Source organism: Manis pentadactyla, chromosome X (assembly GCF_030020395.1).
Source record: "Manis pentadactyla isolate mManPen7 chromosome X, mManPen7.hap1, whole genome shotgun sequence".
Lineage (NCBI taxonomy): Eukaryota > Metazoa > Chordata > Mammalia > Pholidota > Manidae > Manis > Manis pentadactyla.
The window spans coordinates 85,205,303-85,277,391 of record NC_080038.1 but is presented as its reverse complement, the minus strand read 5'-3'; positions in this window follow the sequence as shown (position 1 = coordinate 85,277,391).

The window sequence follows — 72,089 nt, the reverse complement described above, 5'->3', positions numbered from 1 at the left end:
GAGGGCATATTCAGTCCACATAGGGGGAACTTCTGTAGTGCCTGACTCTGGTGGTTAAGGGGAATTTCATTTCTAGGCTCCACAGGACATCTCCAACCTAAGCCACTATTTCAAGACTGGAAAACATAGCAGAATTAACCAATACATAGACACAAACACAATAGTCAGGAAAAGTGAAGAGAAAGAGGAATATTTTCCAGACAAAATAATAAGACAAAACTCAGAAAAATAATTAATGAAAGGGAGTTAAGCAATTTACCCAATAAAGAGTTCAGAATAATAGTTCTAAAAATGCTTACCAAACTCAGAATGGATGACATAATGAGGACTTCAATAGAGGTTGAAAATATAAGAAACTACCAATATTCCACTTCAGTGATGAGGAATACAATAAGAAAAATGAAAAATATACCAGAGAAATAAACAGCAGATTAACACAGATGAATGGATTAGAAATCTGGAACATAAGGTAATGGAACTCAAAAAAATTTAGCAGCAAAAACAATTTTTGAAGAAAAGAATAGTTTAAGGTACCTTTACAACCACATCAAGTATACTAACCATTTGCATTATAGGGGTTTGAGAAGGAGAAGAGACAGAATGGTGCAGAAAATTTGCTTGAAGAAATGGTTGAAACTGTCCCTAACCTGGGGAAGGAAAGAGACATTCAGGTCCAGGAAGCACAGAGTCACAAACAAGATGAACACAAAGAGATCCACACCAAGACACATTATAATTAAAATGTAAAAAGTTAAACATAAAGAGAGAATCTTCAAAACAGCAAGAGAAAAGCATTTAGTTACTGTTTTGCCTGAAAGTTTCAGCCCTGGGCAAGTTCACTATGGATTCAGTGAGACCAGGAAATGATAATGGAACATTATTGGCATAAAAGGGTTTATACCCTGCTTTATTTTCATGGTGATAGGTGAAGCACTAGAATCATGTCTGCATCCAACAGTCTGCAGGTTTGTAATCCTCCTCCATCTCTGCCTCTGCCCATACCACTGAGCAGAGCTCTTTGTATAGTTATTTAGTTAATAACAGTTTATTGCCTACAGGTGTGGAAGCAATAGTCTAGAAGTAGGCCAATTACATCATTAAGTATTTTAGGGTCAGGTAAGGATCGTAGCCATAGGAACTTCCATTTTCCCTACAGTTACATGTAAGGAAACCTGCATAAGAATATTAGCTGATTTTTTAGTAAAAACTTTTCAGGTCAGAAGGGAATGGCACAAAATGTTCAAAGTACTGAAGGGAAAAAAATAAAAACAAAACACTTACAACCAAAAATACCTTAACCAGCAATGTTACCATTCAGTATTGAAAGGCAGATAGTTTCCCAGACAAGCAAAAGCTAAAGGAGTTAATCACCACTAAACTGGCTTTACAAGAAATATTAAATTTCTTTTTGAACCAGAAAAGACCATAACTAGAAACAAGAATATATATGAAAGAAAAAATATCACTGGAAAAGGCAAACATATAGAAAAGGTGGTGGATCAAACTCTTATAAAGCTAGTATGAGGGTTAAAAGAAAAAAGTAGTAAAATCAACTATATCTAAAACAGTAAAGAGACACACAAAATAAAAATATGTCAAATATGTCAAAAACAAAATATGCATTTTAAAAAGTATACTTTTAGAATATATTCAGACTTAAACAATAACCAACTTCAAATAGACTGTATACATAGGTTACTACATATCAACCTCATGGTAACTAAAAACCAAAACCTATTAATAGATACATAAAAATACAAAGAAAAGAATCCAAACATAACACTAAAAAAGTATCAAATCACAAGAGAAGAAATGAACATAGAACTACAAAAAAAAAAAAATTAGCCAAATGGAAACAAGTAGATACTTGTTAATAATTACTTTAAATGTAGATGGGCTAAATTCTCCAATCAAAAGAAATTAGGTAGCTGAATGGATAAAAATTGAAATCCAACTATATACTGCCTACAAGAGAATCACTTCAGATCTAAAGATACACACAAACTTAAACTGAAGGGATTGAAAAAGATACTCCATGCAAATGGAAACAAAAAAAAATGCTGGGACAGCAATACTTATATCAGATGAAATAGACTTCAAAAAAAAGGCTGCAACAGGAGACAGGGTATTACATAATAATAAAGGGATCAATCCCACAAAAAGATATAGCACTTATAAATATTTATGCACCCAACATAAGGACATCTATATATAAGAAGCAAATATTAAGAGATGCAAAGGGAGAAATTGACAGTAATGCAATAATAATGGGGACTTCAACACCTCAATTATCAATGGATGGATCATTCACACAGAAAATCAATAAGGGTGCATTGCCCTTGAATAACTCATTATATCAGATGGATATAATAGGTATATACAGAACATTACATCCAAAAATGGTAGAATACACATTCTTATCAAGTGCCTATGGAATATTCTCCAGGACAGATCACTTGTTAGGCCACAAGAAAAGCCTCAGGGAATTCAGAAATTGAATCATATCAAACATCTTTTCAAATCACAGTGGTATGAAACTAGAAATCAATTACAAAAGAAAACTGGAAAAAGCACAAAAAGGTTGATACTAAACAACATGCTACTAAACAATCAATGGATCAATGAAGAAATCAAAGAGGAAATAAAAACTACCTGAGACAAATGAAATGAAAATACAACACTCCAAGATGCATGGTGCAATACCTGAAACTAAATTTAATCAAAAAGGTGAAAGACCTTACTCTGAAAATTATAAGCCATTGATGAAAGGCATTGAAGATGAGACAAATAAATGGAAAGATATTCCATAATCATGGAATAGAATTAATACTGTTAAAATGTCCATACTACCCAAAGCTATCTACAGACTTAATGCAATCCCTATCAAAATGCCAATGGCATTTTTCACAGAACTAGAACAAATAATCTTAAGATTTTTATGGAACCACAAAAGACCATGAGTAGCCACAGAAATCTTGAAAAAGAAGAACAAAGCTGGGTATTATGCACCTGTATTTCAAACTATAAGACAAACTCTAGTATAACCAACACAGTATAGAGCTGGCAGAAAAATAGACACATAGATCAATGGAACAGAATAGAGAGCTCAGAAATAAACTCATGTTTGTTTGGTCAATTTATCTATGACAAATGAGGCAAGAATACACAATGGGGAAAAACAGTGTCTTTAATAAATGGAATTAGGAAAACTGAAAAGCTACATGTAAGAAAATGAAACTGGGACACTTTCTTATACCACATACAAAATCAAACTCAAAGTAGATTGAAAATTTAAATATAAGCCCTAAAACCATAAAATTCCTAGGAGAAAATAGAAGCAGTAAGCTCTGACAGTGGTCTTAATGATATTTTGCAGGAAACATTCTCCTCAGGGCAAGGACAACAAAAGCAAAAATAAACAAATGGTACTATATCAAACTAAAAAGCTTTTACACAGTGAAGGAAACCATCAACAAAATGAAGAAGCAAACTACTGAATGGGAAAAGATATTCACAAATGATATACCCTATAGGGAGTTAACATCTAAAATAAAGAGCACATAAAATTCAGTATCAAAAAGATAACCCCACTCTTAATGAAAAATGGTCAGAGGACCTGACTAGGCATTTTTCCAAAGACATACAGATCAACAGGCATAGGAAACAGTACTCAGCATCACTAACCATCAGGGAAATGCAACTCAAAACCGCACTGAGATATCACCTCACACCTATTAGAATGACTAGTTTTCAAAAGACAAGAAATAAAAAGTGTTGGGGAGGATGAGGAGGAAAGGAAATGTTCATGCCCTGTTGGTAAGAATATAAATTGGTGCAGCCACTAAAAAATTAAAAATAGAAATACCATACAACCCAGTAACTCCACTTGCAGGTATTTATCTGAAGAAAACACTAATTCAGAAAGATTTATGCACCCCTGTGTTCACTGCAGCATTATTTATAATAGCCAAGATATGGAAGCAACCTAAATGTTCATCAATAGATGAATGAATAAAGGAAAGGTGGCATATATATACACAATCGAATATTACCCAGTCATAAAAATGAATGAAATTTTGCCTTTTGTGACAATATTAATGTACCTAGAGTGTATTATGTTAAGTGAAAAATGTCAGAGAAAGACAAATACTGTATGATTTCACTTATATGTGGAATCTAAAAATACAAAACAAATGAACAAAACAAACAAACCAGAAACAAACTCAGACACAGAGAGCACACTGGTGGTTGGGGAGATGGATTAAATATGTGAAGGAGATTAAGAGGTACAATATTCCAATCATAAAATAAATAAGACACAGGGGTGCAATATACAGCATAGGGAATATAGTCAATGTTACAACAATTTTGTATGGTGACAGTAACTAGACTTACTGTGGTCACCACTTTTTAAAGCATATAAATATCAAATCACTATGTGGTACACCTGAAATGAATATAATATTATATGTCAATTATTCTTCAAAAAATCTAATTTACTCCTCAGGTCCATTAATATTTAAGAGTGAGACACTTAAATCTTTGGAAGCACTCTGTTCAAACAATAGTTCTTACTCCAGGGCAAATATGTACATAACTCACTGTTTCATTAATGAACCCCAAAATCAGTCTTTGGAAGTCTTTCCTTTGAGGCTATTTAGTTTTTCAGGAAAGGAATTCTAGAAATCCTTCCTTGGGACTCACATGAATGTCTCCCCTAGTTCTGAAAGCTGGTTGGGATACTAGGCTAGATATCTCACTAGGCCATGTAATTTTTAACTAATCCTGTTTCCAATACTCCACCTCACCCTCTGTAAACTATAGTTTATATTACTTTTTAATACCAATGCCTCTATACCTGTCTCATTTTTATTCTCTAGAGAAAAAAAATTGTGGGCAAATTTACCTTCAGCTGACAAAAACAACAGAAAAATCATTTTTATTGGGAGCTTTTTGACATTGAAATCCTCAATTAATAAATCGCATCCAACAGTATTTGCCAAACTTTTCACTGGGGTGATTAAAGGAACTTGGTTCAAATATTAAAACCCCAGTCATGTTCTTAAAATTGCAGTTCTTGCTGGGCTGTCGGGACTTCATAATTTGATGCAAAAAATAGAAACTTTTCTAATATGAACATCTATTATTCTCAAATATTTAAGATAGGAAATAAAAGGAAACATTTGTTACAGAACAAGAAATATTTTTTTAAAAAATGTTAATATATACTTTAAAATACTTATAATTAGAAGTAATCAAGAATGATTTATATAGAACAATGACTGATGATTGATGATTGTAGTTTATGTCTAAGGAATATGAATTCAGTGCTCAAATTCCTTGGCACCAAAAGTATCATGCATAATGTCACAGTTTGAACAAAGTGAATGGGAAATGAGCATTTATAAATGTAGGATGAGTCTAACGGAGCAATTGCATTCAAAGCCATAGTGACATTAAGGTAGGGAGAGTACCAGGGCTTCATGATAATTGTACTCAAAGGTGAATTTTAAATTTGAGTATTCAATTGTCCCTCTTATGCAGGCACTGTAAGAGTATGTAATGAAGTTAGTTAAAAGTGAAGGAATTGAGATGTGTAAGATTAACTAACGTAAGTTTTTCCTTGCTTGGTTTTAAATGCTTAATATTTTTGTATTGTCCATAACAATTATAACATTATTAACTCTCTTACAAATACTTATTAATCAGATCTACTCAGTATATTTCCAAATATGAAGCATTGTTACTTTTAATCACCTTGTACAAGAGATATTTCCATTCACCATTGTTTATGAACTCACATAATTCATCTTAGATATACTTTAATATAACTTACCTATTATTTTGCTTGTTACCATCCCTGAACAAAATTAAAATAGAATTACATTTTCAAAACTTGGATAAGAAGTCTATTCAAAACTGATAAACGAGTCATTCTGAGTTATTAATCTTTTGAGAAGTAATAAGTTTCTATGGAGTAAAATGTACTTGACTAAATAGATATTCCATGGCATAATAATACATAGTATAACTATCAATGACTTTTGCCTCTTTTTAAAATGTTAGAATTCTTGGAATTCTGTAAAGGTCTTTTAGAAGAATTCTGATCTCCAGCCAAACAGACCTATTCGTTACCCTCAAAATCTGCCATGTTCTTCTCATCTTCCTGCTTCTGCTCACACAGTTCTCAATACATTGTCAAATTATTAAAGTGAAAATAAGGTCTTGTACCTCGTACAAACATCAGTACCAGGCATAATGGACTAATACAGTAAGTTTTCTGCTTGATGATTGGTTGGAATAACCTGGCAAATTATCAAAATATATTTGCTGAGTAAATAATGACTAAATACCAGTAAATTGGCTTACTTTTACTCAATAATATTTAGTCAATTGTAACATATGTGTAGTTTTTATTTGTATTTGAACCAAGTTTCTATCAACATATCCTAGTAAGTATGTAAAACATCATTCTGTTTCCATATATGTTACTTTTTTTCTTGTTTTGCAGACCTTTGTAGAAGATACTTTTGGCTAGCAGAAGGAACATCTATAATGGGGGAAGAGAAGATTCAAACAGACATTAAAATGGGATTCAATTAATATTCAACAGCCTAATTTCTGAGGATCACAAAGCTATGAGAATTGTGTTTAGAACCCAGTGCCCCTGAGTAGGCTTCCAAAATTCATTCAGATTTTCTGACTGGCTCTACTCTTTTTGTCTTCCAATAAACCTTGAAAAATAGTGTTTTGGGGGTTTCTCTTTTGAAGGAACTAGACAACTTTCATTCTCTGTAGCTATCACCTGAATTTTTGAGGTAACAGACCCAAAAATAAAATAAAGACTAATGGAGGATTGCTGTTTTTTTTTTTTTTTTTTGCTGAGGAAAAGAAAAGAAAATATACCAAAATGCAGTAACAATAACAACTTCGTTTTTATGCTAATTGCAACATAAAACCATAGACATTTTAACACTACAAATATAGAAGGAAATAAATTCAGAAAATAAAGATAAAACTACATTAATATAGGTAATAATATATGAGTGTATCAACTTTTAGAACTTTTATGTATGTATGTATATATGAACATATATCTGTGTGTATACATATGAAATAAATTTGAAAATACCAAATCACATTTTGTGATGCTACATTGCTTTCTTGATACAAAGATGTTAATTTGAAGATTATAGTCAATATTGAAACAGAAATAAAAGCTCAAAATGTAAATGTGTTCTCTAACTTTTTCATTGAATTCATTAGAAAATCTTAATTTACATAGCTGTATTGATGAAAATGGTTAACTCTCATAATGCAGCTGCAGCAGCATGTATAACAATGTGCCCCTCATTGCAGAAGTGATTGTTTATAATAGTCTACTCCCTTATCCATGAGGGTTATGTTCCAAAACTCCCAATGGATTCCTGAAACTGTGGATAGCACAGAACCCTGTTTATACTATGCTTTTTCCTATACATTAATACCTATGGTAAAGTTCAATTTATAAATTAGGCACAGTATGAAATTAAGAATAACTAATAATAAAATAAAATAATTATTACAGTATACTGTAACAAAAGTTATGTGAATGTGGTTCTCTTTCAGAATATCTTATTGTACTGTCCTCACCTTTCTTCTTATGATGATATGAGGGAATAAGATGCCTACCTGATGAGATGAAGTGAGATAAATGATGTACGCAAATGATGTAGGCATTGCAACATACCATTAGGCTGCTATTACCTTCTGAAGATAGATCAGAAAGAGATTCATCTTCTCAACCACTGTTCACCGTAGGTAACTGAAACTGCAGAAAGGGAAACCACAGGTAAGGGGACCACTATATTAAGAACAAATATAGTGCTTCTCAGATTTTAATTGCCAAATGCAGTATCAGAGGAATAAACCAAATGTTATCTGCTGCATTTCACTTGATACTTCTTGCAACTTATAAACAATGTTACAAAGAGAAGAGGTCTTCACTTGGGGAACACAGTAACTCTGTGGAAACTTTCCAAGTGGGACAAAACATGGGAAGTGAACAAGATAAAAGTAACACTAATAAAACTGCACATAAACTGAAAGAAAATAAGAGACCATCTAACCAGATTCTTCACCTTCCTGCATCATTCATCATGGTAAACATTAGCAAATGAGGATGAAGTGTCTTGATGGGTGGTCCTGAGATATGGCTCTGAGCCCTATATAGAATGTACAGGAGATCCAGAAATCCCCACATATCCTCATTGTGGAATATATAGATGTTTAGAACAGTCTTGAAAATGAGGGTACACAAAGGTTACCAGAGAATAAAAAGTTTAAAGTGAATCCCTTTCTCCAACCTCTTATTATGAGAACTGTTTTGCCTAACATCAAGCCTTTTTTCATTTCCCATCTCCTTTTCCATAACAACCCTTGCTCTCATTTTACAAAAGAAGGGATTATTTTATACCTACCCTGCTATTAGTGTGTCATATTGATTCTGGGTTGGAGTGGGAGAAACCCTAAGGCACCAAAATAGGAACAATTCTAAATATTGGTATCTGAGTTGCTTAAAAAAAAACACTGAAGGAGGACCTAGTAGATTTTTACAGATGATGGAACACTATACTATTTTTATCAAATATTTCACAAGAATATAAAATAATTTGAGTGATTTTTTATAACACAACTCCATTCTCGTATACTATTTAATGTAAAGTTGTTTCTTCAGTTTATGTCTATACAAAATAAAATGCTGAACTCTGTCCATAACCAGATGGAATAATTGTGCATATCTTTCTCAAGAGAAACATTTCCAGTGAATTTTTTTATATTTAGTAATCATATATCAAATTTTATATTATATTTATTTGTTTTCAAAAATAGCCTATAAATAATTGTAATGGTAAATCAAGTCAGAAGAAACCCTAGCACTTTGAACTACTGGTTTCTTTGTTTTTTATGTTTCATAGCAATTATTTATATATTGTAGATTCAGATCCTGTGGAAATAACATTTGTCAAAAATATTTTTCCAGTTTATTGCTTACAATCCCATTCACTTTTGATATATTTTGCTGAACTTAAGAACATTTGAAATTCTTCAATCATACATAACTTCAGAAAATGTGAAGTTATAAATCATATATTATTTGTGTTTGCTATTGGTAATGTAATGATTAAGTAAGTTGCTATATGTAAAACACTTAGAATAGTACCTGATAGACAGAAGAAGCTAGATGTGTACTCTTCATCATTATCATCATATTTTTAAAATTGTGTCAAAATATACATATTATAAAATTTGCCATCTAAAATATTTTTAAATTTCAGTAGTGTTAAGCATATTCACATTATTATGCAACCAATCTCTAGCACTGTTACCATCTTGCAAAACTGAAACCTTATACCCAATGAAGAACAATTTTATATTGTCCTTTCCCCATATCCCGTAGGAAACATCATTTTACATTTTGTTTCTATGAATTTAACTATTTTAGGTAACTAACATAAATGGAATCATACAGAACTTTTTTGTGACTGACATTTCACTTAACATAATGCCCTCAAGATTCATCCATGTTGTAGTGTGTGTTAGAAGTTTCTTCTTTCTTAAAAGCTGAATAATATTTCATTGTATGTATATATCACATTTTGTTTGACTATTCATCTCTTGCTTCCACACTTTGTCTACTGTGACTAAGGCTGTTATCAACATGTATATACAAATATCTCTTCTAGGTCTAGTTTTGAATTCCGTTGCATATATAATTTATGTGGAATTGCTGGACTCTATGGTATTTCTACACTTCATTAATAATTATATTTAATTAAAAATAAAAGTAATAAATTATACTGAATGCATGTTATTTATATTTTTCAAAATTTATGTTGCATTAATGTCACTTTATATTATTGATGTCACAAATTGCATCTTTATATACTGTGTATCCATTAATATAAATGTTTAATTGTTTTTGTTTTGTATTTCAAATCTTATAAAATAATTAAAAGTGGAGTTATAAAACAAAATTGTAATAACACAAGTTTTATATTAATTTTTCTATTTACCTTTCCTGGAAGATTTTATATTTCCATATGGGTTCAAGTTATTGTATACTGTCTTTTTTATTATTAAATTATCATTGATATGTAATCTTATGTTGGTTTCAAATATACAACACAGTGGTTCAACAGTTACCCATATTAAATCCTCAACCCCTTTAATGTGGTCACTATCTATCAATGTAGCAAGATGTTACAGAATCATTAACTGTATTCTCTGTACTGTACTACCATCCCCATGATCAACTTATATTGTGATTGTGAATTATTGTGCCCTTTTTTCCCCTAACTCCTCTCCCTTTGTAATCCGTAGTTGCTTCTTGGTGCCTATGAGTCTACTGCTATTTTGTTCCTTCTGTTTTACTTTGTTTTTATACTCCACAAACAAGCAAAATCATTTGGTATTTGTCTTTCTCCACCTGACTTATTTCACTGAGCATAATACCCTCTGGCTCTATCCATGTTGTTGCAAATGGCAGGATTTCTTTTCTTTTTATGACTGAATAATATTCCATTGTGTATACATACCACACCTTCTTTATCTATTCATTTATTGATGGACACTTAGGTTGCTTTAATATCTTGGCTATTGCAAATAATGTAGTGATAAACATAGGGGTGCATATGTCTTTTTGAATAAGGGATTTTGTTTTCTTTAGGTAAATTCCTAGGAATTGAATGCCTGGGTGCCTTGCCAATGGGTTTCAGCCCCGGGCAAGTTCCCTATGGATTCAGTGTGACCAAGGAAATTGATAGCAAAACGTTCTTTGGAGTGAAAGGGTTTATTACCCTGCTTGTTCTCCTGGCTGTAGGTCAAGCACTAGTGTCTCTGCCTCCTCCAAGAGCCCTGGTCCAAGCTGTCTATATAGTGCAATAATAGCTTATTGCCTAAAGGTGTGGAAGTGGTAGCCTAGCAACAGGTCAGTTGCATCATCAGGTGGTTTAAGTTCAGTGAGGATCCTGGCCATAGGAACCCCAACTTCCCCACACTCCACCCATCCAGGATTCTCACCTTATAATCTATGTGCTTTCAAACTTCTACAATGATCCCTATGTGAGAAAACTGGAGCACTGTAACCAGATTCCACAATAGCAACAGAGGATAACAACAACTTAGAGATAATAACAAAACTTAAGATACAGCAAGATTTTGATAAATGTAACAAAAATTATAATATTCCTCAAGCCAGCAGAGGTTCCTAATAACAAAAATTATAATAATCCTCAAGCCAGAGGAAGTTCTCAATACATAAAGACTTTAGGAGCGATAGGACACATGTTTTAATGCCACCAACATAGGCAAATCTTATCCATCAGGTAGGATGCATGCAAGAGAGTGATCCTGTGAAAGGACTGTAGCAGAAAGGGGGACCCTTCCAGGTCTAGCATACCATACTTTTACTCCTTTCCCCGTGGGGGTTACTGAAGGGCCTATATATAGTGCTACTGGAGGTGCATCCACTGGCCATAATGATAAAACAAAACTCCCCGGTAAGATGCTCCTACATTCTGGCCATTCAGGATATACTACTGTGACCTTTGGCAGTCACTCTGCTGTTATTCTAGGAATACACAGGAGGCCAGCTTCCAGGCCTTGTCCCCAAGGTGCCAGGAGGGCCAGCCATCATTGATCCATGTGTTGAAAGGTCCAAGGCCATGTCCACTCAATGGAGTCTTCAGGGATCAGTGCAGTTGGTGCTGGCAGCAAGATGTTATTCTGGTGGCCAAAACTCAGCTTCAGTGATTCTTCCTTGGTTTGTACTTAACAGTTGTATTGGGGAGGCAGTCATATGTGCTAACATGTCTACAGGGCTCAGAGCTCCCTTTCAGGGTCTCTCATTCAAACGCCGTAGTACGGTCCATAAGCGGACTGACCATCCCCATAGACAATTGGTATCTGACTTCAGTCTGGATTTTAAGAAGCCATTGTGCCTCTCTATCATGCCTGCTGTGGTAGGATTGTATGGCACTTGAAACTTCCATTTGATTCCCAGCTGTCGCATCCATTCTTGCAGTGTATGTCCAGTAAAATGGGTGCCCTGATCACTCTCAATCACCTGTGGTTGGCCATAGGCAGCAGAGACCATCCAGGATTCTTTTGGTCACCTGCTGGTCTGCACAATGGGTAGGAAAAGCAACCAGAAGTCCAGTAGCTGTGTCCACACAAGTCATAGCATACCAACATCCTTCTGACACAGGTAGAGGCCCAGTATAGTCTATCTGCCACTTGACGATTGGTATAGGCCCCTTAGCTATTGTCTCACGTTGCTGTGAAACTTGGTGTAATTCCTTTTTGGAGCAGATGACACACTCCTTCTGAGCTCTACTAACTTCTTCAAAGGTCAACGGCATGCCCCATCAATGGGATACAGCACATATCGTCTTTTGCCCTGCATGCAACAAACATTGATGTAACCATTGGGCTACATCAGAGGCAGGCTTTCCTTCTAACCAACATATCTGGGCCAATTTATCTGCTTCACCATTTCCTGGGGATACAAGTGGCAAATAAACTGCCACATGTTATACTGTAATTATTTTAGTTGGACCACAGGCCCATAAGTCTAGCCACAATTCTTGCCCCCAAAGGGGTCAGTGACCAACCAGCCAGTTGGCATGGTACCAGGTTGGTAGCCATAGGAGCAAGCTCCAATAGACAGCCCAGCTGTCAGTGCAGACAACTGTAGGGGAAGGCTCCTGGCTGATCAAAAGCCACATGGCCCACAACTCTGCCCATTGGCTGATTTTCCCTTCAATATTTTCCATCCACATTGTCTCAATCATAGGATGGAAAGCTTGGGACCTCCATTTTGGGGGCTGTCCATGTCTGGAGCCATCTGGGTACCATGCATCTTCTGGGATAGGGGCTCTTCCCTCCTGATAGGGACTCTCTGCTGCTAATGGTTTGAAAGCAAGTTTTTTCTGCTTTTCACTAGTATATGTCACTGACCCCAACAAGCGCTGGAGTTCTCCACTCAAGGGGCTACTAGAGAGGGCACTGCACTGCTGTAAGTAAGCGCCCCACTTGGCTAGTGTGGGTGTTTGTGCCACACCACTCCTTGGCTTTTGAGTCCCATCTTGTACCCACCCCAAGATGGAATAGGACATTATTACCTTTATCAGGGCCATTCCAGTGATGGGTTCTGTAGCCCACAAGGAATGATATACAGCAGTCAGTTTTTCTATAAAAGTGTATCATACCTCTGCTCCTTCCCAGAGTTGTGAACGGAATCCAGCAGGTTGGAGAGTTGGTTCAAGCTGCTGCCAGAAACCCCAGCCATAACTGTCTTCAGTCACATGAACATCCAACTCACAGGGTCTTGAAGTATCTATCACACTCAAAGCCCGCATGGCCTTGACTGCTGGTTTTGCTGTAGTAAGGGTAGGTGCACATGTCTCATTCCAGTAGCATCTGACACCCTTTTGTACCAATGGGTATAAGGGCGTCAGAATTTGTGCCAAGTACAAGGTAAACACTCACCAGTAGCCTAGAATACCCAGAAACTCCTGTAGCAATGGTACAGTAGTAAGGGTAGGAAAGGAGTTGACTTTATCTATAACTGCTTCTCATATAACTTTGGTCTTACCCAACCAGATGACCCCCAAGAATTTGTCAGACAAACCAGGTACCTGAACCTTGGTACTGATCACAGCCCATCCTTTCTCCTGTAAATGTTGTAGCAGTCAAGGTACTGCACCTTCTAGATCTGAAAGTGAATGGGAGGTGAGCATGACCTCATCAATATAATGGTACGCCACACCATTGGTGGTTTCTCCCATGTAGCCAAGTCCTGGGCTACAAGACCATGACAGATAGTGGGGCTGTGGAGGTATTCCTGTGGAAGGATGGGGAAACTATTGCTGTCCTTCCCACATGAAGGCAAACTATTCCTGGCTTTCCTGCTCAGTGTCAATGGAAAGAAGGCATTAGGAAGATCTACCAGATAATGGTATGATCCTAGTTCATGGCTGAGGGTATCCATCAGGCCTGCAATAGACGGAACAGCAGCATGCATAGGGGGTATGACTTTATTCAGTTCTCTGTAATCCACAGTCATACGCCAGGAGTTATCTGGTTTTTTTACAGGCCACACTGGAGAACTGAAAGGACTATGGGTTGGCTTTATAATACCCACCTTTTCTAGCTCCTGGAGAGTTTCTCCAATCTCCTTATGCCCTCCAGGCAGTTTGTATTGTTTGGTATTAGTCACCCACCGAGGGACAGGCAAAGGTGTAGGTGGGTGCCTAGCATGTCCCCTCAGAACTGCCTTCACTACACGTACTCTCAGTCTGAACTCACCTGCAGTGGTCTGCAACCATAGACCCTGCAGGATATCAATCCCCAAAATATAATCAGGGATAGGAGATATATACACAGTATACTCTTTTGGAGGTAGATGTCTTATTCCCAAAGGGATTTTAGCTTTTTTCTCTCTGATAGCCTTACCCCCATATCCATCTGTGATAGTGGGGTCCTGGGGATCTGCTAGGGTAACCATGAATCAGTGAGCATTCAGCTCCTGTGTCCACCAGAGCCAGGATATGCTGTATATTCACTGGGGACCAATGGATAGCTATTTCAACATGTGGCATCCGGTCCCCCCGGTCCCTCAGGGCAGATATCTTGACCTTCCCCTCAGTCAAACTGTGTTCGCTAATCACCCTCCTGTGTGGGATCAAGTGGGGTTGGCTCGCTCTCCAGCAGGAAGTCTTGCAAACACACAAGTCATACTTATGGCTTTCTCTATGACCTCTGCCTCTTTAGTCTTAATGTCTTGAACTGCTGCTTTGGTTTCAGCTGTTGCCATAGCTCTAGTAAGATCTTATTTGACTTCCCATCTAATTTCCTTCCATCTGCTCCTGCCCATATTAAATCAACCCACATCTCAGCCCTTGTAACCTTCATGAGGCCCTGTGAATTCTTCTTGTGAATAACAGATCTTACTTATTTCTGTGTTCTCATTGCTTCAGCCTCTCCTAAATCTGCTACTGTATGTGTCAACTCGCTTATAGGATGCCCGAAGTGATGAAAGAATGGACACTAGAGACCCAAAGAGGGATGTGGGAGCCATTTGAAGTTCAATATTTCTCATCCCAGTAGTGAAAATCTCTTCATCTGCGCCATAATTCTCTGGATTACAGATTGAATTTCTTATGTCTAGCTCCCATAACACCTGTTGGAGCTCAGCATATGTCTGCCATCTAACAGGAGAGGACGGTACATCACCCAGATTGGGTGACATAGCATAAAGTGCAGCCATAAGCCAATTGAGGAAGGAGTGATTCCTTGGGGTCTGATGTGCATTTTATAATCACTGCCTCAATGTGGGCTGTCCTGTCAGGGAAGCCAGCTTTCCCATCCCTGATCCGGACAGAACAATTCCATCCACCCCTAAGTCCCACAGATGCAGGAGATAAGCTGATATTGACAATGAGGGCTTCTGCCTAAACTGGAAGCCCAAATCCACCAGCTCATCCTGAGTATGGGGGCGGACCATAGAGTGCTCCACGGCCTTGGGAGGGGGCTGCTCCTCTCCTTGGGGAACTTTCAGCTGCTGGGTCTTTATTTTCTTTACAACCACTGGGCGTGCTTTCAATACAGGAGGCGCCAGTGCCTCTGGCACCACCCCTTCATCCTTCTCCAGCTCCTCCATTTCTGGGGCTGATGGCACCTTTCTCTCCACTCCCCCAAATACCTCCTCTGCTACAGCCTTTACGTTTTCTATTGTGCCTCACAGCAATTCTAGCTCAGTCTTTAGAAGCTCTCTTACCTTCACCTCAATGCTTTGCAGCTGGTGTTCTCATGCCACTTCTGCCTGTGCTTCCCTCAGGAGTTCGTCTTTCTCCTTTATGGCCTTTTCCTCCATCAGAACACCTGGCAGCACTGCTGTCTCATTCTGTAAGGAATTATTTACCTCTTCAATGGCGCCTTGCTGCCGGCATTCTCATGCTGCCTCCTCTCGCATCAATTCCATTTCCTTGTTCAGGGAATCCACAGAAGTTTGCAGCTTGCATTCTCGTGCCACCATTCTTGGGTCTTTTTCAGGAGCATATCCTTCTCTTCTGCAGACTTTTTTAATACTGTAAGAAGCAGCCAACCCACAGTCCCCGCTGCCTCACAGGTACTCTTTCAAAAGACCTACTTACTATACCAAGGGCTACGCCTACTGCCTCAGGTATCACCTCCACTTGCTTCCAGTCCTGGGGTGGGGCCCAGTCCTCTAGGAGGCAAGAAAACTCAGACCACATACCTATTGGGGGACAGTCCAGTCCACTGTCTCCCCATTCACAGAGCAGCACACTGAAAACCCCTCCCATAGGGGAAGACTGTCTTTTTCCTTGGTCAACAATGAACCCTGCTGACTTTTGCAAAGGCATCTGTAGGGCCCTTCTCAGGTCTGTGGCTGGCATAGTGTTCCCTTATCTCTTCTCCAACCTTCTGCCAGGTTGCAAGACTCACTGTGCCTTGGTCAGGAAACCAAGGACAACATTCCTGGACAAAATGTAAGAATTTTACTAATTGTCCATTGGTGACTTTATACCTCTACCTACAGGCATATGCATTAAAACTTCAATAAAGAGTCCTCTTTCTTTAGACTCAGTATGGCCCATTGCTTCTCAACTTATAGTTCTGACCTACACACTGTCTCTCACCCTGTCTATTTCTACAGGGGGGTCTGCAGAACCCTAGTGTGAAATCCTAGCCATCCCGTATCAAGGGGGCTTACCTTCAGGTCCCTGTTCAGGCGTCAGTTGCCGGAGTCCAGCTCCAGCGAGTCCAGGAGTCCCTGAAGGATGGACGGCGTCAGTGCTTTTGAATGAATGAGGACACAGACACTAGCAAAAGCTAAGCCTGGCCTTTAATGAAAAGTAGCAGTTTGATTATATACTCTTTGATTACATAAAGTACAGATATTAATCATGTAATTGACACATAGCATGGTTACATGAGTTTGGAGAATGAGATTACATCATTTGGCAGGTCTTAGCACTTAACTTGTTTCTAAGTAAGCTTGTTTTTTAGTTATTGCGGCCAGAAAAATCTCACAAAGGTTAGGTAGGTGCCAGACTCTTGTTTATTTTTGCAGATGACTATCTAAATTTCACTATTCTATTGTTTTTATCTAAGGCCCTCATTCTTTTATATTTATACTCCCATTCTTTATCTCCAGTAGGAAAGAAGGAGGCTCTCTTTAAAAGAACACCATGATTTTTTGGCAGGCAGAGACATTTTATGGACTGTGCCTTGGACCCATTTTTAATAAGATTTACAATGGAGATTTTTCTGATCTGGAGTTAGGTAATGCCTTGTTCTCATTTGTTTTATAGTTTATCAGGCTGTTCTCTGGCTGGCTAACCACAGAATAGCATTTGTTCTCTGTATGCACCTGTTGCCATTAATCATTGAATATGTTATTTGGAGGCCACCTAGGGGTGGAGGAAGGAACCTTGACCTAGTTAAATTTCTCATATCTTTTTCCAGTAAACTTGGGTTCAGTTCTCATGGGGTCTCACTTTCCCATCATCGGGGGTAGTCACAGGGCAGTAGTGGTTTTTTCCAATTTCCTTTAAGGCCAGTACCTAAAATTTTCAGGGAGAATTATATATGGCCTCTTCCCTGAAGGGGCAGTTTGAATTGAAACCAAAATAGGCAAATTTTATTAGGAGGGGCATTTTGAGCAGGAGGGATATCGGGGTTGCTCCTCTGAGAAGGCCGCTGTGCAGCCCCTTCCATCCGACTGTCTGGACTGTGTCATCAGGCTGGCGGTTCGGACCGGCTCCTGACACTTTTGCCCCAAGAATGGTCCATTGTCATTCCTCAGTCTCACTGAACCTATAGTGAACTTGCCTAGGGCTGAAACCCATTGGCAAGACACCATCTCAACTGGTGTCAGGTGATATCTCATTGTGGTTTTAATTTGCAGTTCCCTGATGATTAGTGATATAGAGCATCTTTTCATGTGCCTATTGGCCATTTATATTTATTCTTTGGAGAAGTGTCTGTTAAGGTCATCTGCCAATTTCTAAATTGGGTTATTTGTTTTTGGGTATTGAGGCATATGAGATCTTTTTATAATCTATATGTTAACTCCTTATCAAATTAGTCATTTATGAATATTTTCTCCCACAATGTAGAGGGTCATTTTGTTCTGCTGGTGGTGTCCTTTGCTGTACAGAAACATTTAGTTTTATGTAGTACCACTGTTAATTTTTTATTTTGTTTCCCTTTCCTGAGGAGATGTGTCCAGGAAAGAGCTGCTCATGCTTAGGTCAAGAGATTTTGCCTATGTTTTTTCCTCTAAGAGTTTTATGATTTCATCTGATCCATTTGAAGTGACTTTTATGTATGGAGTTAGACAATAATCCAGATTCATTGTCTTACATGTGGTTGTCCAGTTTTCCAAGCACTAATTGTTGAAGAGGCTGCCTTTTCTCCATTGTATTTTCATGGCTCCTTTATTGTATAATTAATTGACCATATATGTGTCAGTTTATAACTGGGCTCTAGATTCTGTTCCACTGATCTGTGGGTCTGTTCTTGTGCAAGTACCAAGTTGTTTTGATGACTGTGGCTTTGTAGTAGAGCTTGAAGTCAAGGAGCAGAATCCTCCCAGCTTTGTTCTTCTTTCTCCGGATTGCTTTGGCTATTCGGGGTCTTTGGTGTTTCCTAATGAATTTTTGAACTATTTGGTCCAGTTTGTTGAAGAATGTTGCTGGTAATTTGATAGGGATTGCATTAAATCTGTATATTGCTTTGGGCAGGATGGCCATTGTGACAATATTAATTCTTCCTAGCCAAGAGAATTGCGATGAGTTTCCATTTGTTAGTGTCCTCTTTAATTTTTCTTAAGAGTTTCTTACAGTTTTCAGGGTATAGGTCTTTCACTTCCTTGGTTAGGTTTATTCCTAGGTATTTTATTCTTTTTGATGCAATTGTGAATGGAATTGTTTTCCTGATTTCTCTTTCTTCTAGTTCATCATTAGTGTATAGGAATGCAACAGATTTCTGTGTATTAATTTTTTATTCTGCAACTTTGCTGAATTCAGATATTAGATGTAGTAGATTTGGAGTGGATTCTTTAGGATTTTTTATGTACAGTATCATGTCATCCTCAAACAGGGACAGTTTTACTTCTTCCCTGCCAATCTGGATGCCTTTTATTTATTTGTGTTGTCTGATTGCTGTGGCTAGAACATCCAGAACTATGTTGAAAAAAAGTAGTGATAATGGGCATCCTTGTCTTGTTCCTGATCTTACAGGAAAAGCTTTCAGCTTTTTGCTATTATAATGTTGGCTGTGGGTGTGTCATATATGGCCTTTATTATGTGGAGGTATGTACACTCTATACCCATTTTGTTATGGGTTTTTATCATGAATGTATGTTGAATTTTATGAAATGCTTTCTCACCATCTATTGAAATAATCATGTGATTTTTGTCCTTCTTGTTATGATGTATGATATTGATTTATGAATATTGTACCATCCTTGCATCCCTGGAATTAATTCTGCTTGGTCATGATGGATGATCATTTTGTATTTTTGGATTCAGTTTGCTATTTTATTGAGGATTTTTGTATGTATGTTCATGAGGGGTATTGGTCCATAATTTTCTTTTTATTGTGGTGTCTTTTTCTGGTTTTGGTATTAGAATGATCCTGGCATTATAGAATGAGTTTGGAAGTATTCCCTCCTCCTCTATTTTATGGAAAATTTTAAGGAGGATGGGTATTAGGTCTTCACTAAGTGTTTGATAAAATTGAGCAGTGAAACCATCTGGACTAGGAATTTTGTTCTTAGGTAATTTTTTGATTACCAATTCAATTTCTTTCCTGTTAATTGTTCTATTCAGATTCTCTATTTCTTCCTGGGTCAGGCTTGAAAGGATTGATATTAGCTCTCCTTTAAATATTTGGTAGAATTCAGCTGTGAAGCCAACTGGACTTGGAGTTTTGATTTGGGGGAGTTTTTTGATTACCACTTCAATTTCATTGCTGGTAATTTATCTGTTCAGATTTTAAGTTTCTTCCTGGGTCAGTCTTGGAAGGTTGCATTTTTCTAAAAAGTTGTCCATTTCTTCTAGGTCGTCTAATTTATTGGCATAGTATGCTCTAATAATTCTTTGTATTTCTGTAATGTCCATTTTGATTATTCCTTCTCATTTCTGATTCTATTTATGTGTGTACTCTCTCTTTTTTTCTTGATACATCTGGCTAGGGATTTATCTATTTTATTTTTCTCAGAGACCCAGCTCCTGGTTTCATTAATTTTTTTCTATTGTTTTATTCTGCTTTATTACTTTTTTTTTCTGTTATTATCTTTTTTTCTGTCCCTCCCTCTACTGACTTTGGGCTACATTTGTTCTTCTTTTTGTAGTTTCTTTAATTGTGATTTTAGACTGTGTATTTGGTATTGTTCTTGTTTTTTGAGATATGCCTGTATTGTTGTTTATTTTCCTCTTAGAACTGTCTTCACTGCATCCCACACATTTGGGACTGTTGAGCTGTTTGCATTGTCACCATGTATTCCTTGATTTATGTTTTAATTTGGTCATTGATCCACTTATTATTTGGAAGCATATAATAAAGCTTCTGTGTGTTTCTAGACTTTTTTTCTGTGGTTAATTTATTTCTAGGTTCAAATCATTGTGGTCTGAGAAGATAGTTGACATAATTTCAATCTTTTTGAAATTATTGAGGCTCTTCTTGTAGCATAGTAAGTGATATATTTTGGAGAACGTTCCATGTACACTTGAGAAGAATGCGTATCATGCTGCTTTTGGATGAAGTGTTCTATAGATGTCTCCTAAATCCATCTGATCCAATGTATTGTTCAGTGCCTCTGTTTCCTTACTTATTTTCTGTCTGGTTAATCTGTCTATTGATTTGAGAGGTGTTTTAAAGTCTCCTAAAATGAATGTGTTGCAGTCTGTTTCCCCCTTTAATTCTGTTAGTATTTCTTTTATATATTTAGGTGGTCCAATATTGGGGGCATAAATATTTATAATGGGTATATCCTCTTTTGAAATGCCTCTTTATTATTATGTAATGTCCTTCTTTGTCTCTTGTTACTTTGTTTTGAAATCTGTTTTGTCTGATACAAGTACTGCTACGCTTGCTTTTTCTCCCTATTATTTGCATGGAATATCTTTTTCTGTCACTTCACTTTTAGTCTGTATATGTCTTTTGGCCTGAAGTGACTCTCTTGTAGGCAGCATATAGACGGGTCTTATATTTTTATCTAGTCTTCTACTCTATGTATTTTGATTGGTGCATTTACATTTAATTGGTTATTGATAGATATGTATTTATTGCCATTTTATTAACTGTTTTCTGAATTTTTTTATATCTCCTCTCTATTTGATTAATGTCTTTAGTGTTGTGATTGAAATTTTCTTTCTTCCTTTCTTTTTTTTTGTGTATCTATTGTAGGCTTTAGTTTTGTGGTTAGCAAAGGTTCAAGTATGGTTTCCTTACTACATAACAATCTTAAGTTTCTGATTACTCTAATTCAAACATAATCTAAAGGTATATATTTTCTTCTTCTCCTTCCTTCTCCACACGTTATGTATTAGGTGCCATAATCTTCAACTTTTGTATATCCTTTGACTGATTTTTTTGAATACTTTATTTTGCTTCTTCTGTTTTAATTTCATAGTTGCTTGGTAATTAATTGGTCTACTACATTTACTGTGGTTTTATTTTCACTAATGAAATCTATTTAGCCCTAGGAACATTTGCATCTACAGCAGTCCCTTTAACATATCCTGAAGATTGGCTTAGTGATGATGATAAACTTTTGTTTATCTGGATATTGTTTAATCCCTGCTTCAAATTTAAATGGAAATCATGCAAGATGAAAGATTCTTGGATGAATGTCCTTCTGTTTCAATACATTAAATATATATTTTTCCTCAACTAAAAGGTCTCTATTTCCATTTTTTTAATTTTGTTATCATTAATCTACAATTACATGAAAAACATAATGTTTAGGCTTCCCCCTTCACCAAGTACCCCCCACATACCCCATTACAGTCACTGTCCATCAGCGTAGTAACATGCTATACAGTCACTACCTGTCTTCCCTCTGTTGCACAGCCCTACCCATGCCCCCGCCATACATTGTACATGCTAATCCTAATACCCACTTTCTTTTTCCCCATGTTTATCCCTCCCTTCCCACCCATCTTCCCCAGTCCCTTTCCCTTTGGTGACTGTTAGTCCATTCTGGGTTCTATGATTCTGCTGCTGTTTTGTTCCTTCAGTTTTTCTTTGTTCTTATATGCCACATATGAGTGAAATCATTAGATACTTGTGTCTCTCCACCTGGCTTATTTCACTGAGCACAATACCCTCTAGCTCCATCCATGTTGTTGCAAATGGTAGGATTTGTTTTCTTCTTATGGCTGAATAATATGACTGTGTATATGTACCACATATTCTTTATCCATTCATCTACTGATGGACACTTAGGTTGCTTCCATTTCATGGCTATTGTAAATAGTGCTGCGATAAACATAGGGGTGCATCTGTCTTTATCAAACTGGGCTGCTGCATTCTTAGGGTAAATTCCTAGAAGAGGAATTCCTGGGTCAAATGCTATGTCTATTTTGAGCTTTTTGAGGAACCTCCATACTGCTCTACACAATGGTTGAACTAGTTTACATTCCCACTAGCAGTATACTAGGGTTCCCCTTTCTCCACAACCTCACCAACATCTGTTGTTGATTGTCTTTTGGATGGTGTTGATCCTTACTGGTGTGAGGTGATTTCTCATTTGTGGTTTTAATTTGCATTTCTCTGATGACAAGTGATGTGGAGCATCTTTTCATGTGTCTGTTGGCCATCTGAATTTCTTCTTTGGCGGGAACTGTCTGTTCAGCTCCTCTGCCCATTTTTTGATTGGATTATTTGCTTTTTGTTTGTTGAGGTGCATGAGCTCTTTATATATTTTGGATGTCAACCCTTTATCGTATCTGTCATTTATGAATATATTTTCTCATACTGTAGGGTACCTTTTTGTTCTATTGATGGTGTCCTCTGCTGTACAGAAGCTTTTGAGCTTGATATAGTCCCACTGTTCATTTTTGCTTTTGTTTCCAATGCCTGGGGAGATATGTTGATGAAGAAGTCCCTCATGTTTATGTCCAAGAGATTTTTGCCTATGTTTTTTTCTAGGAGTTTTATGGTTTCATGACTTACATTCAGGTCTTTGATTCATTTCAAAATTATTTTTGTGTATGGGGTTAGAGAGTGATCCAGTTTTATTCTCTTACATGTAGCTGTCCAGTTTGGGAGCAAAATTTGTTGAGGAGACTGTCATTTCCCCATTGTATGTCCATGGATCCTTGTCATACATTAATTGATCATACATGTTTGGGTGAATGTCTGGAGACTCTATTCTGTTCCACTGGTCTGTGGCTCTGTTCTTGTGCCAGTACCAAATTGTTTTGATTACTATGGCTTTGCAGTAGAGTTTGAAGCTGGGGAGCGAGATTCCCCCTACTTTATTCTTCCTTCCCAGGATTGCTTTGGCTATTCAGGGTCTTTGGTGTTTCCATATGAATTTTTGAACTATTTGTTCCAGTTTGTTGAAGAATGTTGTTGGTAATTTGATAGGGATTGCATTAAATCTGTATATTGCTTTGGGCAGGATGGCCATTGTGACAATACTAATTCTTCCTAGCCAAGAGAATTGGGATGAGTTTCCATTTGTTAGTGTCCTCTTTAATTTTTCTTAAGAGTTTCTTATAGTTTTCAGGGTATAGGTCTTTCACTTCCTTGGTTAGGTTTATTCCTAGGTATTTTATTCTTTTTGATGCAATTGTGAATGGAATTGTTTTCCTGATTTCTCTTTCTATTAGTTCATTGTTAGTGTATAGGAAAGCCACAGATTTCTGTTTGTTAATTTTGTATCCTGAAACTTTGCTCTATTCTGATATCAGTTCTAGTAGTTTTGGAGTGGAGTCTTTAGGGTTTTTTATGTACAATATAATGTCATCTGCAAGTAGTGACAGTTTAACTTTTTCTTTACCAATTTGGGTTCCTTGTATTTCTTTGTTTTGTCTAATTGCCGTGGCTAGGACTTCCAGTACTATGTTGAATAACAGTAGGTAGAGAGGGCATCCCTGTCTTGTTCCCGATCTCAGAGGAAAAGTTTTCAGTTTCTCGCTATTCTGTATGATGCTGACTGTGGGCTTATCATATATGGCCTTCATTATGTTGAGGTACTTGCCCTGTATACCCATTTTGCTGAGAGTTTTTATCATGAATGGATGTTGAATTTTGGAAAATGTTTTTTCAGCAGCTATGGAGATGATCATGTGGTTTTGGTCTTTTGCTTATGTGTTGGATGATGTTGATGGATTTTCGAATGTTGTACCATCCTTGAATCACTGAGATGAATCCCACTTGATCATGGTTTATGATCCTCTTGATGTGTGTTTGAATATGGTTTTCTAATATTTTGCTGAGTATTTTTGCATGTATATTCATCAGGGATATTGTTCTGCAATTTTCTTTTCTGGTGGGGACTTTGCCTGGTTTTGGTATTGGAGTGAATCTGGCTTCATAGAATGAGTTCAAAAGTATTCCCTACTCTTCTATTTATTGGAAAACTTTAAGGAAAATGGGTATTATGTCTTCTCTATGTGTCTGATAAAATTCAGCGGTGAATCCACCTGGCCCAGTGATTTTGTTCTTGGGTAGTTTTTTGATTACCAATTCAATTTTTTTGCTGGTAATTGGTTTGTTTAGATTTTGTGTTTCTTCCTTGGTCAGTCTTGGAAAGTTGTATTTTGCTAAAATGTTGTCTGTTTCTTCTAGGTTTTCTAGCTTGTTAGCATATAGGTTTTTATAGTATTCTCTAATAATTCTTTGTATTTTTATGGGGTCCATCATGATTTTTCCTTTCTTTTTTCTGATTCTTTTGATTTGTGTTGATTCTCTTTTTCTCTTAATAAGTTTGACTAGAGGCTTATCTATTTTGTTTATTTTCTCAAAGAACCAGCTCTTGATTTCATTGATTTTTTCTATTGTTTTATTCTTCTCAATTTTATTTATTTCTTTTCTGATCTTTGTTATGTCCCTCCTTATGCTGACTTTAGGCCTCATTTGTCCTTCTTTTTCCAATTTTGATAATTGTGACATTAGACTCTTCATTTGGGATTGTTCTTCCTTCTTTAAATATCCCTGAATTGTTATATGCTTTCCTCTTAAGACTGCTTTTGCTGCATCCCACGGAAGTTGGGGCTTTGTGTTGTTGTTGTCATTTGTTTCCATATATTGCTTGATCTCTGTTTTAATTTTGTCGTTAATCCATTGATTATTCAGGAGCATGTTGTTAAGCCTCCATGTGTTTGTTGGCCTTTTCGCTTTCTTTGTAAAATTTAGTTCTGGTTTTATTCCTTTGTGGTCTGGAAAGTTGGTTGGTAGAATTTCAATTTTTTTTGAATTTTCTGAGTCCCTTTTTGTGACCTAGTATGTGGTCTATTCTGGAGAATGTTCCATGTGCATTTGATAAGAATGTGTATCCTGTTGCTTTTGGATGTAGAGTTTGTAGATGTGTATTAGATCCATCTGTTCTAGTGTGTTGTTCAGTGCCTCTGTGTCCTTATTTTTTGTCTGGTGGATCTATCCTTTGGAGTGAGTGGTGTGTTGAAGTCTCCCAAAATGAATGCATTGCATTCTATTTCCTCCTTTAGTTCTGTTAGTATTAGTTTCACATATGCTGGTGTTCCTCTGTTGGGTGCATATATATTTATAATGGTTATATCCTCTTTTTGGACTGATCCCTTTATCATTATGTAAGGTCCTTCTTTATCTCTTGTTACTTTCTTTGTTTTGAAGTCTATTTTGTCTGATGCTAGTACTGCAACACCTGCTTTTTTCTCCATTGTTTGCATGGAATATTTTTTTCCATACCTTGACTTTTAGTCTGTGCCTGTCTTTGGGTTTAAAGTTAGTCTCTTGAAAGCACCATATAGATGGGTCTTGCTTGTTTATCCATTCTATTACTCTGTGTCTTTTGATTGGTGCATTCAGTCCATTTACATTTAGGGTGATTATTGAAAGATATGTACTTATTGCCATTGCAGGCTTTAGATTCGTGATTACCAAAGATTTAAGGTTAGCTTATTTAGTATCTTACTGCCTAACTTAACTTGGTTATTGAGCTATTGTAGACACTGTCTGGTGAGTCTGTATTTCTCTTCCTTCTTTTTCCTCCTCCTCCTTTCTTCATACGTTGGGTGTTTTATTCTGTGCTCTTTTGTGTGTCCTTGAACTGCTTTTGTGGGTAGTTGATTTTATTTTTTGCCTTTAGTTAGTATTTGGTCTGCTTTCTCAGCTGTGATTTTATTTTCTCTGGTGTCATCTATTTAGTCTTAGGAGTGCTTCCATCTAGAGCCGTCTCTCTAAAATACCCTGTAGTGGTGGTTTGTGGGAGGCAAATTTCCTCAACTTTTGCTTGTCTGGGAATTGTTTAATCCCTCCTTCATATTTAAATGATAATCGTGCTGGATACAGTATTCTTGGTGCAAGGTCCTTTTGGTTCATACCTTAAATATATCATACCATTCTCTTCTGGCCTTTAATGTTTCTGTTGAGAAGTCTGATGATGTGCTGATGGGTTTTTCTTTGTAGATCTCCTTTTTCCTCTCTCTAGCTGCCTTTAAAACTCTGTCCTTATCCTTGATCTTTGCCATTTTAATTACTTTATGTCTTGGAATTTTCTTCCTGGGGTTCCCTTTATTCGGGGCTTTCTATACTTTGTGATCAGCACAGAAGTCTCTGCTGCAGTGGCTGTGGAAGGGGATGCCCTCTGCCTTGCTTGCAGTAATGGACGGAGCTGCAAGTGTACAGGATTCGGTATCCACAAGGAGGATGGAGCTCTTGGGCTGGCCCCCTTAGTTCCTTCTCTTTTTGAGCCAAAATTGAGCCAATAAAGCTGGAGGGTCTTCCTCTCTTTACCTGGCATCAAAGTCTGAGACCACTGCTAAGCTAAGTGGGCTATCCACTGCCCATGCTTGCAGGGAGGAGTCTGTGGGCTCTACCAGTTGAGTAACTGTGGGCAGGTGTGCCCTCCACCTGGCCTGCAACAATGGCAGAAACTGAAGGCATGAAGGACCCTGTGCCCACAGGGAGGATGTGTCCTGCTGGCACATCCCTGATTTGGCTGAAACAGAGCTGATAAAGCTGGGAGGACCTCCTTCTTCATACCTGGCAACAAAGTCTGGTACTACTGCTGGGCCAAGTGGCTTGTCTGCTAGCTGAATCCACAGGAAGGAGCCCCTAGGCTGCACTGTCAGCAAAAGGGATGGAGAATTTGTGACTCTTGAGAGTTCTCAACCTGTTGAGATGAGGGTGAGTTGGGGAGGTATCATCCATCTGCCCTTTCTCTTGAGAAGAGAGCTCCATCCAACCATCACCCCTCTGGCACCTTTAATACTGCTAGGAAGTCTTTTAAACTGCCCACTTTGCTTTTGTCTCATGAGGGGTTATAGAGGTTGCCTGCTCTCCACAAGCAGCTGGAGTCTCAGCCTCCTTGACTCTTCCACCTGCTTTGTTGCCCAGCCCCAATAATCACCACAGCACCATGTAATGTGGCCTTGTGTTCCCAGAGCAGATCCCGAGGTCCAGGTGTTCAGTGATCCTGCACTCCTGTCCCCTCCATGCTCCATTCCTCTTTCTCCCACCTGTGGGCTGGGGTACAGGGAGGCTTTTGTCCTATTCGAGCATGGCTCTGTCACTTTACCCTTTTTTGTGATGTGTTTTCTTCTTTCTAAGATGTAGGTAGTCATTTCTGCAGTCTTCAGGTTGTTTTCAGGTTTAGTTGTATTTGCTATATTTGTGTGTTCTGTGTGTTTTTGGGATGCGGTTCCTGCCTTGCCTTCCTACTCTACCATCTTTTTTTGCCCCTGTCTAGTATCTTTTTGTTTACTTGAAGGACTCCTTGATTTTAAGCAGTTCTTCTAGAGGTCAATTGATAATAACTTCACTTTTGTTTCTTTTGTCTTAATTTCTCCCTCATCTTAGAAAAACAGTTTTGCAGGATATAGTGTTCTTGATTATCAGGCATTCTTTAATTTAAGCACTTAAAATATATTATGTCATTGACTGCACCCTGTAAGATTTCTGCTGAGGAAATCACTGATAATATTATAGATACCACCTTGTATGTGATGAGTGGCAAGTTCTAATCTTTTCCTTCTGCCCCAAAGAAGAATTTGGGATTATGCAGCTTTCTTCTGACTACACTGCATTGTGCTGGGAGGGGGTATGGCAAGGTGGGCAAAAGCATCATGAAATTTCCTACCATTTTGAGTATGCCTTTTTCTTAGGCATTTGCTTGATTTCTGCAGTGTTTTAAGTAGTTAATAAAGTTCTCACAAATCGTATTTTGGTGCTTATGTTTTTTTTCCATGCATTTCTGTGGGAGAGTAAGGGCCTGGCTCTTCCTAGTCTGCTATCTTATTCCATTAACATCATCATTTTTAAGGAAATCAGCCCCCATATCCAGGTCATAATGCTTTTTATTACTCTATTTTGTGAAAATTGTGCATATTTTTCCCTTCTCACTTGTCTTTATTCTTCTGTAAATTGGATTTTGCACATATAAAATGGAAATCAAATTCTCTTCCCTTCATAAAAGCAATTGTCTCCATTTAAGGAGGTGTCCATTATTTCTCTACTCATCTGCAGTGACTTTCTTTGATATAAATCAAATCTCAATAAATATGCAAATTATATTCTGGACTCTTTAGTATTTTTATGCTAATACCATATTTCTTAATTTCTAAAATTTTGGCATAAGATTGCTATCAGGTAGGCCAAGCCCCCAAATTTGTTTTTCTCTAAGAATGTCTTAATGTAGATATTCACAAACATTTAGGATTAATTTGTCAAGTACCAAAGCCATTTGGGGATTCTGATTCAAGTTACTCTAAATCTGAATTTATTTGGGGGAAATATTAGAACTTGTTATACACAAATGTCATCACTCTCCATTTTCTTAGGTATTATTATTATTACCTTTCAATATAATTTTGTAATTTTATAAATTGCCAGTTATGTAAATATATACCTGTTTTAATGGTGTTAGTGATTTTAAAAGTTAGCTTTTATTTTTAAAGTACATTTTTAATCAATTGCTTTAGGTGTATAGAAATACAATTGACTTTCAGACAAAAATTTTGTATCTAACAATATTAAACTGTCTTATTAATTCTAATAACTGACCTGCAAATAATTGTGGGTATTCTACTTAAATGATCATATAATCTAAAAATAAGGAAAATATTTCAAAATTCATATACATGAATATATAAATATATTTATTTTATTTGTATTTATACATAATACATGTGTGAATGCTAGATCTTGCTTGCATTTGTAGGACAAAGTTAATTTGATCACTATGTATTTTTTATCATTTTAATACAATGCTAAATCCAATTCACTATCATTTTGTTTTGTATTTTTCTATATAAGCCATGAGTGAGACTGGCCTGTAATTATTCTTTCTGATATAGTCTTTGATCTTTTTGATATCTAGGTGAAACTGATCTTATAAATTAAGGAATTTTCTCTCTCTCTCAATTCTCTAAAAGAGTTTGTTCAATCTCTCACAAATTCCCCGAGGACTGATATGTATGGGTGCCTTTTAAAAAATCTAGGGCTCCTAACTACTGTCACACATTTTCCAGAAGCTACATAACTATTTAATTTTCTCTATTTCTTCTGGAGTCAGTTATAGAAAGTTGTATTTTTAAGAAACATGCATTTTATCCATTTACAAGTTTATTCATAATATATAGTTTATTTTTTATATCTGAATGATATATCATCATGAATTTTTTAGCCTTAGGAGAAATTTTTAAGATTTCTCCCTATTTTTTCTTTAATAATTTTGCTAGAGGTTAGTGCAATTAATCAGTATTATCAAAAGACACAAATTTGGTTTTATTTACTCTCCATTGAATTTAATTGGTTAGTTAATTAACTCATACTCTTTTCTTTTTAAAAAACTTTCCTTCTATTTTAGGAGGATTAAATTTATTTTAATTTTTTAACTTTTTGAACAGGATGTTTGAGCCATTAAACTTGTGCCTCATGTTTGCTAAGACTACATTTGTTTTTAAGTACCATGTTAGTTTGGTCACACAAAGTTTGATATAAGTATTTTTTCATTTGTATTTGCTTTACATATTTTTATTTTTATTTTAGATTTTTTAACCTTCGAGTTATAAGGGGTATATGTATGTGCATGTGTTTGTGTGTGTGCAATGTATGTGAATGTGTGTGCACTAATATGTATGTAATACAATGATAATGGTGAGCCACATTCAGACAAGGAAGAGGATATCACCTCTTGGTATGACAGAGACCAAGATGTAAGGATTTGTTTCCTTGTATAACCTTGTAAAGTAGAGCAGCCTATCTGCTTTGATACAACTGTTTACAACTGATCCACTGTATTTTGGTGGTATCATTTTAAATATGTTACCCTAAGTAATACAGTTATTAATTTTATCTGCAAACTAAATAACATTTTTGCACATCATACCTTCATATGTTTGAAATTTTTCTTTAAATAAGGTTCTTTTGATGGCCAAAAAAAAAGGCTTAAACATTCTTTTTGAAATATAGTTTCCCTGGGTTTATAGCTACCTCCTTTGACCATATTAACAATGATATTATGTCATTCATTACCTTTTGGCTTTCATCAATAATTTTGGGAAGTCCAACCAACAGTCTATGACTGTCTTGTAAATGGTCTGTCATTCTTCTCTGGCTACTTTTGTAATATTCTCTTTCCCCTTGTTGTCCTATGGTTTCACTATATTATATCTAGTTTTGGATTGAAATATATTTCCTGAATCCCACAATAGATGTCTTTCAGTATTACTGAAGATTATTTACCATTTTTCCTTCTAATATTGTTTCTTTCCCTGTGTCTCTAACATCTTCTGCAAGTGTAATTACATGAATATTAGATGTTTTACCTCCAACTTCCATGTTTTATAAACTATTATGTTTTCCATCTGGGTTTACTTGAAATATATTTCTTGAAGTTCCTCTAAAAACATATTTCAGTCATTTCTTTTCTCAGTTCTAATTTAAAAATTAGAGTCTGACTATTGAATTTGTTCATTGAAATCACTATAATTATCATATCTAGAGCTTCTAATTATACTGTTACTTTTTAAAAACCTGGTAAGTCTTTATTTATAATCTTATGAAACTTGCTCATATTTTTCAGTATCTCTGACTTTTGCAAACATGCTATATTGATATTTTTGTGGTGTACCTAATAATTGCAATATATGAATCTCATAAACTTGCTCCATCTGTATTGTTTCTGATTGTTCTAACTCATGCAGTTTTGTTTCTTTGTATGTTTTGTGTGTATTGACTGGGAGAAGTTAACTTTATAAAAAACTTTTATGTGGTGAATATTGTTGAAGTCTACTTCAATTTAGTACCTCCTCAGAAAATATCCTTTTTTTCTATCAGATGCCTACGAATACAATCTACCTAGCTCCACATTAAATTAAATCATCCACTTGAGAATTTTCAGAACCCGTAGATAATATCAACTTTATGGGTATTAAACCTGTGCAGTTGCCTATTATGTCCCATGCTTAAAAGAGTCCATGTCTGGTTCCATACTTATACATCACTGTCCAGAAATTCTTAATTTTTTAACAGGAATTTCATATTTTTATTTTACACTAGACACTACAAATTAGGTAGTTGGTACTATGCAAAGCTAATATAATTGGTGATGAAATATTTATATGAAGATCACCTTGTGGTTAGGAATCCCAAGGAAGTGGAGTATATTTCCTTCATTACAATTGTCAAGACAGGCAAGTTTTCTTTCTTGCCTAGTCAGTGTGGCAATGGTTTCTCTATTAACCATTAAATATCTCAAATTTTAATTTTTATTGATTCGCTATCCTGAGTGGGCCATAGGTTTTATTTCTCCTTTTCTGTTTCCTATATGGGATCAAAGCAAAAGTTCAAGGCCTTGGGAATTCAGCAGAAGCTGTCTTTAGGTCAGCAGCCAACTTTAACAAATGGTAACCCCCATAATTCTTGTTTCACCTCATTTCTGTGAACTGGAGTTTTCTAATTTATATGCCATCTCAGTAACATATTTGAAAAAGACCATTTAAATATATTTTAAGCAGCATTTTACTTATTTCCATTGGCAAGGTCTTCCAGAGTATACAATCATTCATACTATCAGAAATAGAAATCCCATATTGTTTTCTTTTATTAAGGTATTATTGATATACACTCTTATGAAGGATTCAAATGAAAAAACAATGTGGTTACTACTTTTACCCCTGCTACCGTGTCCCCACTATACTCCACTGCAGTCACTGTCCATCAGTGTAGTAAGATGCCACAGAGTCACTATTTGCCTTCCTGTGCTACACTGTCTTCCCCCTGATCACACCCATACCATGTATGCCAATCATAATACCCCTGAGTCCCCTTCTTCCTCCTTCCCCACCTGCCCTCCCCTACCCCTCCCCTTTGGTAAACACTAATCACTTCTTGGATTCTGTGAGTCTTACTGTTTTGTTCCTTCAGTTTTGCTTCATTGTTATACTCCACAAATGAGGAAGATCATTTGGTACTTGTCTTTACCTGCCTAGCTTATTTCACTGAGCATATCCTCAGGCTCCACCCGTGTTGTTGCAAATGTACCCGTCTTTCTTATGACTGAGTAGTGGCATTTCATTGTGTATATGTACCATATCTTCTTTATCTATTCATCTACTGATGGACACTTAGGTTGCTTCCATATCTTAGCTATTGTAAATAGTGCTGCAATAAACATAGGGGTGAATATGTCTTTTTGAATCTAAGAAATTATATTCTTTGGGTAAATTCTAGAAGTGGAATTTCTGGGTCAAATGATATTTCTATTTTTAGTTTTTTGAGGAACCTCCATATTGCTTTCCATAATGGTTGAGTTATCTTACATTCCTACCAGCAGTATAGGAGGGTACCCCTTTCTCCACATCCATGCCAGCATTTGCTGTTCTTAGTCTTTTCGATACTGGCCATCCTAATGGGTGTAAGGTGATATCTCATTGTGGTTTTTATTTGCATTTCCCTGATAATTAGTGATGTGGAGCATCTTTTCATGTGCCTGTTGCCCATCTGAATTTCTTCTTTGGAGAATTGTCTGTTCATATCCTCCACCCATTTTTTAATTGGGTTATTTGCTTTTTGGGTGTTGAGGAATGTGAGTTCTTTATATATTTGGGATGTTTACCCCTTGTCGGATATGTCATTTACAAATATATTCTCCCATACTGTAGGATGCCTTTTTGTCCTGTTGATGGTGTCCTTTGCCGTACAGAAGCTTTTAAGTTTGATGTAGTCCCACTTGTTCATTTTTTGCTTTGGTTACCCTTGCCTGAAGAGATGCATTCAGAAAAAAAGCTGCTCATGTTCACATTCAGGATATTTTTGCCTATGTTATCTTCTAAGAGTTTTATTGTTTCATGATTTACATTCAGTTCTTTGATTCATTTTGAGTTTTCTTTTGTGTATGGGGATAGACAATAATCCAGTTTTGTTCTCTTGCATATAGCTATCCAGTTTTGCCAAAACCAATTGTTGAAGAGACTATTTCCCCATTGTATGTCCATGTCTCCTTTATCATATATTAATTGACCATACATACTAGAGTTTATATCTGGGCTCTCTAGTCTGTTCCACTGTTCTGTTCTTGTGCCAGTTCCAAATTTTCTTGATTATTCTGACTTTGTAGTACAGCTTGAAGTTGGGGAGTGTAATCCCCCACAGCTTTACTCTTCCTTCTCAGGATTGCTTTGGCTATTCAAGGTCTTTTTTGGTTCCATATGAATTTTAGAATTATTTTCTCTACTTCACTGAAGCATGCTGTTAGTATTTTGATAGGGATTGCATTGAATCTGTAGATTGCTTTAGGCAGGATAACCATTTTGACAATATTAATGCTTCCTATCCATGAACTTGGAATGTGTTTCCATTTACTGGTATCTTATTTAATTTCTCTCATGAGTGTCTTGTAGTTTTCAGGGTATAGGTCTTTCACTTCCTTGGTTTTAGGTTTATTCCTAGTTATTTTATTATTTTTGATACAATTGTGAATGGAATTATTTTCCTGATTTCTCTTTCTGTTAGTTAATCATCAGTTTATAGGAGTGCAATAGATTTCTGTGTTTTAATTTTGGATCCTGAAACTTTGCTGAATTCAGATACTAGATTTAGTAGTTTTGGAGTGGATTCTTTAGTGTATTTTATGTACAATATCATGTCATCTGCAAATAGCGACAGCTTAACTTCTTCTTTACCAATCTGGCTGCCTTTTATTTCTTTGTGTTCTCTGATTGCAATGGCAAGGACCACCACAACTATGTTGAATGAAAGTGGAGAGAGTGGGCATCCCTGTCTTGTTCCCAATTTTAGGTGAAAAGCTTTCAGCTTCTCACTGTTAAGTATGATGTTGTCTGTGGGTTTGTCATATACGGCCTTTATTATGCTGAGGTAGTTGCCTTCTATACACATTTTGTTGAGCATTTTTATCATGAATGAATGTTGAATTTTGTCAAATGCTTTTTCAGCACCCAAGGAGAAGATCATGTGGTTTTTGTCCTTCTTTTTGTTGATATTGTGGATGATGCTGATGGATGTTCTAATATTGTACCATCCTTGCATCGCTGAAATAAATCCTACTTGATCATGATGGAGGATCTTTTTAATGTATATTTGAATTCAGTTTGCTAATATTTTGTTGCGTATTTTTGCATCTATATTCATCAGGGATAATCATCTGTAATTGTCTTTTCTTGTGGTGTCGTTGCCTGGTTTTGGTATTAGGGTGATGCTGCCATCATAGAATGAGTTTGGAAGTATTCCTTCCTCTTCTATTTTTTGGAAAACTTTAATGAGGATGGGTATTAAATCCTCACTAAATGTTTATTAAAATGCAGCTGTGAAGCTATCTGTTCCAGGAGTTTTGTTCTTAGGTAGTTTTTTGATTAACAGTTCAATTTTATTGCTAGTAATTGGTCTGTTCAGATTTTCCATTTCTTCCTGGGTCTGCGTTGGAAGGTTGTATTTTCTTTTAGTTTTGGTGCCATTAATCTACAACTACATGGGGAACATTATGTTTACTAGGTTCCCCCCAACACCAAGTCCCCACCACATACCATTACAGTCACTGTTCATCAGCATAGTAAGATGCTATAGAATCACTACTTGTCTTCTCTGTGATGTACAGCCCTTCCAGTGCCCCCACTACATTGTATCTGCTAATAGTAATGCCCCCCTTTTCCTACCTTTATCCCTCACTTCCCAACCATCCTCCTCACTCCTTTCCCTTTGGTAACTCTTAGTCCATTTTTGGGTTCTGCGAGTTTGCTGCTGTTTTGTTCCTTCAGTTTTAGCTTTGCTCTTATACTCCACAGATGAGGGAAATCATTTGATAGGAAGGTTGTATTTTTTCAGAAAGTTGTCCATTTCTTCTAGGTTATCCAGTTTGTTAGCTTACAATTTTTCATAGTATTCTCTAATAATTCTTTATGTTTCTGTGGTGTCCATACTGCTTTTTCCTTTCTCATTTCTGATTCTGTTTATTTGTGCAGCCTCTTTTTTTCATGATAAGTCTGCCTGGGGGTTTATCTATTTTGTTTAATTTCTCAAAGAACCAGCTCCTGCTTTCCTTGATTCTTTCTATTGTTTCATTCTTCTCAATTCTATTTATTTCTGCTCTAAATTTTATTAGGTCCCTTCTTCTACTGACTTTGGGCCTCATTTGTTCTTCTTTTTCTAGTTTCATTAATTGTGAGTTTAGACTGTTCATATGGGATTGTTCTTTCCTGAAGTAGGCCTGTATTGCAATATACTTCCATTTTAGCACAGCCTTCACTCTGTCCCAAAGATTTTGAGTTGTTGAATTATTGTTGTCATTTGTCTCCATATATTGCTTAATTTCTGTTTTTATTTGCTCATTGATCCATTGGTTATTTAGGAGCATGTTGTTAAGGCTCCATGTGTTTATAGGCTTTTTCATTTTCTTTGCATAAATTATTTCTAGTTTCATACCCTTGTGGTCTGAGAGCTGGTTGGTACAATTTCAATCTTTTGAGTTTACTGAGGCTCTTTTTGTGGCCTAGTATGTGATCTATTCTTGAAAATGTTATATGTGCACTTGAGAAGAATGTGTATCCTGCTGCTTTTGGGTGGAGAGTTCTGTAGATGTCTCTTAGGTTCATCTGTTCTAAAGTGTTGTTCAATGCCCCTGTCTCCTCATTTTCTGTCTGGTTGATCAGTCCTTGGACATGAGTGGAGTGTTGAAGTCTAGAGTGAATGCATTACATTCTATTTCCCATTTTAATTCTGTTAGTATTTGTTTCACATATGTAGGTGCTCCTGTGTTGGGTGAGTAGATATGTATAGTGGTTATACACTCTTGTTAGATTAACCCCTTTATCATTATGTAATTTCCATCTTTGTCTCTTGTGACTTCTTTTGTTTTAAAGTCTATTTTGTCTGATAAAAGTACTGCAACACCTGCTTTTTTCCCCCTGTTAGTTGCGTGAAATCTTTTTCCATCCCTTCACTTTTAGTCTGTGTATGTCTTTGGGTTTGAAGTGAGTCTCTTGTAAGCAGCATATAGCTGGTTCTTGGTTTTTTTAATCCATTCAGTGACTCTGTGTCTTTTGATTGGTGTATTCAGACCATTTACATTTAGGTTGATTATCGATAGGTATGTACTTATTGCCATTGCAGTCTTTAGATTCGTAGTTACCGAAGGTTCAAGGGTAACTTCCTTACTGTTTAAGAATCTAACTTAACTCACTTAATATGCTATTGCAAACACAATCTAAAGGTTCTTTTTTCTTTCCCTTCTTCTTTTTCTGCTCCATTCTTATAATTAGGTATCATATTCTGTACTCTTTGTCTATCCCTTTTTATTTCCTCTGGTGACAGGTATTTAACTTTAGGAACACTTCCATCTGTAACAGTCCCTCCAAAATACACTGTAGAAATGGTTTATGGGAACTGCATTCTCTCAGCTTTTGCTTTTCTGGAAATTGTTTCATCCATCCTTCAAATTTAAGTGATAATCTTGCCAGATAATGAATTCTTGGTTTGAGGCCCTTCTTATTCATTGCATTAAATGTATCATGCCATTCCCTTCTGGCTTGTAAGGCTTCTGATGAGAAGTCTGATGACAGCCTGATGAGTTTTCCTTTGTATGTGATCTTATTTCACTCTCTGGCTGCTTTTAATAGTCTGCCCTTATCCTTGATCTTTGCCATTTTAATTATTATGTGTCTTGGTGGTGTCCTCCTTGGGTCCCTTGTGTTGGGAGATCTGTGCACCTCTATGGCCTGAGAGACTATCTCTTTCCCCAGATTTGGGGGGTTTTCAGCAATTACATCCTCACAGACACTTTCTATCTCTTTTACTCTCTCTTCTTCTTCTGGTACCCCTATAACATGAATATTGTTCCATTTGGATTGGTCACACAGTTCTCTCAGTATTTTTTTATTATTAAAGATCTTTTCTTCTCTTTGTGCTTCAGCTTCTTTGTTTCCCTCTTCTGTAGTTTCTATTTCATTTATTGTCTCCTCTACTGTATCTAATATGCTCTTATTACCCTCCATTGTGCTCTTCATCAATTGCATCTCCACTCTAAATTCATTCCTGAGTTTTTGAATATTTTTCTGTACCTCCATGAGCATGTTTATGCTTTTTATTTTGAAGTCTCTTTCAGGAAGATTTATTAATTCAGTCTTACTCAGTCCTGTCTCTGGTGTTGAGATTTTGCTTTGAACCAGGTTCCTTTGACATTTCATATTTGTATTTGGCACCCTCTAGTGCCCAGAAGCTCTACTCTCTGGAGATGTTCAGCCCCTAGAGTGATGTTAGGGGTTGCAGAGAAGTGGTGTTGGTACCTGCAGGGAGCAAAGAGCTGTTTTCTGTTTCCCTGCTGTTATGCCTGTCTCCACTGCCAAAACCTGTGTGCTGAACACACAGGAGTAAGCTGTTATGCTTTGTGTTTGTAGCTGCCATAGTTGGGGCTTCCTTCTGGTTGGCCTGACTCCAGGGCAGGGGCTGCCATTTTGTGAGCAGGTGCAGGCTACCTGGGGTGCATTCATACCAGGCTGTGTATCACAGTGTGGGGCCTTAGAACTGTGTAGCCAGCCAGGGGGATGGAGCACCTGAAGATTGAGTTTCCAACCTACTGGGCAGAGTGCACTTAGAAAATTTTCTCTATCTGTCCTTTCTCCTGAGCAGTAAGCTCTGTGTAATCCTTGCCCCTTTAGCAGTCCTCTCACTGTTAGGTAGTCTCTCAGATTGCCCACCCAGATCATCCAGATATGAATTACTGTTTTTCACAAGCAACTGAATTCTCTCTCTCTCTAGGTATTCTGCTTGTCTTAGCTTTCCATCCACACTAATCACCAGAGCACTATGAAATGTATGTTTGTGCTCCCAGAGCAGATATCCAGGGCTAGGCGTTCAGCAGTCTCAGGCCTCCACTTACACCCCACTCTGTTTCTCTTCCTCCCGACAGTGTGCTGGGGTGGGGGAAGGGGTTGGGTCCCGCCGGGTCGCAGCTTTGGTACATGACCCTGTTCCATGATGTCTGCTCTGTTCTCCAGGTGTATGCAGTCTAGTGCAGCCTTCTTTCCTGTTGCTCTTTCAGGATTAGTTGTATTAATTATATTTTCATATTATATGTGGTTTTAGGAGGAGGTCTCTGTTTCACCTCTCACACTGCCATTTTTAATCCAATCAGTTGGAATTCTTCCCATATTGTTTTTTAAACACACATCTTTGTGTTAAAAAATATTAAAAATAAGACAAAATGATATTCCTCACTAGAATCTTCCTTTTCTCTTCAACCATGACCCAATTTCAATATCCCCTTTAATATAAAATTTTAAAAAATTTATCTGTATGCAGTCTATTTCTTGAATTCCTTATCATTTCTCAACTTCCACCCATTTGACTTTTGACTTAACTATTTAAACTAAGCAATTTTCACTCTTTCAACAATAACTGCCATGGCACTAACTGTATAAGAAGGGCAGTAGTTCTTGCTTAATTTGGTTTTACATCAGTATTGAGCACAAATTATTGATAATTTCCTTCTGCTACAAACAATTTCTTCCCTTGGCTTCTATGACACAAAATTCTCCTGGTTTTGTCTCATGATAAGAATTATTTTTTAGATTTTTAATTTGGATGTTTATTCTCTTCTACTAAGTAATTATATTTTTAAATTCCTCTAATCTTGGGCTTAGCCTGTCTTCTTGTCTCACTTCTTTTTTACTCTCTACTGTAGGGATGGAAAAATAATTTTCCTTCTACACTTCTTAGTTCTTGGTTTAGACCCCTAATAAAACATAGATCAACAAGAGAAAAACAAATGGAAATTTATTAAAATGTATGCTTCATGTATATATGGAAATACACAGGGTAAATGAGTAACTCCCCAATACGGCTCAGAATTCTGGCTTAAATACCGTCTTCAGCTAAAGACAAAAAGAAAGAAAGGAGTGAAGAAGCCAGTTATGGGGAAATTACTAAGAAAAATCTGTAATACATATAAGTAAGGTTTGTTAGGAAGATTTAAGGTGATGCCTTTTCCTTAATAAGAGTCTACAGTTGGGGATTAATCTCTGTCTTCTGGTAGAGAGGGAAGGAGGAACACCTTTATAAACTTATTTTCTGCTTTCAGGCAAATAAGGGGAGGGTGAAATATTTCCTGTATTTCATTCTTTTCAATTGCCTTCAGCTCAAAATAATCCTATGCCAAAGTGGCAATTTTTTTTTTTTACAACAAGAGAAATTTGTTTTTTATTAACATATTGTTAATATACGATCTTATGTCGGTTCCACACGTGCACCACGGGGGTTCAAGAGGCCCCATGATCGACTTGTACTGTGGCTGCAAAACACGGCGCCCCTCGCCCCCCCTCGCCCCCTGCCCGCCCCTCCCCTTGGCGACCACTAGTCGCTTCTTGGGTCCGTGTGTCCGTGGCTGTTTTGTTCTGGGGCCCGGGGCTCCTTCGCTCCAGTCTCTGCCTCTGCCGCCCCGCGGCCCGCATGCCTGGTGGGCCGCTCTGTCTGCGTCCCTGTAATAAAGTGGCAAATTTTAAAGTGGCGTATTGTGCTATTTCACTATACTCCTTCAACTCCATCCATAACTTCAACTAACACTTATTCACATGCATCTCACAAATGTATATCAAAATGCCTTTTTTTAAGCTACAGTCAAGTATTTTTAATGCCTTATTTGACAACTGCACTTAGATTACTTAAAAGGACCCCAAACATAATAGTTTTAAAACTGAATTTATGACCTATCTCCCCCAAACTGACCCCCTTATAGCAGCCTCTATCTCATCTAATGGGAATTCATGTTATCAGGCTTTACAAGCCAGAATCCTAGAAGTCACCCCTCATATCTACTTGTCCCTCAAAATTCTAGCAATCCTTCTTCAATTCTAGTTCATTTTAGCATTATCACAGATCCTTCTACTTCACTCCATCTCCACTACCACTACTCTAATCCGAGCTATCTTCTCTTCCCTGGATTTCTGAAATATTTTTGTGATTAGACTACTTACACTGATTATTGCTCCTTTCTTATCCATTGTTTATACTGGAACCAGAGTGATATTTTCACAATATAGATCTGATGAGATAAATGTACTATCTCCTTTCATTTATTTTCCTTCAATGGATATCCATTAGTCTTAGCTTTGCTTACTTGCTCTCTGATGAGCTAATGTCTATTAATCTGTTCACTCTTACTGTGACCCAAGGAACCCATGTGTCATTGGATCCAATTAAACTATGATTGCCATGCTACCTCCTACCAAAAAGCCTTTGCACAGGTTCTTAATTTTTCCTGGAAACTCCTATTTCTTGGTTCACTCATTTAACCCCTGTTATCCATCTTTCATAACTCAGCTCTAGTGTCCTCCCTTAAAGAATTTTTATTTTGCCTCCTTCACAAGATCAAATGCCCCATTAAAGATTCTCAGAGCACCATGTGCATTTCATTCATTGAGCACTTTATTGTTGAAATTTGACACATATTATAAGATTATGCAATTAGTGTTTTTTTCATTATATTCTAACCTCTTTCAGGATAGAGATAGTATGTCTGATATTGTACATCTTTATATGTCCAGTCCTTAAAAGAGGGCCTGGTACATGGTAGGTGCTCATTACCATTAATGCTGTCTTTTGCTATGTTATTAACCATTACAAACTTAGGGGAATTGAACAATTATTTATTATTAAAGCTTCATAATTATGAGGGCTGTCTAGTTTCATTAATGGTTCTTGCTTAAAGGTGGCTGAGTCAACTGATGTCAGACATTCTTCATTCAGATGTCTGACAGCTGATGCCAGTTGTTAGCTGAGACTTCAGTAGGAACACTTAAATGTGTCCTCTCCACATGGGATGGACTTCCACACATCATGGCAACTAGGTTAAATTAGCTAAGCCTCAAAAGGGAGAGCCAGGAAAATACTATTTCTTATTTTCAAACTTACCATGGAAATTACATAGCATAATTTCCAACCACATTCTATTTATTAGAAGTAATTCATTAAGTTCAGTCCTTAGAAAAGGGGAACAGAATTAGTCTCCACCTCTTTGTGGGACAGCAGCAAATAATCTGTGGACATTCAAAATCACCACAACAAGTATTTGATATAAGAATTCTGTTATCCCTAAGTATTTTCAATCTTTCCCTCTCTACTGGCCCTGCTCTACAACCTAAAGACATGCTCAACAATCCCACAAGTTCAAGTTACATATATAACTTCCCCCTGGAAAAATATCTTCCCTCCTGACCCTATATTTCCATGTAACTTCTTATATTTCTCCCTCTCTATTCATCAAAACTTCTTAAAATGTTAATCTTTTAATGCTGTGCTTAAAAAAAATCTCCCATTCAGTCCTCAGCTTGGATCAACCCCACTACATTAATGCTCTCCTCACTAAAATCACTGTTGATTTATTATTTGGTAAATGCAGTGGACATTTTCCAACATTTATATTCTATAAAAAAGCTTAATTTTGCAATAAAAATCATTATCCCCTCTTTCTTGAGATTAATTGACTCTTAAACTTCTAGCTGCCGCATGCTTCCAGTTCTCTTTCTACCCTTTCCTTGGTCTGCCTCATGTTATCTCATGTCTTGCTTTCTCCTTAAGTGTTAATGCTTTCAGAACCATGCTGTAAACATTTATTTATCTACATGTTTTGCTTTAACAGTCATTAAAGTGCTGATAATACTGAGATCAAATTCTCCATCCTGGGCTTCTCTTAGGAACCCACAATTATATTCACAAAACTTTACAATGCGCAGGCAACTTAAATTCAATTTGTGTATAATTGAAATTCTCCAATCATTTATTCTCTGTTACAGTTGATGGCATCCTATTCTCCCAGCCATTCAAGCTAGAGCCCTAAGAGTATTAACATTTCTCTTTCTGCCCAAATTCTTTATGAGCAATAAATCAACAGATGTTTCTAATTTCACCTTCTAAGTATTTCTCATATCTATATACTTTCTCCAATCTTACTGCTACTGTCTGAATTAATTCAGACCCTTATAATTTCTTGTATTCACTGATAACCTCTGAAATGATTTTTGCTTCCATTTTTGTAAGGTTGAATAAGTTTTGCACACTGCTTTCGATGGCTACAGTTTCAGTTTTTGGAATCTGAAAAGCTGGGTTTAAATCTGAGGTCTGCATTGACTATCTGTTTGATTACACACAAGAAACTTTATATCTCAGAACTTTAATATTTCCCATCTGTAAAAGAGAGAATAATCCCTGCTTCTCAGTATTATTATACAAATTCAGTAATAAAATGTATTTAATGCTTTTAACTCAATTCCTGGTACAGAGTATGTATTCAATAAATAATATTACTATTTGTATCTTTTTAAGGATTTGATTTGACTCTTTCCTCTAAAACATACCTTTAATGATACTCCAGATGTTAAAATGTAAATTATACCTCCTTAATAGAATATTGTATACATGGCTCTCCATGATCTGGTCTCTGCCTGTGTTGTCATTTGTATATTTTTCCATTCCCTGCTAGATGTTTTATTTTCCAGCATTCACAAACTGTTGTGGCACTCCTCACAGGTCATGCTGCTTCTTGCTCTGTACCTTTGTTCATACTGTCTCCTATGCTTGGAATATCCTTTTTCATTCCTTAACCCCTTAATCTGGATAGATTTCATCATTTGTTTAAATTCAGCTCAGTTATCACCTTGTACAGATAGTTTTCACTGACATGTTCTTCACTCTTCTATCATCCAAGAAGGATTCAGTGGTTCTTTTTCCAAGCTTTTATGATATCCAATACATATGTCCATGCAATTACACATATTTTGGTGAACATATTTGCACTTCTGTTGGATATTTCTGAAAATAGATTACACAATGGACATGATTTGCTGGGTTATAGAGTATGGATATATATTTAGCTTTAGAAGGTACTGCCAAAGAATTTGCCAAATGTTTATACCCATTTATACTCCCACCAGCAATGAAGGAAAATTCTTTGACAGTAGCCCTGGTTCTATTGTATTTTGTCCTTTTGAACTTTTCCCACTTTTCCCTGATTTTGGTGGTTCTTTCTCTTTCTTGTTTTTATACCCCATAGCTGGTATGGGCCACTGCCTCCTCCTGCACATCCCATTTCACAGCCACAATGCCCCCACCTTGGAAGGTGTGCCTCACCAGTGGCAGAGACCACGATTGTTACCATTGTCTGAAAATAATTGATAGTTCCCACTCCCTTCCCTTTTGCAGGCTGTCAGGATCTGTGGAAGTTTGATTTTTTTACTCTCCAGTTATATATATATATATATATATATATATATATATATATATATATATATATATATATATATATATCACTATATCCTTTTGGACTCACAGACTACTAGAAAGGAAGGACTAGGTCATATGTGTTGTGTGAACAAATGCATCCTATATCATAGCAACAGAGTTAAAACTGGCTCTAATACTTCAACAACACTAGCTTTTCTTATTCTTGATCTCAAAAGTCCTTCCCTGTGGGCACAGATATTGCAGTGTATTAATAGTCAATAAACTATTGTTTAGGTGTCAATAAAACCTATAGAAGTCAATGCTGGATATTTTTCAAAAGTTCTTCTTTCTGAGATTATGAGTCAAACTATTGTTTAAAGTATAACCATTCCTATCTCAATATAGAGGTTATCCTGTGGGCTAAGGTCAGAATGTGCTTACCCAAAACTCATATGTTGAAATCATAACCCCCAAAGATGATGGTATTAGGAGGTAGAGCCTTTCAGAGATGCCTCTGTCATGATGGAACCCTCATGAATGGGATTAATGTTTTATAAAAGAGACACACAAAGATATCTTACTCACCCCTTCCACCACATGAGGATACAAGATGCCTGTGACTAGAAGAGGGTCCTCACCTAACCATGCTGGCACCAAGATCTTAGACTTCCAGCTTCCAGAATTGTGAAAAATAAATTTCTTTTACTTATAAGCTACCTAGACTGTGTATTTTATTATAGCATCCCAAACAGACTAAGGCACTGCCTCAAAATTTATGTGATCTACTTTAAACTTTAATTGTTACTGATTTTTACTGGGAAATACATTTTATTAATAGGAAGAGATATTTGAGTGCTTTCTTTTAATTCCTAATGCAGTATCCTAGAAAACAATTAGTAAAAATGAAATAATTTAAATAAACTTTTTTCCCCCTATAAGACTTGTTGAATACTATAAATGCAAAGAGGACTGCTGCAAAAGACCCCTGCTTTTCATAAGGCACTAATTAGATCCTCCCTTCATGCAGATAGGGGATGAGAATTGAAATTGTTGTTTTGAGAAATCACAGGTTTTACAAAATTTTCCCATGACTTTCTCAATATCAGTAAATATTCTTCCACAGCATTATGTCATATACCACCTCAAATAAACTAGCAAAGATACTGATTCTTTAGAGTAAAATACATCTATGCTTTCTTCTAATCAAGTACTATATTTTACATCATCATAAATTTTCTTTAATACTTTGTAGTACTTATTGAACAGTTAGTATTTATAGAGAATTAAAATGCATTGATAAAGCTTTCCCAATAGTAAAGAAAAAGAAAATTGCCCACCTACCTTAGTGCTCTGCTGCTAAACAGCTGGTCATTTTACTGAAAGATAGGCAATTTCTTCCGTGTCAATTGTGATCTTGTTTTCCAGTAGTGACTCATCTACTAACATAATCATGATGTAGGAAATTCAATTTCAGTATAGTTAGATGAGGCTTATGTTTGATATCTTTCTGGTCTTTTTAAAGTTTGCCTGAGGAAAGTGACTACCTTTCCTTGATCCTATTCCTCCCAAATAATGTCCATTATCTTTAATTTCTTTGACAGCTAAACTCTGAATGAATGTCTCTGCCTGCATTCTATATTTCTTCACTCCTCATGTCCTCATTAACTCTCTGCAAATCTGATTTGGCCCTACCATTCCCCATAAATTGCTTTTTCCAAGATTACCAATGACCTCTTTCTAGTCAAATCTAATGCATTTACTCAGATCCTTTCCAAACTCTCTGTGTTACTTGACACAATTGATTGTCCTATATCTGAAACTCTTCATCACCTTTCAGTTCAATAACACATTGTCTTATTTACCCTCTGCTTCTTCACCAATTTTTTTCTTTCTTGTTGTTGTGTTCCCTTAGGTCATTCATTAAACAAATGTTTATTGAGCTCTAGACACTGTTCTAGGTAGATCTGGGCAAACATCTGAGAATGCAAGATGGGAAGGCTTCAAATTTCATATAAGGGGCAGCGAAACACAAAATATAACAAAATTTACTTAATGAATAGCACTATAAGGAATAATATAATACATCTTACTGATACAGGTGAGAATGACTATAAGTATGGGAGGGGTTACAGGCATTGGAGGAGAGGGTAGTCTTCTTTATATTTAGTTGTCAGGGAAGGCCAATTTGAAGTGATACCTTAGTAGATACCTGAATGATTTCAGGAAATCAGCAATTCCCATATATGGGTGTCTGAGAATGTGACAAGCAGAGAGAATTACAATGCCAAGGTGAGGATAGCTTGGCTCATGATACGAATTGAAATGCCAGTGTGGATGATTGAAGTAGGCAATGGGAAAAGAAATAAGAATTGATCAGATAAGGACAATTTGAGGTGATGTCTTAGTAGAGACCTGAATGATTCAAGGGAACTAGTAATTCCCATATATGGTGTGTGAGAAAGTGCCAAGCAGAGAGAATTACAATGCCAAGGTTGGAATAGCTTGGCTCATGTTAGGAATTGAAAGATCAGTGTGGCTGATTGAAGTAGGCAGAAGGAAAAGAAGTAGGAAATGAGATCAGAGAGGGAGGTAGCATACCAATCATGGGTCTGCACACTGTAGTAAGGAGTGTGGATTACCTTATAATAAAAGTCATTGGAGGTTTATAAGCAAGGGAATGATATGATCTGATATCTTATTTACATCATAAAAATATTCTGGCTGCTGTATGGAATATAGGTTATTAACAGCATCAAATGTAGAAACAGAACAGCTAAGATATTGTAGTAGTTTAGGATAGAGATGATGATTTCTTAAATGCACTGGTGGTGGAAGGAAATGAATGAATTTGGGATACATTTTGGAGGGAAAATTGACAGGAATTGCTGACAAATTATACGTAGTGAAGTGGTGAGGACAATAAAATTATCAAGGATGACTCCAGAGCTTTTTGCCTGGGAGGATGAGAATACCAAATGACTGAGATTTACTAATATGAAGAGACTGAAAGAAAAAATCTTATGGGAGGGAATAAAATTAAAATTTATATTTCTGATGCCCACAGGATCAATCTTTGGCTCTCTGTTCTTTTCACTTTCACCTGTTGGGATACTTCACTTAAGCTCAAGGTTTTATGTTAAATATTCAGAAATGTATGTTTCCTATGCTGATTTATGTAAATTATCTTTTTAAATCAAACTTTTATTGTGATACTATTACATGGAAGTGGCATTTAAGTAATATTTGAACAGGTGGAAAAAAGAATAATAGAATGAGTTGTTAAGCTTCTTGGTACCAGTGAAATGATCAGCGGTCATTTTAGGATGTTCACTGTGATGTTGAAATACTAATTCATACAAGACTATTCAAAAGAAAATGGAAGTGTTATACTTTATCTGACAAAAGAAACAAATTACTTATAAAACAGCCAAAAAAATCTACATGCTTTTTATTCCAGAATTTCATCCAAGTATTGACAATGTATAGCATTTTAAATGTTATTAACTATTTCCCAATATACAACTAATATAACACCAATGAAAATACATAGTCAAAGTGCCATCTCTAATGATTATTCAATTCCTTTTTTCATTTTCATTCCTCTATTATAAAAACACTTGCTTTTGTATATTGTATCTCAGTCTTAAGACTCATCTATTTGCATATATCTCACTAAATTAGTGGTACTAGCATTTTTAAAAAAGCAGTAACATAAACAAAGAAAAGTATAACAATTTATAAAGGAGATAAAATTGTCATTTTTTGTGGGTATGCTCCCCTACTTAGAAAATAACAATAAAATCAACAGTCAAAACACTAAAACTAATAAGAGCATTCAGAAAGGCTGGTGAACATGAGATTAAATTAACATCAACAGCATTTCACTTCCCAAACAATTACAGACTAGAAATATAAGATGTCATTCACACTGACAACTAAAAAGAATCTAGAAATTATACATCTGAAATATGTAGTCTAAAGAACATATATAATCTTTCTGAAGAAAAGTTTAAAGGTTAATGGGGGACATAGAAGATGATCTAAATAAGTGGAAATACTTTTCACGATCTTAGTTGGGATGACTTAATGTTGTAAAGAAGCTGTTTCTGACAGGGGTAAAGAAAAAGATGGTAGAGTAGCAAGGCAAGGAAGTAAGCTACTCCCCAAAACACATAAAAGAAGAAAATACAGCAAATACAACTAAACCTGAAAATGACCTGAGGACTGAAGAAAAGACCACCTACACCTGGTGGAGAACAGAAGACATCACATAAAAGGGTAAAGTGGCAGAGCCATGATCAAGTGGAATCTAAGCCCTCCCCTCACTCCAGCCTGTAGGTGGGAAAAAGAGGAATGGAGTGGGGAGGGTGTAGGGGCCCAGGATCACCGAATACCTGGACCTAAGGATATGCTGTGGGAGCATGAGCCCACATTACCTTGGGTTCTGGTGATTAGCAGGGCTGTACACTAAGGAGAGGTGGAACACTCAGGGATGTAGTGGTTCTAGCTGCTTGTGGAGGACAGGCATGCTCCACCAGTCCTGAGACCCAAAGAAGACTTGGGAAGTTTGAAAGAGCTTCCAGCAGTGGGAGGGGTGCCACAGGGGCAAAAGTTGGACAGCACTCTCTCCTCAGGACAATGGGCAGGTGGAGGACACCTTCTCAGCCTTCCATCAGCTCAATAGTTCAGGAACTCTCAGAAGCCACAGATGCCCCATCCCTCTTGCTGGCAAAGCAGCCCTGAGGCTCCTCCCTATGAGTACCACCAGCCAATCCACTTGGCCCAGCAGCAGCAGCAGACTTTGCTGCCTGGCAAGCAGAGAGAGAACCTCAGCTTCCTTAGCTCCATTTCAGCCCAACCATGGAGGTGCCTTCTGGAGCCAATCCCAAGAGATCCTTCCTCCCCATGGGTGTTCAAACCCAGCACTGGGTGTCAGGCCCTGAGCACAGCTGCATATCATCCTTCCCATCCCATTAATCCTGCAGTCCTGCCATTGCTGCAGTGCAAGCAGGGGCAGCCCTGCCCACAGTGATTCCATCAGAGACTTTTGCACTAATCACAAAGGCATTGATGAAGCAAACTGTAAGATAAATTCTAGCTGGAATAAGTAGGTAAAGAGAGGCAACAAAGGGCCAGGTAATTTATTTAAATAACCCCGGGTGAGGTTCTGTGGCCTTCTTTTCACAGGCCAGAGAAGTCACACCCGGTTGGGGAGGTGGGGGGCTTATAAGGGATTAGGAGGGGAAGGAGTGGGCAAGCTATCTTAGGGGGTGTGGAAAGGTATGATTGGCTAAAGGTGACATAATAGAAAACTAGAAACTTTTTCTCCTTCCAAGAGGGAGGAGGCTGACATCCAGGTCTTAGTTGGCACATCAGGATGGAATTCAGGAAGAGCTGTCCCCTTTCCATATATGGCATGGACTTTGGGGTCTGGTCGGTTCTCCCCCTATGGCATCTCTCTGTTCTGTTTGCATGTCCTTGTTTTTCCTTTCTCCAGCCTAACACAAACTTCCAGTCCAGACTCAGACCACTATAGAAAACAGAAAGGCAGCCCTGTCCATTGCATGTCAATAACTGAGGCTCCCACAAAGTAGAACCAGGCACTGACAAGTAAAAATCTTGAGCTTCTGGATACAATAAGATACTTATTCATAAAGCTACTAAAGTAAAGGGAGAATTATATAAAGCTACTTGAACTTAAATTGGGATAAATAAATTAATTGGAATTGGGAGCTTACTGGGTTACAAAACCTTAGCATAGCCAAGCCACCTAATTCAAAGGAAAAAACACAGAAACACTGACAAAATGAGGAGGCAGAGGAATATGTGCCAAACTAAAGTATAGACAGGAACCAGAAAGAGCTAAATGAAGTGGAAATCATCAAACTGCATGATAAAGATTTCAAAATAAAAATAATAAACATGCTCACTGATTCACAGAAAAACATTCATAATCTCAAGGAAAACATCAACAAATAAATAGAAGACCTGAAAAAGAACCTCTCAAAGCTGAAAAATTCAGTATCTGAAATGAAACATACAATAAAAAGATTTAGGAGTAGGTTACTGCAGGTAGAGGAGACAGTGAATGAGATGGAAATTAGAGAAAAGGTACACAACAAAGCTGAGGAACAGGAAGAAAAAAAGGATCTCTAGGAATTAAAGAATGATAAGACAACTGGGTGACCAATCCAAATGGATCAATATTCACATAATAGGTTTACCAGCAGTAGAAGAGGGAGACCAAGGGATAGAAAGTCTCTTTGAGAAAATATCTGTTGGAAACTTTCTAAATCTGGGGAAAGAAATAGTCAACTCAGGTCATGGAAGCTCAGAGAATCTCTAACAAAAGAAACTCCAAGAAGACAACATTAAGACATAATAGTTAAAATGGCAAAGATCAACAATGAAGAGAGGTATTGGAAGTAGCCAAAGAGAGATAAAGATTAATTATACAGGAAACCCTGACAGGCTATCAGCAGACTTCTTAACAGAAACTTTTACAGGCCAGAATGGATTGGCATGATATATTCAAGGTACTGAAACAGAAAGACCTCCATTCAAGAATCCTCTACCCAGCATGATTATCATTTAAATTTGAAGCAGGCTTTAAACAATTTCCAGATAAACAAAGTTGAAGGAACTCAACTAAGCCATCATTACAAGATATGTTAAAGTCATTGTGGTAGACAGAAATGTTCCTAAGGCTAAATACCTTTCACCAGTGAAAATAACCCACAGTAAAAGTAGTAGATCAGTTAATTATCAAGCAAGTACAAAATTAAAACAAAAGAAGCAAAATCAGTCATACATAAAATCAGTCAAAGGATAAACAAAAAATACAGATTATGACATCTAATACAAAAAGTGTGGAAAAGGAAGAGACAGAAGATAAAAAAATTACCTTTAGTTGGTGTTTGAAATGGAGTAATCAGCAATTTAAGATAGACTGATATATAGTTAGAAAGCTATCCTTGAACCTTTGGTAACCAAAAAACTGAAACTTACAATAGATATACAAAAAAAATTTAAAAATGAGAATTCCATTCATAACACTAAAGAAAAACATCAAATAAAAATAGAAGCATATGAGAGGAAGAATGGAACTGAAAGGAGCTATAAAAACAACCAGAAAAAATTCATAAAATGGCAATAAGTACATGTCCATCAATAATCACCTTAAATTTAAATAGGCTGAATGGACTATTCAAAAGACACAGAGTTGCAGAATGGATAAAAATACAAGACCCATCTATATGCTGCCTACAAAAGATCATTTCAGACACAAAGACATACACAGAGTAAAAGTGAAGGGATGGGAAAAGATATTTCATACAAATAATAGGGACAAAAAAGCAGGAGTAGCATTACACACAAAGCAGATTTCAAAACAAAAAAATTAACAAGAGACAAAGAAGGACTTTATATAATGGGTCAGTCCAATAAGAGGATATACTCATTATAAATATCTATGCACCCAATTTAGGAGCATCTAAACATATAAAATAAATACTAACAGAATTAAAGAGAGGAATAGACTGCAACACATTCATTTTAGGAGACTTTAACAAACAACTCACATCAATAGACAGATTAACCAGACAGAAAATAAGTAAGGAAATTGAAGCACTCAACAATATATTAGAACAGATGGACTTAGCCTATATCTACAGGATATTCTACCCAAAAGCAGAAGGATGCACATTCTTCTCAAGTGCGCACAGAATATACTCCAGAATATGTTGTGTGCTAGGCCACAAGAAGAGCCTCAATAATTTCAAAAAGATTGAAATTATATCAAGTAATTTCTCATACCACAATGGCATGAAATGAGAAAAAATTACACAAAGAAAAAAAACCTAAAGCACATGAAAGCTAAACAACAAGATTGTAAATAATCAGTGGATCAATAACCAAATTAAAACAGAAATCAAGCAATACATGGAGACAAATGAAAACAACAACTCAACAGCCCAAAATGTGTAGGATACAGCAAAGGCAGTTCTAAGAGGAAAGTACATAGCAATACAGGCTTATCCCAAAAAATAAGAACAATCCCAAATAAACAGTCTAAATTAACAATTAAAAAAACAGAAAAAAAGAAGATCAAATGAAGCCCAAAGTTAGTAGGGCAGACATAAAGATAAGAAATGAACTAAATAAAATAGAGAAGAATGAAGCAATAGGAAAAAAATCAATGAAACTGGGAGATGGTCCTTTGAAAAAATAAATAGAATGCCTAGCCAGACTTATCAAGAAAAAAAGAGAGTGTAAATACATGAACAATATAAAAAACAAAGAAAGAATAATCACAATGGATGCCACAGAAACACAAAGAATTATTAAGAGAATACTATGAAAAATTATATGCCAACAAATTGCACAACCTAGAAGAAATGTGCAACTTTCTAGAAAAATACAACCTTCCATGATTGACCCAGGAAGGAACAAAATTCTGAACAGACCAATTACCAGCAATAAAATTGAATTGGTAATAAAAAAACTCCCAAGAAACAAAACTCAGACCCATATGGCTACATAGATGAATTCTACCAAACATTTAAAGAAGAGCTAATATCTATCTTAAAGTATTCCAAAAATAGAAGAGGGGGCAATACTTCCAAACTCATTGTATGAGGCCAACGTTACTCTAATTCCAAAACTAGACCAACACCACAAAGAACTAAAACTATAGAGCAATATCCCTGATGAACATACATGCAAAAATCCTCAAGAAAATATTAACAAACCAAATTTTAAAATACATTGAAAAAATCATCCATCATGACCAAGTGGGATTTATTCCAGGGATGCAAGGATGGTACAATATTCACAAATCAATCAATATTATACATCACATTAATAAAAAGAAGAATAAAAACTACATTATCATTTCAATAGATGCTGAAAAGCATTTGAAAAAATTCAACATCCATTCATGATAAAAATGCTCTACAAAATGGATATAGAGGTTATTTATCTCAACATTATAAAGACCATACATGACAAACCACAGCCATCATCATACTTAACAGGAAAAAGCTGAGGGCTTTTCCTCTAAGATTGGAAGCAAGACAAAGATGCCCATTCTCACCACCTTTATTCAACATAATAATGTTGGTCCTAGCCACAGCAATCAGACAACACAAAAAGATTAAAGTCATCCAAACTGGTAAGGAAGAAGGTAAACTGTCATTATTTGAAGAGATAAAATATTTTACATAGAAAGTCCTAGAGACTCGATTAAAAAACTATTAGAACTAAAACTGAAATCAGCAAACCTGCAGGATTCAAAAGTCATACACAGAAATCTGTTGCATTCCTATATACTAACAATGAACTAGTAGAAAGAGAAATGAGGAAAACAACTCCATTTACAACTGCATTAAAAAGAATAAAATACATAGGAATAAACCTAACCAAGGAGGTGAAAAACCTTTACTTGGAAAACTACAAGGCATTCATGAGAGAAATTAAAAAGACTCTGATAAATGGAAATCTAGCCCATGCTCATGGATAGGAAAAATTAATATTGTCAAAATGGCCATCCTGCTCAATGCAATTTACAGATTCACTACAATCCCTATCAAAATATCAACAGCATTCTTAAATGAACTAGAACAGATAGTTCTAAAATTCATATGGAAATACAAAAGACCCCAAATAGCCAAAGCAATCTTGAGAAAGAGCAAAGCTGGGGGAATTACACTACTATAAAGTCACAGTAATTTGGTTGTGGCATAAAAACAAATCCATAGACTAATGGAACAGAATCTAGAGCCCAGATATAAACCAAAGCATATGTGGTCAATTAATCTATAATAAAGGAGTCATGAATATACAGTAGAGAAAAGACAGCCTCTTCAACATCTGGTGTTGGGAAAACTGGACATGAACACGTAAAACAATGAAACTAGATTATTGTTCAACTCCATACAGAAAAGTCAACTTGAAATGGATCAAAGACCTGAATGTAAGTCATGAAACCATAAAACTCTTAGAAGAAAACATGAGCAAGAATCTCTTGAATATAAGCATGAGAAATTTGTTCCTGGACACATCTCCTTGGACAAGGGAAACAAAATAAAAAATGAACAAGTGGGACTACATGAAACTAACAAAATTCTCTATAGCAAAATACACCATCAGAAGAACAAGAAGGCACCCTACATTATGGGAGAATATATTCATTAAAGACTCATCTGAGAAGGGGTTAACTTCCAAAATGTATATAGAAGTCATATGCCTCAACATCCAAAAAACAAACATACCAATTAAAAAATGGGCAGATGAATTGAACAGACACTTCTCCAAAGAAGAAATACAAATAGCCAATGGGCACATGAAAAGATGCTCCACATAATTAATCAGCAGGGAAATGCCAAGTAAAACCACAATGAGATATCACCTTACACCAGTTAGAATTGCCACTATCCAAAATACAGGAAATAACAAATGCTTGCAAGGATGTGGAGAAATGGGAACCCTACTACACTGTTGGTGATAATGTCAATTGGTGCAACTGCTGTGGAAATCAGTATGGAGGTTCCTCAAAAAAACTAAAACTAGAAATACCATTTGACCCAGTAATTCCACTCCTAAGAGTTGATCTGAAGAAATCAGAATCCCTGATTTTAAAAGATACATGCACCCCTATGTTTATTGCCACACTATTTGTAATAGCTAAGATATGGAAAAAACCTAAGTATCCATCAATATATGTATGGATCAAGAAGATGTGGTACATATACACAGTGGAATATTATTCAGCCATACAAAAGAAAGGACTTCTGCCATTTGCAGCAACGTGGATGGACTGAGAGGGTATTATGCTGAGTGAAATAAGCCAGGAAGAGAAAGACAAATACCTATCATATGATTTCACTTTTTTGTGGAATAGAAAACAAAGCAAAATGGGAGGAAAAAAGCAGTAGACTCATAGACATTGAGAAGTGGCTAGTGGTTATGAAGGGTGAGGGTGAGGGGGATGAAAGAGTACAACAACTCTCAATCACAATGTAAGTTGGTCACAGGGTTGGTAGTACAGCATATAGTCAATGATTCTGTAAAATCTTTCTATGTTGATAGATAGCAACCACACTAGAATGGGTGAGGATTTAATAATATGGGTAACTGTTAAATCACTGTATTGTGCAATTGACACCAATGTAAGATTGTATGTCAATACTTCAATTAAAGGAAAAAAAGCCACTTGAAGTCAGTCTAAAATTGCAATTCAATCCCATCAAAATTTTCATATGGAATTTTTGAAAAGTTAATAAACATTCTAAAATTTACAGAGTAGGATAAAAATTAACAAATAATTAAATCAATCCTGAAAAAGAGGATAATAAGATAGGAAGACATTTTACAAATCTGTAGTGCCACAAATTCATATCAAAACAAAATGAACAAAATGGAACAATAGAATAAAACAGAGACCTCAGAGGCAAATTCATTTGTATATGGAAACTTAATATATGATAAATTCAACAGCACAATTCAATGGGGGGAAAGGGGATCATATTATAGATGATATTAAGATAATTCATACCTTATATAGACAAAAATAAATCCAGAACTTAACCCCATATGTAAATACATATATATTCCCAGAGGATTAGTCATCTAAATATGAAAATTAAAACTATAAAGTTAGTTGAATTAGGATGCTATCTTTGTAACCTACAGATAGGCAAGGAGCTTTTAGGCAAAACTTTTAAAACACAATCTATGATTTCAAAAAATTAAGGATTTCAGTTCTACGAAGTACATTATGGGCAAAGTGAACAAACAGATGAGACATTGGGAGAATATTTGCAATGTCTAAAACTGACAAGGGACTATACTTAATAGAAAACAGAGGGAACTTATAAATTGCCCAAGACAAATGGAACATATTTAACCACATTAGATGGCCATGCTGGATCTTACTAACTTGCAAAAGTGAAAGAGATGCCCTATACTTGCTGATAACCTGTAGTATCCTTAAGGATTCTCCTATATTTCATAGTTAGGTTATATTTACAATAAAGTCACTGCACATATACCCCCAATAGACAGATAATGGAGTCTTTGGAATGATGGCGAAAACAAATACACAATGGGAACACTTCAGTTTTGGGACCCATGAGACTTAGATGGTATATCTCACACATTTAAGATGCTAGAAAATTAATGATTTTTTGTTCCTATCAGAAACACTGAACACTTGACCAGAACTTACAGACCCACAATATGGTAATTCTTCATCATTGCCATATGCTGGTCTTTTCAATAGATTCCACTGAGTTTCTCTACCCAGAGGCCTCAAAATATTTTGGTTCTTTTCAGCAATCCAAATCAGTGAGGTTTTTCAATTTGCTTGGTAAAGTTACTATCAACACAGAGGTGGTCCTCTGCAATCTTTTGGAGCTAACCCCTCTGTGGGCTTGCCCTTTCCACAAAACAAACCTAATGATTTTGACCACTACAATTTATAGGAATACTATATAAATAAATGAGTCTGGATTAGTTTTCAAGGCTAGGTTACCAGGACTGTGATCACTCTAATTTCAAAATGTATCTATTATTTTAAACTGATCCTTAAAGAAAAAATCCATCTGCCTTGAAAACTCACTTTCATGTTTATGGACAAATGAGTCCAGTGAAAGAATCCAACCTTACTTAAGATACATCATTTCTCCCATAGGCATTCATGCCTAAATCTTGAAGAATTTGATTTCTTTTTAAAATATAGTTTCGTAACAAGTTCAAGCATCTTATCAATTTTAAAGGACCTATCAAGTTACAAAGATTATAAATATCTCCATATTGTTTACTGTGTTGATCTAATAACAGAGAATAGCTTTCATTCACCTCAAGCCCGAGTCCCACACAAGTTCCAGCCAGGTAACAAAGATTTAAGAACGATGCAGAAGGACAAGTCTGTAACGTGGATTTCTGTTATTCCAAAGGTATTTTAAATCCATGTTGAACATCTACAGACACTTTATATTTGGTGATTTCTTTTCCTCCTTAGGAAAGTCTAGATTATTTACTGTATCTTCTGGAACATTTAGAAACCAGATACCAAAAAGAAGTCCTTTATATTATACAGACTCATTCTTTTCCAGGGCTTCTCTGCACTTTTCTAGACAAAGCTGGGGGAATAAGGATAGAGGGTGCACAGAAAGTGTATTTCTGCAATCAAAAATTGTGAGCCAGTAAGGTATTACATTTACACAAGCTTTTAAATTGATTAAGTTAAAATACAATAAACATCTGAATATAACACAATCACTCCTCATTGAATTACCTGGGGATCTGCACATTGTGATCCATACAACTTACTATTACACCACTGTAAATAAAGATAATCTGCCTTGCACATGTATTTGGGGGCAGTGATTTAATCTTTGCACTCCGAATACACATCAGTTTCATTAAATTAATGCTTTCAAAAAGTCAAATATGTTACCTGTTTAAAAAGCTTCTTTCACATTTCTGAAAAATTCTTTCTATGGCATCTTCTCCTAACTTTTAAGACAAACAGCTCTTCAAAATTACTTCCACACTTAGTAGAAATTAATTAATGTGGTCTTTCATCCTGAACCCATACAAATTCTTTCAGGATGAGACTGTCTTGCTTTAAATATTGAAATTTCCAATGTGTAAAAACTAATTCATTTTAGAATCAAAGTGTAAATCTCTTAGGATGATTAATTACATAAGTAAATTAGCATATGATAAAATATTACATTGCTAGGATAAACACTACTTAGAAATGTTTTTTAATACACTGATAAGTTCAAGTTAACATTTTTCTAATTTAGAAATTTTACATATATAACTTTTAATGTAAATGACCTTTAATGTTTTTTTGTACTACCTTTGATTTCAAAGTCATTCTATTTTCAGGAGTTGGGCAGATTTTCAAATTTTTAAGTTTTTCCTGGAAAAAGGATTTGCATAAGAGTTATTTTTGCCTTGAAAGTTTGTTACAATTCACTTCTGTGTGTGTGTGTGTTCTCTTTATTCTTTTTTTTGGTATTATTAATGTACAATTACATGAGCAGCATTATGGTTACTAGACTCCCCCTATTATCAAATCCCCACCACATACCCCATTACAGTCATTGTCCATCAGTGTAGTAAGATGTTATAGAATCATTACTTGTCTTCTCTATGTTTTACTGCCTTCCCTGTGTGCCCACCAATGGCTATGTTATGTGTGCTAATCATAATATCCCTTTTTGGCCCTTATCCCTCCCTTCCTACCCATCCTCACCAGCCCCTTTCCCTTTGGTAACTGTTAGTGCATTCTTGGGTTCTGTGAATCTGCCCCTGTTTTGTTCCTTCAGTTTTTTCTTTGTTCTTACACTTCACAGATGAGTGAAATCATTTGATACTTGCCATTCACTGCCTGGCTTATTTCACTGAGCATAATACCCTCTAGCTCCATCCATGTTGTTGTAAATGGTAGGATATGTTTTCTTCTTATGGCTGAATAATATTCCATTGGGTACATGCAACTCATCTTCTTTATATACTCATCTACTGATGGATACTTAAGCTGCTTCCATTTCCTGGCTATTGTAAATAGTTCTGTGATAAACATAGGGGTGCATATGTCTTTTTCAAACTGGGCTGCTGCATTCTTAGGGTAAATTCCTAGGAGTGGAATTTCTGGGTCAAATGGTATTTCTACTTTGATTTTTTTGAGGAACCTCCATACTGCTTTCCACAATGGTTGAACTACATTCCCACAAGCAGTGTAGGAGGGTTCCCCTTTCTCAATATCCTCACCAACATTTGTTCTTGTTTGTCTTTTGGATGTTGGCCATCCTAACTGGTGTGAAGTGATAATACATTGTGATTTTAATTTGCATTTATTTCTCTGATGATTAGAAATGTGGAACATCTTTTCATGTGCCTGTTGGCCATCTGAATTTCTTCTTTGGAGAAGTGACTGTTCAGCTCCTCTGCCCATTCCTTAATTGGGTTATTTTCTTTTTGTTTGTTGAGGTGTGTGAGCTATTTATATAATTTGGATGTGAAACCCTTTTCAGATATGTCATTTATGAATATATTTCCCATACTGTAGGATGTCTTTTTTTCTACTGATGGTGTCCTTAGCTGTACAGAAGCTTTTCAGCTTGATATAGTCCCACTTGTTCATTTTTCCTTTTGTTTCCCTTGCCTGGGGAGATATGTTCATGAGGAAGTTGCTCATGTTTATGTCCAAGAGATTTTTGTCTATGTTTTTTTCTAAGAGTTTTTTCATGACTTACATTCAGGTCTTTGATCCATTTTGAGTTTATTTTTGTGTATGGGGTTAGACAATAATCCAGTTTCATTCTCTTACTTGTAGCTCTCCAATTTTGCCAATATGAGCTTTTGAAGAGGCTGTCACTTCCCTATTGCATATCCATGGCTCCTTTATCGTATATGAATTGACCATATATGCTTAGGTTTATATCCAGGCTCTCTAGTCTGTTCTACTGGTCTATGGGTCTGTTCTTGTTCCAGTACCAAATTGTCTTGATTACTGTGGCTTTGTAGCAGAGCTTGAAGCCAGGGAGCATAATTCTCCCCACTTACTCTTCTTTCTTCATATTGCTCTGGCTATTCGGGCTCTTTTGTGGTTCCATATGTATTTTAGAACTATTTTCTCTGGTTCATTGAAGAATGCTATTGGTATTTTGATAAGGAATGCATTGAATCTGTAGATTGCTTTAGGAAGGATGGCCATTTTGAAAATATTAATTCTTCCTACCCCTGAGCACAGCATGCACTTCCATTTATTGGTTTCTTCTTTAATTTCTCTCATGAGTGTCTTGTAGTTTTCAGAATATAAGTCTTTCACTTCCTTGATTGGGTTTATTCCTAGGTATTTTATTCTTTTTGATGCAATTGTGAATGGAATTGTTTTCCTGATTTCTCTTTCTGTTAGTTCATCATTAGCATATAGGAATGCAACAGATTACTGTGTATTAATTTTGTGTCCCACAACTTTATGAATTCAGATATTAGATCTAGTAGTTTTGGAGTGGATTCTTTTTAGGGTTTTTTATAAACAATATCATGCCATCTACAAACAGGGACAGTTTGAATTCTTCCTTACCAATCTGGATGCCTTTTATTTCTTTGTCTTGTCTGATTGCTGTGACTAGGACCTCTCAAAAAATGTTGAATAAAAGTGGGGAGAGTGGGCATCCTTGCCTTGCTTCCAATCTTAAAGGAACAGCTTTCAGCTTCTCGCTGTTAAGTATAATGTTGGCTGTGGGTTTTTCATATATGTCCTTTAATATGTTGAGGTACTTGCCCTCTATACCCATTTTGTAGAGAGTTTTTATCATGAATGGATGTTGAATTTTGTTGAGTGCTTTTTTAGCATCTATGGAGATGATCATGTAGTTTTTGTCCTTCTTTTTGCTGATGTAGTGGATGATCTTGATGGATTTTTTGAATGCTGTATGACCCTTGCATCCCTGGAATAAATCCCACTTCATCATGATGAATGATCTTCTTGATGTATTTTTGAATTTGATTTGATAATATTTTGTTGAGTATTTTTGCATCTGTGTTCATCAGGGATACTGGTGTGTAATTTTCTTTTTTCATGGTGTCTTTGCCTGGTTTTGGTATTAGAGTGATGTTGGCCTCATAGAATGAGTTTGGGAGTACTCCCTCCTGTTCTACTTTTTTGGAAAACTTTAAGGAGGATGGGTATTAGGTCTTCAAATGTTTGATAAAATTCAGCAGAGAAACCATCTGGACAAGGGGTTTTGTTCTTAGGTAGTTTTTTGATTACCAGTTCAATTTCATTATAGGTAATTGGTCAATTCAGATTTTCTGTTTCTTTCCGGGACAGTCTTGGAAGGTTGTATTTTTGTAGAAAGTTGTCCATTTCTTCTACGTTTTCAAGGTTGTTACCTTTTAATTTTTCATAGTAATCTCTCATAATTCTTTATGTTTCTATGGTGTCCATAGTGACTTTTCCTTTCCCATTTCTGATTTTGTTTATGTGTATAGACTCTCTTTTTTCCTTGATAAGCCTGGCTAGGGGTTGATCTATTTTGTTTATTTTCTTTAAGAAGCAGCTCCTGCTTTCATTGATTTTTTGTATTGTTTTATTCCTCTCAATTCTATTTATTTGTGCTTTAATATTCATTATGTTCCTCCTTCCACTGACTTTGTGCCTCATTTGTTCTTCCTTTTCTAGTTTCATTAATTGTGGGTTTAGACTGTTTCTTTGGATTGTTCTTCTTTCCTGAGGTAGGCCTGCACTGCAATATATTTCTCTCTTAGCTGGGCCTTCACTGTGTCCCACAGATTCTGTGGTGTTGAATTAATGTTGTCATTTGTCTCCATATATTGCCTGATCTCTGTTTTTATTTGGTCATTGATCCTGATTATTTAGGAGCATGTTTTTAAGCCTCCATGTTTTTGTGGGCTTTTCATTTTCTTGGCATAAGTTATTATTAGTTTCATACCTTTTTGATCTGAGAATTTAGTTGGTACAATTTCAATTTTTTTAATTCACTGAGTTCTTTTTTTTGCCTAGTATATGATCTATTTTTGAAAATATTCCACGTGCACTTGAGAAGAATGTATCCTGTTGCTTTTGGATGTAGTGCTCTGTAGATGTTCGTTAGGTCCATCTGTTCTAATACATTGTTCAGTGCCTCTGTCTCTTTACTTATTTTCTGTCTAGTTGATCTGTCCTTTGGAGTGAGTGGTGTGTTGATGTCTCCTAAAATGAATGCATTGCATTCTACATCCCCCTTTAATTGTCTTAGTATTTGTTTCACATATATAGGTGATCCTGTGTTGGTTGCATAGATATTTATAATAGTTATATCATCTTGTTGGACTGTCCCCTTTATTATTATGTAATATCCTTCTTTGTCTCTTTTTATTTTCTTTGTTTTGAAGTTTATTTAGTCTGATACAAGTACTGCAACACCTGCTTTTTTCTCCCTATTAATTGCTTGAAATATCTTTCTCCTTCCCTTTACTTTCAGTCTGTGTATGTCATTGGGTTTGAAGTGAGTCTCTTTTACACAGCATATAGATGGGTCTTTTTTTTTTAATCAATTCAGTGACTCTACATCTTTTGATTGTTGCATTCAGACCATTTATATTTAGGGTGATTATCAATAGGTATGTACTTACTGCCATTGCGGGCTTTAGATTTGTGGTTCCCAAAGGTTCAAGTGTAATTCCCTTGCTAACTAACAGTCTAATTTAACGCACTTCTTATGTTATTACAAACACAACCTAAAGATTCTTTTTTTGCTTCCTTTTTCTTCTTCTTCCATTTTTTGTATGCTATGAATCATATTCAGTACTCTTTGTCTATCCCTTACATGACATCTATTTAGCCAAAGGAATACTTTCATCTTTTGTAGTCCTTCCAAAATGCACTATAGAGGTGGTTTGTGGTAAATGAATTCTCTCAGATTTTGCTTATCTGAAAATTGTTTAATCCCTCCTTCAAATTTAAATGATATTCTTTATGATTAGAATATTCTTGGTTCAAAGCCTTTCTACTTCATTGCATTAAATTTATCATGCCACTCCCTTCTTGCATGCAAGATTTCTGTTGAGAAATCTGATAACCTGATTGGTTTTCCTTTGTATGTGATCTTTTTTCTCTCTCTAGCTGCTTTTAAAAGTTTGTCTTTATCCTTGATCTTTGCCATTTTAATTATTATATGTCTTGATGTTGTCTTCCTTGTGTCCCTTGCTTTGGGAGATCTGTGTACCTCCATGGCCTAAGAGACTATCTCCTTCCCCAGATTGGGGAATTTTTCAGCAATTATCTCCTGAATGACACTTTCTATCTCTTTTTCTCTGTTCTTCTTCTGGTACCCCTATAATGCCAAAACTGTTCCATTTGAATTGATCACACAGTTCTCTCAATATTCTTTCATTCTTAGAGATTCATTTTTCTCCCTGTACCTCAGCTTCTTTGTATTACTCTTCTCTAATTTCTATTCCATTTACTGTCTCTTTTACTACATCTATCTGCTTTTAAATCCCTCCATTGTATGTTTCATTTCAGATATGGAATTTCTTAATGATTGAATCTCCATCTTATCTTCATTCCTGAGTTCTTGAATATTTTTCTGTATTTCCATAAACATGCTTATGATTTTTATTTTGAACTCTCTTTCTGGAAGATTGGTGAGTTCAGTTTCATTTGGCCCTTTTTCTTGGGTTTGTGAGATTTTAGTCTGTACCATGCTCTTTTGATATTTCATGTTTCTGTGTGGTGCCCTCTAGTGCTCAGAAGCTCCAGTCTCTGGAGCTGCTCAGCCCCTAGAGTGATGTTGGGTGTCGTAGTGGAGTGGCACTGCTGCCTGGGGGGAGGAAAGAGCTGTTTCCTGATTCCCTTCCACTGTGCCTGTCTTCCAATATCAGAGCCAGTGGGCTGAGCACAAAGGTGTAAGCCCCTGTGCTTTGTGTCTCTAGCTGTTTTAGACAGGGCCTCCCTCTGACTGGTCTGATGCCAGCGCAGTGACTGCCAGTTTTCAAGCCGATGCCATCAGGCCAGGAGGAAGGGTCAGCAGGCTGCATATCACAGTGGGGAGCCTCGGAGCTGAGTAGCCATCCAGGGTGATGGAGCGCCTGAAGCTCCTCAGAGTTCCCAATCTGCTGGGAAGAGTGCACCCAGACAACTTTGTCCAGCTCTCTCCTCCCCTGCGCAGCATGCTCCATGCAAACCTTGCCCCTTCAGCAGCCCTCTCACTGCTAGGAAGCTTCTCAGACCGCCTGCCTTTCTTCTGACAGAGAGCGGCTGACTGTGGATCCCTGTCCTCCACAAACAGCTGGAATCTCAGTCTCTCAAGCACTCTGCCTGTCCCAGCTCCCCAACCTCCAGAGCACCACACAATATAGGTTTCTGCTCACAGTCTGGTTCAGCTTTCTTTCCTGTTGCTGTATTAGGGTTAATTGTATTATATATATTTGCACTATGTGTGGTTTTGGGAGGAGTTCTCTGTCTCACCTCTCACACTGCCATCTTGAATCCTATAATTCACTTTTGAAACTATTTTAGTGTGGAGCTATTTTAGAGGGTCTAGATAGTGTTTCTTGAACATTTTGACTTATTTAATGATATTAGTATTCTTCTTTTTAGATATAAATCCATTTACTTCATATCCTTGTGAATACTTGTTATGTCTTATTGATTATTACCATCCTCACAAGTATGAGGTGGTATCTCAGTTTGGCCTTAATTTGCATTTCCCTAGTGACTAGTACTGTGGAGCACTTTTTTTTTTTCATGTACCTTTTCAAGATTGCTTTGTCAATTTGAGGTCTGATAAAAATGCCATTCTAATCCTAAAATTTATATGGAACCAAAAAAGACCTCACAGAGCCAAAGCAATCTTGAAAAAGAAGAACAAGGCTGGAGACATCATACTTCCTGAATTCAAACTATATTCAAAGCTATAGTAATCAAAACAGTATGGTTCTGCCATAAAAATAGGCACACAGACCACTGGAACAGAATAAAATGCTCAGACATAAACCTATGCATATACAATTAACTAACTTTTGACAAGGGCACCAACAGCATGCCACGGGAAAAAGATATTCTCTTCAAAAAATGTTATTGGGGAAACTGGATTTCCACATACACTCACAAAAATTAACTCAAAATAGGTCAAGTGCTTGAATGTAAGACCTAAAACTGTATAACTCATAGATGAGAACAAGAAAATAAATTCTTGTCATTGGTCTTGGCGATGATTTCTTGAATAAAACACCAAAAGCAAAGGCAACAAAAGCTAAAAACATACAACTTACCAAGACTGAATTATGAAGTGAGAGAAAATCTAAACAAACCAATAATGAAACAAATTGAACTACATCAAGCCAAAGAGCTTCCAAAAAGCAAAGAAAGCAATCAAGAAATTGAAAAGGCAATCTACAGAGTGGGGGAAAATACTTACAATCTACAGAATGGAGAAAATATTTGCAAACCGCATATCTTGTGAGGAGTTAATATCCAAAATACATGAAAAATTCATACCACTCAGTAGCAAAAAAGCAATCCAATTTTAAAAATGGGCAAAGTACCTGAATAGACATTTTTCCAAATAAAATATTCAAAAGGTCAATAAGTGCATGAAAAAGTTTTAAACATTACTAATCATCACACAAATGCAATTCAAAAGTACAATGAGATACCATCTCACATACTGTAGGATGGGTATTATCACAAAGGTAAGAGATAACTGGCAAGACTGTGGAGAATGAGAACCCTTGTACAGTAGTGGTGGAAATATAATTTGGTGAAGTCACTACGTAAAACAGAATGGAGGTTCTCAAAACATTAAAAATAGAACTACCACATGATCCAGCAATCCTACTTCTGGGCATATATCCAAAGGAAAGGAAAACAGGATATTAAAGAGATATCTGCAGTCCAGTGTCCATTGCAGAAATATCCAAGATATGGACTACCTAACTGTCCTTTGACAGATAAATGAATAGAGAATATCTGATGTGTGTATCTCTCTCTATATATGGACATATACAATGGAATATTTTTCAACAAAAACAAAGAAGGAAATCCTGTCATTTGTAACAACATGGAGAACCTGGAGGGCATTTTGCTGCATGAAATAGACCAGAAAAAGACAAGTGCTGTAATATATCACTTATATGTGGAATACAATCAATGACAAAAATCTCATTCATAAAAATAGAGTATGAAATGTTGATGGACAGGGGTTGGGTGGATGGGAAAATGTACACCAAAGGGTATAAGTGTTCAGTTAGAAGAATAAGGTTCTAATGTACAGCATGCTTACTAGAGTTAATAATTTGGTATTGTATACTTGAAAATCGCTGAGAGTAGCTCTTAAGCCTTCTCATCATAAAACAAATTACAAAAAAGAGTTAACTTTGTGAAGGGATGGATGTGTTAATTATCTTGATTTTGGTAATCATTCCACAATGTATATGTACATTGAATGAATACATTGTACACTAAATATGCACAATAATATCTATTAATTATTTCTCAACAAATTTGGGGGTGTGGAAGAAAGCAATACCCAACATTAAAAAATGTGTATGTATAAATTCATCAAACAAAACTTCTGTTTATCAAAAAGTACCATTTAAAAAAATTAGTAGGTAACCTAACTCTGCTATAAACAATCTTCACTATATATTTGGTGAAGGCTTTGTATCAAGAATGTATGAATGTCCTCTTTAATTAAATAATAAAAAGGAAAACAAACCTATTAAAATCCAAAAGATTTGAACGTACAATTGGCAAAGGAAGACAAATGAATAGCCCATGGGTAGATGAAAAAGTACTCAACATTATTAGTCACCAGAGAACCATAAAATACAGCCAAGATATACTAGCTCTCACCTACTTGACTGGCTAAATGAAAAGGATTGACAAATCTGAATGCTAGTAATGGTGTGGAGGAACTATAGTACTTATATGTTGCTGATGGGATTTTAAAATGTTGCAAATACTGAAAATAACTCACTACCTCTTTGGAAGTTTCTAGCAAAATTCAACACACATATTCTCTGTGATACTGAAATTAACTCTTCTGGGAATATACCTATGCAACATGCAAACAGACACCTACAGAAAGACGTTATTTGAATATTTACAGTTAAACCTAGAAACAAGCCAAATATCCATCAGCACACAATGGATAAACAAACTGTGGTTTATTCTTACAGTGGAATAATATTGTATAATAATAAAGAATGAACTAATTATACATGATTGAACTGAAGGAACAACATGAGTGACCCTGAGAAAATATACTGGACGTAAACTGTCTGACACAAGACAGTGCATGTGGTATGATTTCATTTAAATGAAAATCCCCAATAGGCAAAATCAAATATTTTAATAAAAATCAAAACAGTGGTTTCTTAGGGAAGGTGGTACAGGGATTGAGAAATAACATGCACAATAGAACTTTCTGGGGTAATGGAAAAGCTCTGCATCTTAGTATTTTAGGAACATGGGTTACATGAGAATATGTATTAAGTTCATTGAACTGTATATTTTTGATCTGTAAATTTCACTCTATTCAAATTTTAAAGAATAACATATATATATAAATTCAATATATTTGTTTTAAGTAAAAAAGTAAGTTCAACTATATAGAGTATAGAAAGTAAGAAAAATACACTTTCTTGTTTATTATACAGTATCAAAAAGAAACTTTCAATTCCATTCAAAAGTCATCTTATATATTCTGGACAGATATTACTCAGGATAAACTCTCCTAAATTTAAACACAATCCATTTATGTAGATTGAACTTTGCCAAACTGCAGATTTATAAGTGTTTGAGGAATTTTTCTTCATTTCAATTATTTCAGTTTTCAAAATCCAATCCCTAGCACATTGTTGAAGACAAACATTTAACAAGGACTTTCACCAGGAGAGCTACAAATTCTGCCGAAATATGTCATCTGTTTACCCAGGACTCAAGAGTCAAATGAATAAAACCAGTTCATTTTGTAGTGCCATAACTCTATAAAAGACCCTCAAGTTTGTTGTATAAAACAAATTCTCAGCAGGATTACTCATTTTATACAACCACAGCTATATAAATGTGGCTCCAGCATGACACACGAATTACTTTAAATAATCTCATTGGGAACTTAATTGTATGTAGATGCATTTCAAACTCATGTGGCATTTTCTAGCACACATTTTTCATAAATAGCCATAGGAGATTTGTTTACACGTGTTAATCAAAAGCTTGCAAGTAGACTTTGGGCCTCATAGGTATGGAGATATTATAAAAAGTTTTCTTCACAATAGAAAACTATGAAGGCTTTTCAACCTTGACCCTGTGTTCCCATTAAAGTATTTCTGTTAACTTCTTCCATGAATATCCAGTAATATTCTGAATAATAGTATTGAATCCTTTCAGTCCCTTAACATCTCTCTGTGAAGGTATGTGAGAAACCATTGTTTTAAATATGAATTTTTCTTTTTATAGGCCATAAAACTACATTGGTATTATTTCATTGATTAGAGCCCATTCAAGGTATTTGCCATTGAAATTATAGACCAAAGTCTTTAACCAGGATTAGTGTGCTATTTCTACACTTTTTTGCTCATTGATGGTGATCACTAATCATGAAATTATGTAAGTCTTATTCAATGATTACATTAAGGAAGAAGCATCACCTCCTTCTTCTGTAGGAGGCTTTCAAGTTTTTGACAAAATGAAAGCAATGAATTCCTTTTTTTCTTAACCTGTGAATACATACCCCAATCCTTAAATTTTTTTTCAAAACTAAACTTTCATGGAAATCCTCCATATTTTTGATAAATTTGAGATTCAAAAATCAGCCCTAAACACTTCACAGCAAACAACCCTTTAAAAAGCCTGTCAATATGGACAGGTAATAATATCAAACAAAAGATGTAACCCACTAAGGATTATTTCCAATTAATTTATTTATCCTAATTTAAAGTCAAATAGCTTCATATAATTCTCCCTGTGCTTTACAAATATGACATATTTCAAATAAGATTTCATTCCCGTAGAATTTTTTTAGCTGCATAAATGGCTGCCAGAATATTACAAAATAGAACAATTGACACAGAAGTCTTCTTTCATTGTATAGTCAGGAACGATATTACATATTTCTAGGCAAGTACATTCCTGATCATTAGAAATGTCTGTCTTTACATTTATGGGAAAAGATTTTGAATAGGACTTTATCAGTTTCTTATTATTAGAATCTGTCAACTGCCAGCCATATGCATAAGGCCAGGTGATGTAAATAGACAAGTGAACCCAGGAAAACATGAATTTTTCTTTTTATAGGCCAAAAACCTACATCAATATTACTTCATTGATTAGAGCCCACTCAAGTAACACACCTGAAGCACAGGCAATCCCAGCTGCATGCAATTTAAATTACCAACCACAGTATCATGAGCAAGTAAATGGTTGGAATTTTAACTATTACAGTTTAAGGTAGTATGCCATGCCATGGAATGCTAACTGATTGTGGATAAAATGAAAGTTCCTGTAGCCAGGATTCTCACCTGGCCCTGGTTGGTTAGCTCACTACACACATGTGGGCAATACATTGCTACTGACTTTATATAAAGAGCTCCATACAGTGCTCTGGGTGACATGGTGGCACAGCTACAAGGCTGCAGGAGAGCAGAGCAGAGGCTGGAGTGGTGGCAGCACCGAGGACAGAGACTGGGATGGCTGTGCAGGCAGAGAGACCCAGAGGACAGCTGTGCAGGCAGAAAGGCCTAGAGGATGGCTGTGTGGGCAGAGAGGCCCAGAGGCAGAGACCAGCTGGCTGCATGTAGACTCACTCTGAGTGAACGGGATTTTAGTGGTTGACCTACCACTGCAGAAATAAAGTTGGTGTGGGGCAGTTGGGGTTCCTATGGCCAGGATCCTCACTGAACCTAAACCACTTGATGATGTAACTGGCCTGTTGCTAGACTACTGCTTCCAAACCCATAGGCAATAAGCTATTATTGCGCTATATAGAGAGTTCAGCCCAGTGCTCTGGGCAGAGGCAGAGATAATAGTACTTGACATACTGCCAGGAAAACAAGCCAGGTAATCAACCTTTTCATCTCAAGAACATTCTACTGTCATTTATTTGGTCACACTGAATCCATCACGAACTTGCCCAGAGCTGAAACCCATGGCAAGACAATTGGCATAGTTGGCAGGATTCTTTGTTGACCAAGGAAAAAGACAAGATGCCCCTATGGGAAGGGGGCTTCAGCAGGCTGCCCCCAGTGAATGGGTAGACAGTGGATTGTCCCCCAATGGGTATGTGGTCTGAGGTGGCTTGCATCCTAGATGGCTGGGCCCCACTCCAGGACTGGAGGAAAGTGAAGGTGATATCTGAGGCAGTAGGGATAGCCCTTGGTACAGTAAGTAGGTCTTTTGAGAGACAGAGTGCCCATAAGGCAGGGAGACTGTGGGTTGGCTGCTTCTCACAGTATTAAAAAAGTCTTTAGAAGAGAAAGACATGCTCCTGTAAAAGACTCTAGAAATGGTGGCATGAGAATGCAAGCTGCAAACTTCTGTGGATTCCCTGAAGAAAGAAATGGCATTGATGTGAGAGGAGGCAGTATGAGAATGCTGGCAGTGGGGTACCATTGAAGAGGTAAAAGATTCCTTACAGAATGACATGGCAGCACTGCCAGGTGCTCTGAAGGAGAAAAAGGCCATAAAGGAAAAAGACAAACTCCTGAGGGAAGCACAGGTGGAGGTGACATGAGAATGCCAGCTGTGAAGCATTGAGATGAAGGTAAGAGAGCTGCTGAAGACTGAGATAGCATTACTGCAAGGAATGGTAGAAAAAGTAAAGGTTGTTGCAGAGGAGGCACTCGGGGGAGGAGAGAGAAAGGTGCCATCAGCTCTGGAAATGGACGAGCTGGGGAAGGATGAAGGGGTGGTTTCAGAGGCACTGGCCCCTCCTGTATTGAAAGCACTCTCAGTGGTTGTAAAGAAAATTAAGACCCAGCAGCCGAGACTTCCCCAAGGGGAGGCATATCCCCCTCCCCAGGTTCTGGAGCACTCTATGGTCTGCCCCTAAACACAGGCTGAGCTGATGGATTTGGGCTCCCGGTTTAGACAGAAGCCCTCAGAGTCAATATCAGTTTGGCTGTTGCATCTGTGGGACTTAGGGGTGGATGGAATTGTTCTTTCAGGATCAGAGATGGGAAAGCTGGCTTCCCTAATGGTTCAGCCCACCTTGACACAGCAGTTACAAAGTGCATATCAGACCCCAGGGAATCACTCCCTCCTCGATTGGTTTGGGGCTGCACTTTGTGTTGTATTGTCCAATCAGGCCAGTCTACCATCCTCTCCTGCTAGATGGCAGACATATGCTGAGCTCCAACATGTGTTATGGGAGGTAGGCATAAGAAATGCCATCTAAGTCCAGAGAACAGTGGCCCAGATGAAGAGCCTTTTACTACTGGGATGAGAAATATTGTGCTACAAATGGCTCCCACATCCTTCTTTGGGTCTCTAGTAGCCATTCTTTCCCCTCACTTAGGGCATCCCATAAGCAAGGTGTCACATACAGTAACAGACTTAGGAGAGGCTGAAGCAATGAGAACACAGAAATAAATAAGACCTGTTACTCACAAGAAGAATTTATAGGGTCCCATGAAGGTTATGAGGACCCAGATGTGGGTTGATTTAATATGGACAGGAGCAGAAGGAAGGAAATTAAACAGCAATTCAAATAGGCTCTTATTGGAGCTATGACAACAACTGAAACCAGAGCAGCAGTTCCAGCCATTAAGACCAAAGAGGCAGAGTTCAGAGACAGAGCCACGAGTCTGGCCTGTGTGTTTGCAAGACTTCCTGCTGGAGAGCAAGCCAACCTCACTCGAGCCCAAACAGGAAGATGACTGGGAAGCATGGTTTGACTGAGGGGAAGGTAGAGGTACCTTCCCTGAGGGACTAGGGAGGACCGGAGGCCACATATTGAAATAGCTATCAATTGGTCTCCAGTGAACAAACGTGTCCTGGCTCTGGTGGACACATTGGCTGAATGTTCACTGATTCATGGTAATCCTGAGTGTTTCCCTGGGACCCCCACTATCATAGATGGATACGGGGTAAAGGCTATCAGAGTGAAACAAGTCCAAATCCCATTGGGTTTAAGGTGTCTACTCCCAAAAGGGTATACTGTGTATATATCTCCTATCCCTGTGTATATTTTGGAGGTTGATATTCTGCAGGGTCTATGGTTGCAGACCACTGCAGGTGAGTTCAGACTGAGAGTATGTGTGGTGAAGGCAGTTCTGAGTGGACATGCTAAGCACTCGCCCATAGCTTTGCCAGTGCCTTGGCAGGTGAATAATACCAAACAATACAAACTGTCTGGAGGGTATAACGACATTGGAGAAACTCTCCCGGAGGTGGAAAAGGTGGGTATTATAAAGCTTACCCATAGTCCTTTCAGTTCCCCAGTGTGGCCAGTAAAAAAGCCAGATGGCTCCTAGCAAATGACTGTGGATTACAGAGATTTGAATAAAGTCATACTATCTGTGCATGCTGCTGTCCCCTCTATTGCAGGCCTGATGGATACCCTTAGTCACAAACTAGGAATGTACCATTATGTGGTAGATCTTGCTAA